At 36.6% G+C, this 72,089-nt stretch overlaps 2 protein-coding genes and 2 long non-coding RNA genes across 5 annotated transcripts; 2 read left to right on the top strand and 2 right to left on the bottom strand.

Annotated features, from left to right (window-relative positions):
• Positions 1-22,240: 22,240 nt before the first annotated feature.
• Positions 22,241-24,760, top strand: LOC113303296 (putative kinase-like protein TMKL1). The gene is made up of 2 exons (XM_026552327.1): positions 22,241-23,103; positions 23,572-24,760. Exons 1-2 carry the CDS (start codon positions 22,587-22,589, stop codon positions 24,159-24,161), a joined length of 1,107 nt encoding a protein of 368 aa, XP_026408112.1. The 5' UTR covers positions 22,241-22,586; the 3' UTR covers positions 24,162-24,760.
• A 1,109-nt stretch (positions 24,761-25,869) lies between these two features.
• LOC113302825 lies at positions 25,870-27,347 on the top strand. The gene is made up of 4 exons (XR_003337125.1): positions 25,870-26,040; positions 26,145-26,338; positions 26,481-26,600; positions 27,014-27,347. It is a non-coding gene; the product is annotated as an uncharacterized LOC113302825 (long non-coding RNA).
• A 2,097-nt stretch (positions 27,348-29,444) lies between these two features.
• LOC113302558 lies at positions 29,445-32,239 on the bottom strand. Its single transcript, XR_003336942.1, has 4 exons — positions 31,970-32,239; positions 31,606-31,685; positions 30,619-30,802; positions 29,445-29,899 (listed from the first exon to the last, which is right to left on the bottom strand). It is a non-coding gene; the product is annotated as an uncharacterized LOC113302558 (long non-coding RNA).
• A 156-nt stretch (positions 32,240-32,395) lies between these two features.
• LOC113302557 (ubiquinol-cytochrome-c reductase complex assembly factor 1-like) lies at positions 32,396-36,936 on the bottom strand. Of its 2 annotated transcripts, XM_026551486.1 has the most exons (9): positions 36,638-36,936; positions 36,256-36,443; positions 35,911-36,127; positions 34,812-34,978; positions 34,359-34,483; positions 34,195-34,255; positions 34,001-34,090; positions 33,714-33,762; positions 32,396-32,808 (listed from the first exon to the last, which is right to left on the bottom strand). In XM_026551486.1, the coding sequence occupies exons 2-9, from the start codon at positions 36,421-36,423 to the stop codon at positions 32,729-32,731; spliced, it is 957 nt and encodes a 318-aa protein (XP_026407271.1). In that variant the 5' UTR covers positions 36,424-36,443; positions 36,638-36,936; the 3' UTR covers positions 32,396-32,728. The 2 variants fall into 2 exon arrangements, with proteins under 2 accessions (XP_026407271.1, XP_026407272.1); XM_026551487.1 differs by lacking the exon at positions 34,001-34,090 and having other exon boundaries at positions 36,638-36,927.
• Positions 36,937-72,089: the final 35,153 nt, after the last annotated feature.

Genomic DNA, 72,089 nt, shown 5'->3' with positions numbered 1-72,089 from the left:
AAAGGATTTTTGGTGTGACAAAACCAGACTTGATGGTCTCTACTTAAAAAATTAGGGCAAAATGTGTATCCACAAATTTCAAGGGGGGCTTGGTTTAAAAAATTTAAAGCATGTTAATTTAGCTTTACTTGCTAAAACTGTTTGGAATTTAGTTCATTCTCAAAATGATCTATGTTTTAAAATTTTGAAATGTAAGTATTTCAAAAAAAATTCTCCTCTTCATTACTCCAAGAGAAAAAATTGTTATTGGGTATTGAGAAGTATTTGTACAGGGTTGGATATTATTATGAAAAATTCTTTGTGGGATCTTAGGGATGGCAAAAGCATTCTGGATTTTAAAGATAACGGGATATCAAATAGTGCTCAGCCATCATATTCTGTCTACCCAAATCCTAACTTCCTAGTTTCTGACTTGATTGACAAATATACGAATAGATGGAATACACATTTGGTTAATGCCTATTTTACTCCCTAAAGTACGAAACTTATTCAGGGTATAAGAATCCCCCTTTCACATCATGGAAGACTAGTTTGGCCATTTTCTAAAAATGGTCAATTTACTGTCATAACTGCCTATAAGATTTTGTCTGGCAAATTTGAGTTTTTTTTTTTCTAAGAAAAATACTTCAATTAAAAACCAAGGAATTACAGATGTTCAGTGAAAAAGTAAGGGATAGACCCAAACCATTCCCCCATTGACTCTGCTTGTTCTACCATGTTTGGCTGCGATATTAGCCAAATAAGTAAAACTTCTATTCAAGAATTCAAATTTACTAAACTTAAAAGATTCTGAAACTGACTTACAGTCATTCAAGATTGACATATTATACCAGCACAACTAGTTATTATTGGATTTCAAACAATCTATAACTACTTTAGCATCACTGATGAAACATGCATTTTCCCTTCCTTTCTCTCGAGTCCAAATTGCAGCTTCCAGGAGAGCAAGGCTTTCTGCTTCTTCCGCATTCCTAGCTATCCCAGAGATGATTTTGCATCCGAGAAAATTTCCTGCATTGTCATTCATGACCAGACCAATACCAGACAAGTTAGAACTAGAGTTATGAGAAGCATCACAATGTGCAATGACACAATCATCAGGGAGATCAATAGTAGCCGCGTTATAATCCACACCCACTGGATTAGTAGGTGGGATACCAATTTGAGAAACGTCACATTTTAAAAAAAATTCTGTTTCATTAATCATATTGAGAGCCAACCTAGCAGTAGAATAATGATTTAGAGACTTATTCTGAAATATGAAAAAACATCTGTCTCTCCAGATGGTCCAAGCAATAGTGAAAACATCTACAACCTTTTCTTTGAGATTAGGTGTAGCTAACCACTTTGAAACCCAGTCAGGAATGGAGATGCTCATGTTACTACCCTAAATCAAAAGATCCTTGTAAGGGTTAAGTGACCACACCGCTTTTTCAAAAGGGCAATGAAGAATGATATGCTCAACAGTCTCATTAGCAGAAGTATTACACATTCTACAAGTTATATCACGACCAACACTGAACTTATAAACACTGAACTCTTAGTGGGCAGAATTTTTTCATGACATTTCCAAATGAATAACTGTACCTTTGGAAGGACCCTTAGTTTCCAAAGAGCTTTATAAGTTGGGTTGATACTACTAGGGTTATGCATATGTGCAAACTGACCAGAAATGAGTTTATATGCAGATTTCACAGTAAATTGACCATTTTTTGTGAAGGGACAAATGAGTATGTTATTTTCTACAATGGGAATTCTAGTATTTATAATCAACTGAGCATTATGAGGAGTAACATATGCATTCACTAAATCAATTTTAAAGCTTTTCGAATCCGGATCAATGAAATCAGACACATGATAATTAGGATTAGGAGCATACAATGTTATTGGTTGAACTGAATTCGGGATCCAGTTATCCTTAAAAGCTAAAATATGTTGGCCATTTCTTACTTCCCAAAAATAATTTTGGAAAATGAAGTCTAAGCCAGAGCAAATGCTCTTCCAAACCCAAGAAGAATCCTTTTTTTTATTGCGATGAAAAACATGACAATTTTTAAAATATTTGCATTTGAGGATAATGACCCACAACTCCATATGACTGTGAATCAGATTCCCTGCATTTTTTCTCAACAGGGATAAGTTGACGTGTTTAAGTTTTTTGAAGCCTAAACCTCCCTGAAGTTTATGAGAGAAGATTTTACTCCACTTTTTAAGATAGATACCACCAGGACACGATTTTCCCCACCAAAAGTCCCTCTGGGATCTCTCCATATGATTAATGATGTTGTCTGGAATGGTAAAAGTGTTCATGTGATAAATGTGGGAAGCTTTTAACACATGTTGAACCAAGACAGATCCACCAGCTCGATTTATATGTTTACCTTTTCACTTAACCACCCTTTTATCAAACTGATCATTCAAATGGTTAAATGAATCAGTTTTAGATATAGAGATAAAGAGGGGAATGCCTAAATATTTTTCATTTAGAGCAATCTTCTTGACATTTAAAGATCTAATAAGGGAAATGACATGCTCAGGGTGAACATTTTTACTAAAGAAGCAACCTGATTTTTGAAAATTAATGACTTGACCCGAACAAAGACTAAAATTCTTAATCATGTTCATGAGAATGTCGGATTCTCTGTGAGAAGCTTTAGCAAAAATAAGGCAGTCATCTGCAAAGAGCAGATGACTGATGCTAGGAGCTTCTTTAGTGACTTTAAGACCATGAATAATATGATAATTTTCAGGATGGATTAAATATCTTGAGAATGCTTCCATGCATAAAATAAAAAGGTAGGGGGACAGGGGGTCACCCTGTCTCAGACCCCTAGTAGGTTTGTAAGCTTTACATGGAGAGCCATTAAGAAAGATAGAGATACTTGTGGTACTAATGCATTGGAAAATTAAGTCACACCAGTGCTGAGAAAACCCAAAAGATTTGAGAACATTTAAAAGGAAAGACCACTCAATCCTATCAAAGGCCTTAGACATGTCAAGTTTACGACCCATGACTCCCCATTTATCCTTTTTCCTTTTCATGGTATGTACCAACTCATGAGCAATAATAACACTATTTTGTATGTTCCTTTGAGGGACATAAGCTTCCTGGAAAGGGCTAATTATTTTGCTCAAGAGGGTTTTCATTCTATTAACAATAATCTTAGAGATAATTTTATGATTATAATTACATAAGGAAATAAGTCTAAAGTCAGGTAGAGTAGAAGGACTATTAGTCTTGGGGATTAAAGAGAGAAAAATATGATTCATTTCTTTTAATAGATGTTTGGAATCAAAAAAGTTTTTGACAGTCTTCCAAACATCAGAAATAAGAAGATCAATATTCTCTTTATAAAAACCGGGAGGGAAACCATCGGGCCCTGGAGCACTCCAAGGAGTCATTTGGTTTATAGTATCCCTAATTTCCTATTGAGTAATAGGTTTAAGTAAATTTCCGTTCTCATCCGCAGTAATGCAAGAGTCTATACAATTAAGTACCTCATTGTTCTTATAGGGATTAGTAGTAGCGCCTACAGAACTGAAATGAGAGACTAATAGATTCTCCAGATTATCTCTATCATTGATCCATTGTCCATTGTCTATCTGAAGAGCATTAATGTGATTATAATGCTTTCTTCTATTGACAGAGTTATGATAAAAAACAGTATTTCTGTCATAAGATTTATAGAACTATTGTCTAGATTTTTGGGCGTAAAAATATTCTTGGATTTTTTACCAATGTTCCAAGTCAGTCTCTACTTGTTTGATGCGCTCCATATTCTGAGTAGAATAAGGAAGACTATTCAGATTGTGCAAATCAATGTTCGAGTTTTGACTTTTTGATCAATATTGCCAAATTAATGGATATTCCAATTTTTGAGATCATGTTTTATAAATCTCAATTTATTGGTGAGTTGGAAAGGAGGAGATCCTCTGACATATTTAGAATATGCATTCTCAATGACAACTCTAACAGAGGGGTCCTTACTCCAACATCTAAAATATCTATATGGCTTACTACCTCGAGTAGACATGGATGAAGTCTCTAAGATAATAGGAATATGATCACTGCCAATAGTGTCAATATGGACAACTCTAGCAAGGCCATAATGATTAAGCCAGTAACCATTCCCCAAAGCCCTATCTAGTCTGGCACATATCAGATCTTCTCCACTTTTTCTATTATTCCAAGTATACTGAGTACCAATATATCCAAGATCGGATAAATCAGCGGTATCAATAACTTGTTGAATAAGAGGGAACTCTACAGTAGTTGGGGTAGTGAAAGTGGACCTTTCATGGGGATGCATAGTAATGTTGAGATCTCATATGATCACCCATGGAAGGTTGGCTCGTGAACCAATTTCACCTATATAGTTCCATTGTTGAACTCGCTCATCATGGTATATTGAACCATAGAGGAAAGTAACTAGGAACTCAGGCTTGCTGGGGTCGTCTTTGATAATCACATTGATCATTTTATCAGTATAATGGACAATATCACATTGGAAGCCAGATTTCCATATAAGAGCAATTCCCCCAGTAAGACCTCTAGAAGGGAAAACCCAACAATTTGGAAAATTAAACCTTTTTAAGTAAAAATGCATTTTGTCAGAATTATTCTTAGTTTCACAAAGGAAGATCATTTCAGGGTTTTGATACCTGATCAAATTCCATAAAGAAGTCCTAGTGGATGGGTTGTCGAACCCCTAGCAGTTCCACGACAAAATTCTCATTGTACAACAATGAGAATAAGCTGCAACCAGGTTTTTTTTCCACACAGAACTAAAATAATATATCAAGCATAAATCATAGTACCTACAACTGAGACTCACACTTATTGAATGCAAAATCAAATGCAAATGTGAATCTGTGTGATTGGGGAAAAAACAAGCACTCACAGCAAACAGGGGATTATACGGATGATGCAAGTAGATTAAGCAGTAAAGGGAAACAAGATGGCACAAAATAGATTGAAAGAGAGGGATAACGAGAAAGCTGGCAAAAAAATTTAATTTAAATTCAAAGTAAAAGAGGCAACTGTGAACTAATCTAGGGTTTACACACCAAAATTGGGAAAAATCAAAAAGCCTAATTTTAGCCCTAATAGTACTGTATTTGCAGCAATACCCTAAGATTCTCTGTCAAGATTTCCATGTGCATGTGTATCCTGATCTCTTTCACTCATCTCCGTATCACCCTCAACGGGAGCCTGAACTGCAAGAGGACCGCCCTGAGTAATATCATTAATCTCGGATTGATTGATTGGGGAGATATCGGAAATATGAAATATTGGATTGATATGGGTAAAATTAGGTTGACGAGATTCAACAGCAAGGGGTTCCGACTCCCTCATCCTCTTTCTGGTACTGGTATCTTCTAGATTTGGAATGGCAGGATTATCCGCAGTAGAGTTGATATCGTTATTAAGGCGCCTGTCTTCTTCCTCGGGGGCATCCATGAGTGCCTGACCCTCAGGACTATTTTGTCACCAGTTCCAGAATTCTTCAGGGTTGTAGGATACCACCTTGAGATTTTGAGCAATACTTGCACAAGCATCATCATCATGGTCTATAACAAAACATTCCTTGCAAATCTTGTGTGGCTGCTTATCAAAATGATATCTAGCCCAGTGCATCTGATTAGTTCTAGCAGTACAAATCCAACCTCCTCTTTTCAGTGGTTTTTTCAAGTCGACTTCTACCCATATTTTGATTAATTTTGTACCATTTGGATGACAGTTTTCCGGTTCAACTTTCTTCTTTATACCAATATCCTTGCATATATCTTCAATGACTTGAACATTTAGATGTTCTAGGAGCATATTGCGCAACTGAATACACCAAACTTGAGAGGTGAACTTGTGTTCATTAAGTTCAATCCTGTTGTTGTACCTATGCAGAGATAACAAGTAACCTTTTACCGTCCACGGACCTTTTTCGATTATGTTATTGCAGGATTCATCAGATGTCAGTGTGAACACAAACATGTTATGACCCATAGTATTAATCCGGAGGGGTCTAGATTTCTTCCACATCCGGTTAACTTCATCTTTGATGTCTTTAAAACTGATATATTCATTAGTAAATAGTTTTCATAGCAAACTAGTTGACCAATCTTCAGCAGCTGAATCTACAGTTTGAGATGATATGATGGCTCTTGGCATAACACCTTGAGTATTATTTTTAATGTTTACGGATTGCATTCTGGAGATGATGTTTGCATAGAGGTTTGCAACTAGTTTATTCATAATCCTCAAAACCTAAACCCTATGTATTAGTCCCTTTGGAAGCTTCCAATGCTCCCAAAGGTTCAGTTATTTACCTGGAAATGCTGTGAGAACCTTTTGTCTGTAAAGACTGTTATTTATAGGTATAATAACTCGCATGATGTAAACTGTAACTTGTGTGGAACTGTGGTGCCTGAAACTCTTGAGCATCTCATCTTATACTATCTTTTTGCTCGGGCAGTTTGGTCACAAACTCTTTTCTATAATGAAGTTGCACATGTTAGAGATTCACCTATGAATCTTAAAGATTGGTTAGGTCATTGGTTGTCTTAAACTGCTTTTAAAGATAAGGCTGCTGCTGTCTTTTCAATTGCGTGGAGTATTTGGAAGGATATATATTCCTTAGTTTTTCAGGGCAAAAACTTAAACCCTAGCTCTACTGTGAGATTAACTTGTTTGTGATAAACACAAAATCCTACCTCAGAGCTTTTTAGAGCACTGCTCGGTCGAACTCGCATGCGTTGCTATCTCAAGCATGTTTGTCAATGCTAGTAATCAAAACTATAAGTCTTGATTTCTAGTCTACTATAGCTAAGTCTCGGACTAGGATAGAAAGTGTAGTTGAGCTCAAGAACTCCATGACAATCATCATACAAGACGAAGAACTACTCAAGGAACTGGTGGAACTTCATCGACTAAAAGGTATGTGGAGACTTGAACTTATCTATCACTCAAAAGTCTATCTACTCTATCTCCTATCTTGAGACAAAAGTCGTTTTGCTATATAGACTTTGATTATACACATTTGCTATTTCAATCCGAGTTTATCTCGCTTATCTATTTCTCGAAATGTGTGTTGGTAAGCTTTCTCTTTGGCCAAGTTCATCTTTACCTAGTGACGAAAGTGATGTTATGTTTCGATCACTTTGAAAATGGCTTTGACGAAAAATGGTTTGTGAATAACAACTATATAACGTCCTCTAAGAATGTTTCAATGATTGAAATGAGAGTTTATATTATATAACCAATGTTGGATATAAGCATTGTGTGGCAACATATATATGTATAAGTCCTTATTCCTTGAACCAAAGTATGTGTACTTTGTTGATCAGGAAAACCGGAACAAGAGTTGTGAACTCAGTCCGCGAACCCAAGCCGCGAACTGGCAGAGGTTCTCATCCCGAGAATATCTGCTGGAGTTTGTGAACTCCTTCCGGGAACTTAAGTCCGCGTACTTGAGTTGGTTATATCTAAAGACGATTATTTTTGAACTTATATTTAAATTAACTAAGGAATGCAAGTTTGCAAACCGTGGCTATAAAGTTCATGAATCGATTCGTGTGAATCAAATCATTTTTGCTTCGATTGTGTCTTGTATAGTTATATAAGATTTATGCAATTGAACAACTCTCTAACTAGTTCATTTGAGTCATTTGAACTAGTTATAGTGAAGAAGAATATGGTTGATATGAAAGTGCTCATATGGAACCATTTGGTTAACTACTGTTGACCCAACAAATATACATGTTTGGGTATGGTTACACAAACCTAAAATCGTGCATTTCATTTGTGTGTAAGAAGCAAAGTTTTCGATCCAACAGTTGAAAGATATTAGCTTGAATCTAATCAGGTTTTCATCTAACGATGAATATTGAATGCTTTGTTACTAAGCTAACATTGATTGCAAACCCTGGTTTGAAAGACTATATAAGGGAGAACTCTAGCAACTGGGAAACCTAATCCCCACACCTCCTGTGTGATACTAGTTGTATTTGCTAGATTCGGTTCTCCTTTAACCTTTGGTTTCTTCTTGTAAACCAGGTTAACGACTTGAAGACTTCATTGGGATTGTGAAGCCAGACCGATACTACTTTCTCGTAGTTGTGTGATCTGATCTTGCATATTCTATCGTACGAGTACAATTGTAACGATTGGCGTGAGATTAATATCTCCGATAGGCAAGATATAAAAGTAATCACAAACATCTTCGTCTCATTGTTTGTGACTCCACAATATCTTCTTTCGCCGCGTTGATTAAGATTATAGTGAGGTGATTGATAATTCTAGGCGGTTCTTCGGGAATATAAGTCCGGGTTATCAACTGGTTCCTGTTCACCTTGATTTATCAAAAGACGGAACAAAACTCGTAGTTATTTTTACGGGAGACAGATTTATCTATTATTGTAGACTTTTCTGTGTGATACAGATTTGTTTATTAAAGTCTTCGACTTTGGGTCGTAGCAACTCTTATTTGTGGGTGAGATCAGCTAAGGGAATCAAGTACGTAGTATCCTGCTGGGATTAGAGACGTAAGGAGCACAACTGTACCTTGGGTCAGTGTAAGATTGATTAGGGTTCAAATACAGTCCATACCGAAGTTAGTTTGTAGTAGGCTAGTGTCTGTAGAGGCTTAATACAGTGTGTGTTCAATCTATACCAGGTCCCGGGGTTTTTCTGCATTTGCGGTTTCCTCGTTAACAAAATTATGGTATCTGTGTAATTTCTTTTCCGCATTATATTTTGTTATATAATTGAAATATCACAGGTTGTGCGTTAAGATCAATCAATTAAAATATCTAACCTTTGGTTGTTGATTTACATTGATTGACACTTGAACATTGGTCTTTGGTACCGTTCAAGTTATTTCACATAATAATCAGGCTCACGGATTTCTATTTGTTCAATTTGCTGATTACATTGTGAAATAGAGATATTAGAACTCTTTGATATACTTTATTTAGATTGAGTCTAGTTGATTCTCTTGAAAGTATATTGGAGTTAGTCCATACAGATTGCTAATTGAAATATTGGGTGTGGTTATTGTACCCCTGCTTTTTGAATTGGTATGAGAGTAGGCAAACACATTTAAAGACCTTATCAGTCTGTGTTTGTAGCAATCTGACTCTATGGACAGTAAAGTCTCTAGGAACGCTTCACCGGGTTTAAAAACCAATCGTAGAAGAAGTTCTAATAAACTGGTTATTCTCCAGAAAAGATTGGATGAACAAATCCGGATCAACTCTGATCTTGTTGCAGAAATTGCAATACTTAAGGATTTGAAATCTATCAAATTACCTTTGATGGATCTGAATAACTCCAGTTATTCCTCTCTGAAAAACAATCGTAAGTCAGATGATAAACAACGTTCAGATGTTGTGAAAACCGATATGACTCAGAAATTCTCAGACAAACTTAAAGGTGTTGGCCCATGTTTGTTTTGTGATTCCTCTAATCACTTTTAACATACTTGTATGTCCTTCCAAAAGAGATTGAAAGTTGCAAGTAACATTTGGAGATGGGAGTTGTTGCTACATAAGCAAGAAGGGGACGATCAAACTACCCGGCGTACCTGAAATCCATGATGTAGTATACGTAAAAGGTATGACTGCAAATCTTCTTTCTATTAGTCAAATTTGTGACAAAGGCCATCGAGTTGTCTTCAATGCAAATGGATGTGACATTATAGACAAAACTGGGAAAATAATTTTTCAAGGAACTCGTAGTAAAAACAAATGTTATATTCTGGATAATCAGTTCAGCAATTGTTGAAATTTGACCAAGGTGGAGTCTACATATCTTTGGCATGAGCGTTTTGGTCACATCAACTATCGTCTTCTTACTAAGATCATTAACAAAGAACTTGTTAGAGGCGTTCCCAAAATCAATGCAAAGATTGAAGGTGTATGTGGTGCCTGTCAAAAGGGTAAACAAACGAAAGTTCACCATAAATCATCCCGAGATATTCTCACTAAAGCTCCACTTGATTTAATTCATATGGATCTCTTCGGACCAATTCAACAACCTACTGTTGCTGGTAAGAAGTATGCTTTGGTTATGGTAGATGATTACACTGATCGCTGTCGTATGCGTCAAAAAATAAATTACACTTTCTTACTACTCAAAATATAAATATAGCAAGGGAAATAAAGGATCGTTCCCACAGAGAGGACTAAGGTTGTCAAAAAATTTCGGTTTCCTATAAATACCAATGGGGGGTTTTCTGATTTTTATGTACTAAAATAAAATAAAAGCAAACAAAAAAATAAACACGCAAATCAAATATATCAAGTATTGGTTAAGGATTCATCTTCATTCACAAACATGCTTTTTAACAATAACTAGAATTGATATTTAATCTCTCTTTTATCAAAGGCCCTAAGATACCTTGATCGCAAGTATATCCCGCAAATATCCTCTTGTCATCAACAAACACATTAAAAGATGCGAATATGAATTCTATCTTGGAGAACAACCTAACGTGTAAAAGCACTAATCAAATTTAATTCCCTAGATGCATTAAGTTCTATGAAATCAGGCCAATCAAAGCAACCGAACGTGGAAAACGCAATAATCCTATTTAACAAAGGTTATGACTCACTTGTGACTACTAGGATGTATCACTACAAGCAATATTCACAATTATGCTACTTGTATTCAAGGTGTAGCACGTTTACGTATAATAAACCCTAAACTAGCAATAGATATGATTACGAGTTCTACCAATTTGCAACTTGACAAAACTAACAATCAATCATACATGGCAATATTTCTAGCGAATCATAATCGATAAAACATGAGACAAAACTAATTTATTGAGCACAACCCATGTTTGGAAATCCAACTTATTCCTTAACCAAAAGATAATTAGCTACACATTTTCACGGAGTTCATCACAAGAATAAAGACAAGAATCATGTTTCTAAACCCTAGAAAACAAAAGTATAAGAATAGATTTTTCTCCCAAAGGAGCCACCCATAATATACAGAGAGAAACTCTTTTTATCCTTCCCAAAACTAGGTTAGCCGACTGCCACTTACAACCCATTAGCCAAGCCCAGTCAATATAAGTCCAAATCCTTCCTTGAATCAAATCTGGCCAGGTGAGTCAGATGAATCACTGAGTTAACTCACCTTCTTGTTCTTCTGCAGAACAAATCTCTTCCTTGCGCTTCACACTCCACCAGAGACCCAAGCCATCTCAGCTGCAATCCTTGCTCTCTCCCCTTATTCAATTGCAACCATTGTGTGCAGCATAATCCACCTGCAATCATAGCTAGCTGACTGCACATTCCATAGAAACTTGCATTGCACTTGTTGTTCGCAACTGCATACAGCTCCATCTGTAGCTGCACTCGTTCAGCATCACTTCCCCACCAATTCCATCTCTGTATCCCTTCGTTGCAGCTGCAATATCTTCTTTCATAATTTAACAGCGTCACCTCATCATACCACCTGCAGCAGTAACCTCCAAAGCAGCACTTCAGTTCTACCTGCAATCTCAACCCATTTCTGATCATTACTCATTAGCAGCTCCATCTCCTCAACTCAGCCATTCACTGCCTTAACAACATAGCTACATGACACCAACCAGTTCACCTGCACTTTCTTGCATTCGCTGCCATCCCTTCAGTTCCAGCTTCAATCCCAGCGGCAACACAGTTCTTCTTTGCCCTCTCGCACCGCTTCTGCAGTTTCGAAACTATCTCAGGCCATACTTCATTGTCATGACAATTCATGCCAATTCTTGTTGTTCAGCTGCACTACCATATCCTAGCCAATGCACCATTCAAGTTCTCAACAGCTGCACCTCTCCTTGTACAGCAGCACAAGCTCAACTCTTCCATCTACCATCAGATCACGGCAAAACTCCTCCTTTGTTGTTGCATCTGCAGTAAGTCAGTTTCCAGTCCACTTCTTCACCAGCACAATTCCTTGTCTCAGATTGCAGCTGCAACATCAACACATTATGATTATCCACATCATTTATCGCTTCCTGCAATTCGGCTCCCCATAGCTTGGCCATCTTGTCCTCCAACAGCTCCAGCACTGCAATACATATTTATCTTCCCATGGCCAGCATTGCTTTCTGCCAATTCATTCATCACAATAAATAATCATCAGCTCTCTTTCCCTGCATTACATTTCCGGTTCTCAACTGCATACAACTCAACTCAAACAACAGCTCCAGCATCACTGCCTGCTTCAAATCTCATTTGCACATACCCTGTCCTAAACATTCATCTAAATATATCCAACCTCCACATCCACTTATTTCTCTGCCATTTCTGTTGCTTCAATAGATCAAACCACTTGAATCCATTCATACAACCACTCAAGCCATAGTTTCACTCCTGCAGTCCCATTATCTCTAGCCAACATCATAACCTTCACCAGCAATACCTACCAGACTTAAGCCAAATAAAGACTGAACCTGTGCAGCACCACCATATGCATTAGCAGCTTCTTGTTCGCCTGCCATCTGAGCGGAAACATTAACTCACCTGCACTGCGAAAACTCCAATCATCCATAACTACACAGCTCCCACAGTACCCATTAGCTCTAGAGCATCAGTTCCACCAGTCTTCAACTGCTCCACCAGTATTGCCTCCATCATCTTTTATCACCACTGCCTTGTTCCTCTCAGCTTTCCCTGTAATCTTCACTACAAAACCCTTTGTAAACATCCACCAATTGTTGCACCATCTATCACTTCATCTCAGAAACATCATACTCTTGAATTATTCCTGTTGCTTTCAAAATCAGAGAAAACCCCCTTCAATCTCAAGTCAGTACCATCACTGAACAACATCAACTTCTTCATCTTCTCTGTACTCAGCAGCATCGATTCACACAAACCCCCTAATTGCTCAACTAGATCTTCCCCTTTCATCGTCTTCAATAGAATCCATCAGCTCTTCTCGATCTCAATGTCTTCTATACACAGATTGAAACTTAAGCCATTCTTTGCCATGTCCTCGATCCAGACTCAACTGCTGCTGCTCGTTCTTCAATTTCAGAAACAAATCAAAACCCTAACTGCAGTTCTCAATTTCAAATTACCACCTAATTCCTTCATTGTTTCTGAGATTCAGTTCAAAGACCCGTTTGATTTTACCCTAATACGAATCCGTAGAGCTCATTTCACTGTGAACCTCATCAATCTCTCGATCTCCATTTCCATCCAAATTCTAATGGAGCTGCCATTTCTTTTCTCTCTGAGTTGGGGAATGAATGATTGAGAAATCATTCTCTCAATTCCAGGTGTTGGTAATATCCAAAACTTCTATATGCACCCAGCATATCAATATGGACCATCCAGTACTCTTCTTGTTTTGTCCATTATGCGAAACTGACAATTCACTATTCAGATCCTCCTTGCACAACCTAGACTGCTCCAAATATCACTCACCAGTGAATTGAGCTTTTTGCTTTCACGCTCCAAATGGACGTTTTCTCCTTCTCTTGCGCATAATGACTCCATTGCACCTAATACACTCAAAAGCAAACATAAGATATATAATTTACATGAAAACTCGCAAAGAAAGCATAAACAATAGATAATAATTAAGGTGTTTACAACACCTATCATACACCAGGTTCACTTGGGTTGCGTTTCTATCTCATAAGAATGAAACCCTTGATGAATTCAAGATTATTGTTAAGAGAATCCAGAACGAACAAGGTCGCAAACTAAAGAAAATTAGAAGCGACCGTGGAACTTAATTCAAGGACACTTAGGTGTTTGAATTTTGTGATGAACTGGGAATTATTCAACAATATTCTCCATCCATTACTCCTCAAGCTAATGGAGTTGCAGAAAGAAAAAACAGAAACATTCAGGAAATGGCCAGGGTAATGCTCCATAACAAAAACTTACCTTTAAGGTTTTGGGGAGAAGTTATCTTCACAGCATGCTATTTGATCAACCGTGTCTACCTACGGTCTAAAAACCTAAACACTCCTTGTGAGTTGTGGTATGGTAGAAAACCCTACTTGCACTATCTCAGAGTGTTCGGTAGTAAGTGCTACATTCTAAAGGATCAAGAACAGAGAGGGAAATTTGATACCAAAAGTGATGAAGGTATCTTCCTTGGCTATGCTTCTGATAGTCGTGGTTTTCGAGTGTTTAATCTCAGAACCCAGGTCATGATGGAATCTTCCAATGTTATCATCGATGATATTAGTAATTTTCATCACGATAATCCTCCTGTTGAATTGCCTCCAACTGAGAAAATTGAGAAAGTCAAAGAAATACCAGAATCAGTTGAAGTCATCCCAACTGTTATTGATCCTGATATTTCTAGTGACGAGGAGAAGAGCACTGATCAGTCTACTCCTAACGAACAAGAACGTGTCCCTCCACGACACCTATGGGTTCAAAGGAATCATGATCCCAACAGTATTATTGGAGGAAGAGTTTCTACAACTAAGACTAGAGGACAACTTCAAAATATTTGCAATTTTGGTTGTTATCTGTCACAAGTAGAACTAAGAAATATTGATGAGGCTCTTAGCGATCCCTTTTGGGTGAATGCAATGCATGAAGAGCTAAATCAATTTCAAAGACAAGACGTGTGGGAACTTGTACCTTGTCCCCCCAATATTAATATTGTTGGTACGAAATGGATATTCAAGAACAAGTCTGATGAATTTGGCACAATTATCAGAAACAAATCCAAACTTGTCACTCAAGGATATTCACAAATTGAAGGTATCGACTTTGACGAAAACTTTGCTCTTGTGTCACGCCTTGAGTCCATTAGACTTTTATTAGCTCATGTTTGTTTTCTTAAGGTTAAGTTGTTCCAAATGGATATTAAATCTGCATTCCTAAACGGAATTTTAAAGGAGGAAGTCTATGTCGCTCAACCTAAAGGATTTGAAAACCTTGATTTCCCAGATCATGTTCTTAAGCTCAAAAAGGCATTATACGGGTTTAAAAAAGCACCTAGAGCCTGGTTTGAAAAACTTACCACTTCTCATATTAGGAAAGGTTTTTCAAGAGGCGGAGCTGATAAAACTTTGTTTACCAAGTGGAGTGGAAAATATGTTGTCATTGTCAAGTCTATGTAGATGACATCATCTACGGTTCAACTTCTGAGAAACTTGCAAAGGATTTTCAAGTTTCACTTGCTAAATAATTTGAAATGAGCAATGTTGGTGAATTGAAGTTCTTCTTAGGATTACAAATTCAACAACATAAGTATGGAATTTACTTATCCCAAGAAAAATATGCAAAGGACCTTGTCTCACGATTCGGTCTGGATAAGTCAACTTCAAAACTGACACATATGCCCACTACTGGTAAACTGCACAGAGATGAGAAAGGAGTAAAGGTGGATCAAAAATTATATCGATCTATTATTGGTAGCCTTTTATATCTTACAGCCACTAGACCTGATATTTCTTTTAGTGTTGGTTGTTGCGCTAAATTTCAGGATAATCCAAAGGAATCTCATCTTGCAGCTGCAAAAAGGATCATACGATATGTCAATCACACTGTCGGGTATGGTCTATCTTACACTTTTGATACTAACACTGACCTTTATGCTTATTCAGATGCTGATTGGGAAGGATGTGTAGAAGACAGAAAAAGTACATCATGGGGATTCTACTATGTAGGACTGAATCTTGTGGATTGGCATAGAAAGAAACAGAATTCACAATCCCTGTCTACATACGAAGCAGAGTATATTGCTGCTGGGTCATGTTGCACTCAATTTCTATGGATAAAACAAATGCTGGCTGATTATGGAATTGATACTGGAATAATGAAAATCTTTTGTGATAACTCTTGTGTGATTCGAATCACTGATAATCCCGTTGAGCACTCAAGAACAAAGCACATTGATATAGGTACCATTTTATTCGAGATCTCTATGAAAATTGTAAAATAAATAGGAATTTGTGCCTTCCGAACAACAGTTGGCTGACATTCTCACCAAACCTTTAGATAATGCTACATTTCAACACTTACGACAGTCTATTGGTGTTGTATTGGTTCATTAGTTGTTTCCATGACTCTTGCCCCCGTGCTTATCTCGATATTTTGGGCAATTGAGTTTGGAACTCCAGTGAGTGTTTACTTCAATTCTGTATTTGTTTCTGTATGTTGATTTTTTGTCAGGATCTTTTTAGTGTGTTGTGTCCAAAGAAATCCTTCTTTTCTTTTGAAATTAAGGTCGCTCTTGTTGTTCTTTCGGGAATGACATTTTATGGGGGAGAGTTCTTAATTGAAAAGGTGCTTAATTGCCAAATCTTTGTGGGGAGTGCGGTTGTGGAATATTATAGGAGTTATCTTGTATCTTTATAAACTCCTTGATGAAAGCATTTAGCTTCAGCTTTATGATTGCATCTAAACAAGTTGATATGTGCTTTCTTTTGGTCATGAAATGTATTTTTTGGAAATTTCACTAGGATCCCGTTTTCGTACCTTTGCCAATTTTATTGACAAAAAGGGAGAGAATTAGTATGTAGCTCACATTACAAATACATATGGTTTTCGGATCATTATGTAAGGGGGAGTGGTTTCCATGTGAGGTGGAGTATTGACTAAGGGGGAGTGATACATATCATCATAGTATTGTTATCAAAGTTGTGATACAATTGAACTTTGATGCTGCATAATGATACTATGACACTGTATAACAATGATCGAGAATTATGTTTTCTCATTGTTATAGCTACGGATTTTCAACAACGATGATGCTGAACTTACAACCTTTGGGATCATTGGAGTACTTTGAAGTGATAAAGATTTCGAGTAATGTTGAAGATTAGGCATGTGGAATAGGAGCTACAAAAGTTTATTTATTTATTTTTGTATTCCATATTTATTGATAGTTTTGTCAGTAAAATTGACAAAGGGGGAGATTGTTAGAGCACTGCTCGGTCGAACTCGCATGCGTTGCTATCTCAAGCATGTTTGTCAATGTTAGTGATCAAAACTATAAGTCTTGATTTCTAGTCTATTATAGCTAAGTCTCGGACTAGTATAGAAAGTGTAGTTGAGCTCAAGAATTCCATGGCAATCATCATACAAGATGAAGAACTACTCAAGGAACTGGTGGAACTTCATCGCCTAAAAGGTATGTGGAGACTTGAACTTATCTATCACTTAAAAGTCTATCTACTCTATCTCCTATGTGTCTTGAGACAAAAGTCGTTTTGCAATATAGACTTTGATTATACACATTTGCTATTTCGAGCTGAGTTTATCTCGCTTATCTATTTCTCGAAATGTGTGTTGATAAGCTTTCGCTTTGGCTAAGTCATCTTTACCTAGTGAAGAAAGTCATGTTATGTTTCAATCACTTTGAAAATGGCTTTGACGAAAAATGGTTTGTGAATAACAACTATATAACGTCATCTAAGAATGTTTTAGTGATTGAAATTAGAGTTTAGATTATATAACTAATGTTGGATATAAGCATTTTGTGGCAACACATACATGTATAAGTCCTTATTCCTTGAACCAAAGTATGCGTACTTTGTTGATCAGGAAAACCGGAACAAGAGATGTGAACTCAGTCCGCGAACTGGCGGAGGTTCTCATCTCGAGAATATCTGCTGGAGTTTGTGAACTCCTTCCGGGAACTTAAGCCCGCAAACTAAGTCCGCGTACTTGAGTTGGTTATATCTAAAGATGATTATTTGTGAACTATATTTATATTAACTAATAAATACAAGTTTTCAAACCGTGGCTATAAAGTTCATGAATCGATTCGAGTGAATCAAATTGTTTTTGCTTCGATTGTGTCTTATATAGTTATATAAGATTTATACGATTGAACAACTCTCTAACTAGTTCATTTGAGTCATTTGAACTAGTTATGGTGAAAAAGAATATGGTTGATATGAAAGTGATCATATGGCTAACCATTTGGTTAACTACTGTTGAACCAGCAAATGTACATGTTTGGGTACGGTTACACAAACCTAAAATCGTGCATTTCATTTGTGTGTAACCAACTAAGTTTTCGATCCAACGGTTGAAAGATATTATCTTGAATCTACTCAGGTTTTCATCTAACGATGAATATTGAATGCTTTGTTACTAAGCTAACATTGATTGCAAACCCTGATTTGAAAGACTATATAAGGGAGAACTCTAGCAACTGGGAAACCTAATCCCCACACCTCCTGTGTGATACTAGTTGTATTAGCTAGAGTCGATTCTCATTTAACTTTAGGTTTCTTCTTGTAAACCAGGTTAACGACTTGAAGACTTCATTGGGATTGTGAAGCCAGACCGATATTACTTTCTCCTAGTTGTGTGATCTGATCTTGCATATTCTATCGTACGAGTACAATCGTAACGATTGGCTTGAGATTAATATCTCTGATAGGAAATATATAAAAGTAATCACAAACATCTTTGTCTCGTCGTTTGTGATTCCACAATATCTTCTTTCGCCACGTCGATTAAGATTATTGTGAGGTGATTGATAATTCTAGGCTGTTCTTCGGGAATATAAGTCCGGGTTATCAATTGGTTCATGTTCACCTTGATTTATCAAAAGACGGAACAAAACTCGTAGGTATTTATGTGAGAGACAGATTTATCTATTACTGTAGACTTTTTTGTTTGATACAGATTTGTTTATTAAAGACTTCGACTTTGGGTCGTAGCAACTCTTAGTTGTGGGTGAGATCAGCTAAGGGAATCAAGTACGTAGTATCCTGCTGCGATTAGAGGCGTAAGGAGCACAACCGTACCTTGGGTCAGTGTAAGATTGATTAGGGTTCAACTACAATCCAGACCGAAGTTAGTTTGTAGTAGGTTAGTGTCTGTAGAGGCTTAATACAGTGTGTGTTCAATCTGGACCAGGTCCCGGGGTTTTTCTGCATTTGCGGTTTCCTCGTTAACAAAATTCTGGTGTCTGTGTTATTTCTTTTCCGCATTATATTTTGTTATATAATTGAAATATCAATGGTTGTGTGTTAAGATCAATCAATTAGAATATCCAACCTTTGGTTGTTGATTTACATTGATTTACACTTGAATATGGATCTTTGGTACCATTCAAGTTATTTCACATAATAATCAGGCTCACGGATTTTTATCTGTTCGATTTTCTGATTACATTGTGAAATAGAGATATTAGAACTCTTTGATATACTTTATTTAGATTGAGTCTAGTTGATTCTCTTGAGAGTATATTGGAGTTAGTTCATACAGATTGCTAATCGAAATATTGGGTGTGGTTGTTGTACCCCTGCTTTTTCAGAACTGATCATGTTGTTCACATATCTCTCAATAAACCTGTAGTTAGAAATGACCTTAATTCTATAGTTTCTTTCTTGCCAAATGATTGCATAATTGTTTACAGTGATTCGTCTTTTGATATTAATACTAATCTGTCGGGATATGGTTTGATTATGAATGATACATCAGGTAACTACATTGGCTGCAAAACAATCCTAGGAGTAGCTAGAAATGCTGAAGAAGCTGAATGCTTGGCCTTGTTGGAAGCTTGCATTTGGCCGAAAGAAAGGAACAAGAGTAAATTATGCTTCATAAGTGTTGCACAACTAGTAATAGGGTCTTTTAATTCTAATAACAACCAGTTTTTCTGCTATAATAACATTATTTTAGATGATTGCAAGTTGATCCAATCTAATTTTTCATTTTCTAGAGTTGTATTCTTTAAAAGGAATTTCAATACCATGGACGATACTGCGGCTAAGCATTGTAATAACCTCAGAGTGCATGGAGAATGGTGGGGTATCATCCCTACTTTTTTGTCACAACATCTGTAATCTCTTTGTTTTAGTGTCATAATTTTTCTTAGCAAAAGAAGAAAAAAAAGTCAATTTTTTGGAGTTGAATTCAATTCCAAGAATTGGATTACCCATAATTAAATTCCTAGAGTTTCGATTTTTCCATTAAACGAGATGTAAGTAAAAATAGTTTGATGTTCATAAAATTGTTAAGTTCATGAGCAATAGATAACAACTTCTATACTAGTAGTAGAATTCGTATATCTGTTCTTGTGCTTCTTATTTTAACGTTTGAAGATCATTTCCCGAAAATTACGGAAATTTCTCGCGCGCTGCTTGCATTAATTTTTATCTAGTGGCGTCACAATCAACTGTTGGAAAGTATGAATGGAATTCAATCGATTCACTTAATTTAGATAAATTTCTTACTATCAAGTATTTTAGCAAATATCCGATAGTTGACTGTGATGCTGTTAGATCAAAAATGCTTAAACAACGTATGAGTAAATTTTTTCCGGATACCCCCTAAGTTCCTAAGAGCAAATCCTATGGGTAGTGTAACCCTTTCATTTTGAAAGAGTGACTACCAATTTGGTCTAATTAGAGGCTGCTATGGGTAGTTTTTACCCCACATTTCTCCCAAATCCGTTCATGCACTCGTTCAGATGAACGAGTGGTTGGGAGTGTAACACTAGACGGGGGACAGTCCCCCCGTCAGGAAAAATAAGGCTATACGGGGAACTGTCTCTCGTGTAGCAAAAAAATTTGCACCAGACGGGGAACAGTCCCCCGTTTTAGAATTTTTATAATCCCAAACGGAGGACTGTCCCCCGTTTGGATGTTTGTTTTTTTTTCCTTTTTTGACGGGGGACAGTCTCCCGTCTGACCAAAATACCAAATTTTTTTACTGCATGAGAGACTGTCTTCCGTGTAGTGTCTAGGGGTGCACATACCCTACCCATATCTGCCAATCCTACCCTACCCGCCAGTGTTTTAACCGTATCCTATCCTACCCACTATTTGGCGGGTAGGGTAACGGGTAAAGATTTTCTTAACCGCCGTTAGATGGGTAGGGTGACGGGTAATGCTCGAAATTATCCTACCCTACCCGCCTACCCGTCTATTTATCTAGCCGTTGATCTTTCTATTATTAGTTTACCGGTAATTGCAAACCAAGTCACAAATCCAAGGCTCTTTTAATCTTAATTGCAAAACGGTTATACCCGCCACCCTATCCTACCCGACCCGCCAATTAATGGGTCGGGTAGGATCTTATCCGTTTATTGGCGGGTAGGGTGGCGGGTAAAAGATTTCTTACCCGCCAGTCAGCGGGTAGGGTGGCGAAATAGGCCATATCCTACCCACCCTACCCGTTGTGCAACCCTAATAGTGTCTCTTTTTGTATTTGCCCACAGTGGATTCTCTAGTTCATTTGATTGAGTGGTCATTCGTTTGATTGAGTTAGTTTCCATTTGGAGACTACCCATACAATTTGCTCTAACAAGAAAAAAAGAAAAAAAAGGAGGACTGTAACCTAGCATGTTTGGTATGTTATAGGAATGATACACACATCATTCCTAACGTGGTTGGTCCCCCACGCCTTTTAGTTTACATCGTTTGGAAAGAAAAGATCAAAGTCAAGTCAAGTGGACCCTCCTATCATATCAATTTACCATCTAAGCCGTCTTTCTGTATCCCGACCAAGAAAAGTATGCAACCTTTTTAGAGAAAACTGTAACAAAAGTGTGTTGTTACGCCAATTCAAATAAGCCCCCAAAGAAATTTCATGAATCCTTTTTGGGCACTAACGTTGAATCAACACGATACGAAAGCCATGGAATCTGGATCTAACATACTTTGGAGGTGGTGGATCTATCATTTTCGTAATTCAAGATTGAAATTTGAAAACGAGTCACATGGTGGCTGCTCACTGCTGAACCTTTAGCAGCTTTAATAAAGCAATCAAAATTTATCTAACCACGGATTTAGTGGTAGTTAAAAGTTGTTGATAAAAGTGTGCAGCCTGTCCAACTGTATCATTGTATCATCATAATCTTTAGTTGGGACAAGGACAAGTTATGCTGACCTATAGTAGTCCTAGTCCCATGCTGGTTTAGAGATCAGAGACAATAGAACTGCTAGACAAGCTTAAACGTCTTGACCCAAGCTCCGGAGAATAACTTTCCAAAAAATCTGAAACATCCCCGGAGAGGGTGGAGAGTGTCGGAAAGGTATCCAAAGGAGAATGCTTGGTAAAAGTGGTTATACGAAGGTTGGGTGTACAAGTAAAGTTTGGAATACACACAGCACAACCCAATGAAGCACCACCACCAGAGAATATAGTTTACTTACCTGTATAACTCAAGATGAAAACAAAAAAAAATCAAATCAAATATAAATACAAAAGTATTAGATCACCGACAAGATTAAACCACGTGTCCCACTTTGTCCTAACGAAACCTTTGTTTCTCTTCTTCTACTACTTCTTGTTCTTCTTCTTTTGCTGTCTGTAAAACAACAACCTTCAAAGCAGCTCTGGATCCCAAAACCCATTTCAAGGTAGTAGTACATTTTAGTCTCCTGAAACCCCATACCATTTTCTAGGGTTTCAGAAACTATTAAACCTCAAGTACTCACTTCTTTCGAGATTTCTAGAGTCTTCTGAGACAATAAACTGACAGCTTCAATTCAGTTCACATTATAGCTGTCTTTAACTCTTCTAAGTCCCATTCTTAAAATCTAATTATGTTTTTATTAGATCTTAAATTCCTCACCTAAGAACTGAGTTTTTCTCAGTTGCCGTTGAAAAACACACAGTTCTAGATCTTACATTTTGAAGATTATATATTTGTAATGGAATTCAATTGGAGACTGAAGATTATTATTATAGGAACAGTATCAGGAATATCTTTGATCATTCTACTGTGTTTGATATACTTATGTTGTCGAAAGAACTCGGCGAAAGATGAGTCTGGAGAGATGGGAAATTCTGATTTTGATGAGGAAGAAGAAGATGAAGAAGCAGCAGTAGATGAGAAAATGGAGACGGAAGAACTGATTAGTTTTCCAGGTGGTGAGAATATGACTGTACATGATATCTTAGATGCACCAGGAGAAGTTGTTGGGAAATCAAGTTATGGGACATTGTATAAAGCCAATTTAGAAAGAGATAATTCAGTGAAATTGCTTAGGTTTCTAAGACCAGCTTGTACTGGTAGAATGAAAGACAATTCTGGTGTTATTCAGATTCTTGGGTTTATTAGACATCCTAATTTGGTTCCTCTACAAGCATTCTATTCTGGGACCAGAGGAGAAAAGCTTCTTGTTCATCCTTTTTATGGGCATGGCAATCTTGCTCAGTTTCTTCGAGGTAAATTTGTTCCTGTTTTTGATGATTTTTTCTTTTGTTTATACTGGTGTTTTTAGGAAATGGGGGTTTAAATATATGTTGGTTCTAGATAAACATGGTAGAAATTGGTGATTTGAATGAGAAGTATAGTGGATAGAGTTGGATTCAGGAAACGTTAGTTGTTTACTGACTCGGAGAATAGGAAAACCAAAAGGATATGAGAATTGTTATTGATCCAATGGTGAAACTTGAAAGCTAATACTTGCTATAAACTTCTATTAGTAACCGGATTTCTTGTTCTTGCAAACATGTCTTTGTTTTTGTAATTGAGTGCGAAATTCAGCAGGTTCCTGTCGTTGTTATTGTGTTTATAACAAAACAAAAAAAGTCTGAATTTTGAGTTCTATTAGGTTCTGTTCTTCCTCCATTTAAAGTTTACAGCAAGGAGCAACCTAAACTGAACACCTGCTTTTATCTTTTTCTTAACAGATGGAAATGGTGAATCGCACAAATGGCCTATTATCTATAAGATTTCTCTCGGTATTGTACGAGGACTAGATCATCTCCATACTGGATTACATAAGCCTGTTATCCATGGGAACCTCAAGTCGAAGAACATATTGTTGGGTGGAAATTACCAACCATACTTGTCAGATTTCAGTCTCCATCTCATCTTAAATTTGAAAACTAGTCAAGAAATGCTTGAAGCTTCTGCTGATCAAGGATACAAAGCTCCTGAGTTGATAAAGATGAAGGATGCAAGCCAGGAGACTGATATATACAGCCTCGGGGTAATTTTACTCGAGATAATTAGTGGGAAGGAGCCTATTGATGATAATCCACCACCCAACCAGGATCCATATTTGCCGAACTCCATGAGAAATGCTATCATTGATCACAGGATTTCAGATATATTCCAACCCAATTTATTTCGCAGCCAAAATAATCATCCAAATGCAGCTACTGAAGAATGTCTACTCGTGTTCTTTCGGTTGGCTATGGCTTGTTGTTCTCCTTCTCCCTATTTGAGGCCAGATATCAAGCAAATTCTTAGTAAGCTTGAAGAAATTGGCCAATGAGGCTTCTCTGAATGATGGAAAATTTTAATCTTAATGGTGGTCATCAGCGGTGTATTCGAACGGAGCATTGAGATAAAATACCTGGATTATCTAATTTTGACATACTACTTCAGCAATAACAACGACAGAGACAGTGAACTCATCGATGAGTAAGAAAATGGTGTTTCTGTTTCAACTCGCAAGCCCAAAGTTGAAATTATGGTTCGGTAGATGTTGGTTGAGAAATTGGATCAATTGAGATTCACCATTTTGTTTATTTGCTCTCTATCAAGTGTCAAGCATCTGATCGATTTTGGGTCGCAGCTTAGTCTATAACTTAACAAAAAGAACAGGGGAACCCATCTTATCCAAGCACCTAAGCATGGTTTCAATAAGACATTGAACCAGGAGAAGTTTATTTTGAGAATGAACCGCTACCAGAACTGGGGTAAATTCATAAACAACTAAAGTAACCACTAATCAATAGTCTTTATTGATTTTTATCATCACCTGTCTTTTCTAAGTTGAATACAGTATAGTCTGTAAATATTTTCTCATCTTCTTAACTGTTCAACTTGACACAACTGATATGATATGAATGATGGTGTAGTAGTTCAATCTTAAAATTCCCTTCTTATTTAAGCCTGAAAGGTGATTGCATTTTAGCAGTTATGTTTTCTTTTCCCTTTTCATTTTTTTGTTAATTATTTATTCAGCTAGAACATAGTTACAGTTAATATACCAAGCTTTTTTTGGTTGTGTATTTCTCTAGTGATGTTAAATAACGACTCCGGCAAAAATGAAAAATATGAAAGTATCACTTTTCCTAAAACTGAAGCAGTAATATTTTAATGTCAGAGAAAACAAAACCAGTTGAAGTCTTTGACTAGATCAGATCTCCCATATTCTTAGTGGTGGGGGATTTTGTAGCCAAGTCCATGTACATTTATTCATTTATTTTCTCAAAGACTTGGACAATTATTAGGGATACTGAATGAAATAGCTGATTTTTCAATCCTTGGAAGCATACTGCCAGGCATGTAGTATTCATTTCCTTGGTACAGAAACAAGAATTGGAGTCAATGTGTCTCCAACTATCATCCAAGAATTGGTATCGGTAACATAAATATGTCAAGATTTTGATATGCAGATTATAAATTCTAATGCGTTTGATTGTGCACGTCGGAGCACCGAGAATGACAACCAAGATATTGCTTGGCGACAATATTACCCTGTGTTTACCTTTTCTTTTCACGCACATGAAGTGAATTATCAACAACAGAGTTGAAGTGAAGCCAAAAGAAATGGAGATAGTTTTCTGTATACATGACTGAGGAGTCGATACTACGCAAAATGCCTAATTAGAATGCAAGCAAGAATGACAAACTAGCAATGTCGCATAAATACCCCACTTAGCACTCCAAGAATAAGATGGGCATTTGGCAAAAGAGTGCCTCACAAGGAATTGTCTCACACACAGACACTGTAAAGAGCGATTCATTTTTTAGGGAAAGGCATAAATAGTTGTGGGAATGTTATAAACACCCCTACTATATCCATGCTTCTTTACCCTTATCCATTTATGTATGTACCCCGATGGCATAATTGAAATTTTTATCTGCAATCATAATTTTGTAATTTCCTCTTTTAACCTTCCTCTCCAATTTTAGTTCTTGTTTACTTCATCGAACACGGAGAAAAAAAAATCATTCCTCCAACCACCGTCATCTCCATCGCTCCCACCACCATTACCATCTCAATGGCCTCCACTGCTCCATCGCTCCCACCACCATTACCATCTCAATGGCCTCCACTGCAACCAACATCACCACCTTCGTCACGTCCGCCACTACTATCAGATAGTGAATAATAATTTTTCGATTTCAAATCGATTTGCAAGGTTTCGGAAAACCTAATTTTGTCGATTTCATATTTATTTTTCTAACTTGAATCATGATTAAAGCATAGATCTATAACTATATCTTCTCATTCTCTTTATTCTAGCTGGTGATTGCCGAAGGAGATGGTGCAGTGGTGGTGGAGAAGGATTATTTGAAACTGTGGAGATATCGAATGTAACAGCAAACAAAAATTAATTTAGGGTTCCTCAAATTTAAATTCAATCCCTCAGATTTTATTGAAGCTCAAAGAGTAATGATGATGATGTGGTAGTAGTAGTAGTCGCGATGGTGGAGGAGGTATGTAATTCGATCTAATTGGTGTTTTCATTTTGAGATTTGGGGTTTTTAGTTCTTTGAAGAAAAATGCATTCACGAATCTAGTGTTTTACCTATGTTTATGATAATATTCAGTGAACTTTTTATTTTTTGGATGTTGCAGCTTTGGATGTTGTGTTGAATGTGGTGGCGGATAATTTTGCAGTGGAAGTGCTGTTGGTGGTTGTTGTGAAGGTGTTGGTGGATAATTTTGGTGGAAGTGCTGCTGGTGGTTGTTGTGAAGGTAAGAAAACATACTAATTACTTTCTGGATTCAGTTACCAGGGTATGAGATTTTGTTATTCAACTAATTGCATCTTACCACTATCAGTTGCAGTAGTGTTTCGCAACTTCATTTTCGGAAGAATCCCTGTTTTGAGTCTAGATGATGCAAACAAAGGCTTGAATGCTATCAGTTCAATGGGAAATGTAGAGACTAGTAGATATAAAGATTAATGCCAAAAATGAGTTAATGCCAAAAATGTAGAGACTAGTGGATATGAACGGTAGTAAGTCATAAAGTGAGTTAATGCCAAAAATGAGTCGGAATAATGGCAAACATCCTTTACCTTTAATCTGGAGCATTTTAGATCTCAGCTATTTGAATATATGTATCAATAACGTTCTGAAAATGTATTTTTGCATTTTCTTCTGCAGGTGTTGTTGTGGAGGCCAAAGCACAACTAGTTGGAATTCGTGACCGTAAGCAATGATGGTGACGGACTCCAGCCCCCTATATCATCTCAAAGAGACTCAACAAGTGAAGTTCATGCGGAAGGCAAACGTGTGGTTACTGCAACCAATCCAGATGCCAAGGATGTGGCAGATCTATTGAGGTACTTGTGTGTTCTTGTGAGATGCGTTGGTTGCCCAGCTGCTGGTTTTTAAACCTGTGTTATCCCTCTTTTGAAAATCTATTCAAGTTATTGCATCTTAACTTATAGTTTCTGTAAGTATGCAATTCCTCCCTTTGCACGTGTCACCAAAATTAGAAACGTCTTTTCCAAGGTTGATTTACACGTAGTTATTGTTTCTGCATAGTGCATATATCATACGGAGGCTAGGGGTCCAATACATTTCTGATTTTTTAAATGGTAACAACTATCCTCCAGATACTGAGATCTTAAAAGGGAAGGGAAAATGGTTGTTACTGTCTATTAACTTTGTTCCAAACACCCACGGATATTAACCAATTCACTAGCTCTATATGGCATACTAAAGTCGTGATATTTTGTAGAGATTGCTGATTTTTATTAGTTGAATCGTACGACCAATTTTGTTACAACCATGATTTCATTCAGTAACATAGTTTCCGATGGGTGTCGTTGTTGCTTTAGTGTGTGATATTGAACTGCAGAAACATCAAGTCTGTGTATGTAGTATAATCTTTTGTGATTTGCTTCTTGCAGAGGGATTTTAGGTTATGAAGGAGATAATTTTAGGTTGTTTGTTGGTTGACATGTTTGGTCGCTGTATTGACGAATCTGTGGTGCAATGGTAGCACAACTGACTATATGTCAGAAGATGTTTGTTCGACTCAAGCCAGGTTCACGCATTTGTGTATACTTTTTTATCATGGAGACAACTTGTGCTAGTTGCCTCCATATCTGAAGACAACTTGTGCTAGTTGCGTCCAAATTTGGAGACAACTTGAACAAGTTTCCTCTACATTTGGTTACAACTTGGGATAGTTGCCTTCATATTTGGAGACAACTAAGGCTAGTTTCTTTCACTTTGTTATGGAGTCCAAATTTGTGCACCCCCTATAAACCGGGGTGCACATTCCGGCTACTCCCATTTGTTGACCAGGTACAGAAAACCACCGCTAAAAACCACCTCCAGTTTTTACTCTAATTAAACTCTTTATTAGTATTTTGTTTTGGGAAATTATAAAACAAACTTCACGACTCTTTACTCTTTATGCCCTCTATCTTTCTATCGTCTTTTCCAAATCAAATAAAATCCATCTCTCGCAAATAAAATCTAACAAAATTCATTTTACGTACTATATTTTTAAAATTGATTCTATATCTGCAATGGCTTTTCTCCTTCATTAATACGACATGGCTTCAAATCCATTTCTAACCACTGTCACAAAAACTCCAATGATTTATGGGATGTGGCTTTGATATGCTTATGGAATGGTAAAAGCTAAGTAGGTGTTCTTAAATCAAAATCAGAACCCTATTAACCATCAATGCTCTTATTTTGTGTATACATGTGAATGCAATTGACCCCCCTATCTCTTTTGTTTCAACTGGTAGAAAAATTGAAGTCACAAGATGGAGTACTAAAGACTTGAAGTTCAAACCCAGAGTTTCTTTTTAAAGATTTGAATACTGCTTAGAAATTTGAACATCAACCTTTTAATTCATGGTCATTATACATCTGTGATTTGGGTTATTGATATTCTAGCCTGATTAATCTCAATAGATAAAGCGAATCAACAGGATCAATTGATTTAACTCATTGGATTGGATTGTTGGAAAACCAACACTGCAAAGAATCCCTTTTCTTTGTTTTTGATTCAATGGAGCAACGGCGGTGGGGGAGGTGATGGAAAGATAAGAGAGAAAATGTGTTAATGAAGGAAAAATAAAACTCGCTTCCTCGGTAATTTTAAAACAAAAAATAGTAAAATAAAAGCGAGAAACGAGGTGGTTTTAGGAGGAAAAAAAGGAATAATTCGGACCAATAGTTAAGGCCGGAACGCACCCCGGTTTATAGGGGTGCACAAATTTGGACTCTTTGTTATGCTTCTGTCTTTGTTTTGATTTTTTGTTTCAGTCTTTTTTTCTGAACTAGTGTGTTGTGTTCCAGGTTTTTATGAATTGAATTTTCTGTTTTGTTTTTGTATTGTTGTTTTTCCATGTAAGATTGTCTATTACAGGCTCTAATTTTTATTTTTGGTAGGGAAATGATGTTGGTTTGGCTCCAAATTTGGAGACAACTTGAACAAGTTACTTCCGTCTTTGCAACCAACTTGAGGCAAGTTGCTTTCAGTTTTAGAGCCAACTTGAACAAGTTGCCTCTAGAAAAAAAATCGTGAGGGTCAGTTTTTATTTTTATCTACCTACTCTTAGTAATGTGTATCTACAATCATACAACAATATTGTATAATGTTTACATCTAAATATTCATTGAACAATGATATTGTATTAAGAGTGCAGATTTATCTGTTTACATCTAAATTAATGTTTAGCTTTTCTGCAGATTTAAATCACTATGAAGAGTGCTATAGTCTAGCTTTCAGCCAAACTCACATCTGTTTCTTTCTATAGCTTCCATTCATCAGTTGCACACTTTCACTTAAGATACATAAGCCATCTTGACCATTTTCTTGTTTACTTTAGCATCCATTTCTTCTTCACTCACTTTCATTAGACAGCTACATCTCTTATGTTCCCCTCATCAATGTTACTCCAAGTAAATATTTGTACTCGCACCATCAACTTGGTAATTATATCTTTACTAGTAATGCAACCTTCGGTTTCCTTTTATTGCAGATTCATCTCCTTTGGCTATAGAAGATTTTATGAGCATCTGCATCATCACATCAATTTTGTAAAAAAAATTCAAAACATACCACATTGAGTCAAGCTTAAGTAAGTTCATTGTCGTATCTGGAGCAAACTTCAAACTAGTTGTTTCCAATATTGGAGACAACTTGAGCAAGTTGCTTCCACTATTGGAGATAACTTGAGCAAGTTGCTTCCAAAATGAGATTTGCAAACAGGAACAACTTGAGCAAGTAGCCTACACTTTTGTAGACAATTTTAAAAAGTTTCTTCCAAATCTGGGAGCAACTAGAACATGCATGTTGTCTCTACATCTGTTTTACTTATGTTTCGTTCATGAGTACAATTACCGTAGCAGCGTTCCAAAGCATACAAGGTAACCTAATTCACTTCAATTATCACACGAACTTTACATTAACCAAATGAAAATTAAAAATACAACCACACACAAAAAAAAATAACAAACTAAAGACAGTGCTTCTACTTATGTTCTTGATCCCTGGTTGCTAAACAGAGTTCTAGCCTTTAAATGCTATCCTAAACAAATGTTAACCACACTCCCCAGGTCATGCTTCTGATTCATGATATTCATTCATAGGTATTTCACAGATGGAGTATGAAGGGGTACCACACAATTAACACATAAATTGGACATAAACAAAAAAACAAAAACAAGTGGGCATACACTAATGTCGGTGAAAATATGACAAGAAGCTAAATAAAAGCAGATAGAACGGCACAAACCTCATATACAGTCATATTTATTTCTTTCTGAAACTTCCACTTATCAGTCGTATTGAAGATGTGAAACGCCATCTTGATTCTTTTCTAGTTTACTTTAGAAGCAACTTCTTCGTGGCTCACTTCCATTAGACGACAACAACTTAATGTCTTCGTATACAAACACACGTCTTCATAACGGCTACAACTGTTATGTTTTAAACAAGAGAAATAGTTAGTATTCAATCATTTTGCTTATGTACTAAAATCTAGCACAAGTTGTCTAAGGAAATTATGATAAACTAGCTCAAGTTGCTTCCAACTATGAGAGAAACTAGCAGAAGTTGTTTCCACATCTGAACCAACTTTTAAAAAGTTGTCTCCAAATACGGTAGAAACTAGCAGAAGTTGCCTCTAGAAATGGAATCAACTAACTCTAGTTGCTTCCAAACCTGGGAGTAACTAGCACAAGTTGTCTCCATGTCTAGAGCCAGAATACAATTGCAAAATGGACTACTAGCAGTGCTTCGAATAATAACTTATAAAATCATTTAAGAAGTACAGTTACAAGAATTTTATACCGGCCAAATGAAAACTGGAACAACAAACATAAAGAGGAAAAATAACAAACAAAAAACAATGCTTTCACTTATATGCTTCAAATTAGCACACATCAAAATGACATATAGCAAAGTTCCAGCAACCATAATCCTAACACTAAACAAGATGTCAGAATGTTGAACCATAAACAACATTAACAAGCAATTAATATATTATGTCAGTTCAAAAATTAGAGATACATCAACAATGGAATACATGCATAATCTAAAGCAAAATTGAAACTGCACAAAAATGTATTTGATTAAGAATGACCAACTAACAAAATATATCAATAAATTTCATAAATACCCTACAACAAAAGAAAATTTCCGTGCATTTCTACCATCAGTTTGAGAGTAAATCCAACTCTAAACTTAGGGAAAACTCAATACTCGAGATTTTGAGAGTTACCTTTGAAGCTATTTTTGTTGAGTTTTAGCATCAATACCATCAGATTCCGTGCATCAATATATTGAATTCATCACATGCAACTAAATTATACAAGTCATTAGTTAGATACAAATTAAATTTTGAATAAATTAGAGAAGATCTGTAACATATTCATCGTTTTTAAAACACAAAACAACATTGATGAACAGATCTGTAGCATGTGAAGAATATTTGAAACAAAAAAAACTAAATCAACAACATTAGCAATTAACGAAGATTTGAATCAAAATCAAACAAAATTTTAACACAAATCTAGTACCAAACCCTAACAAAATCAAAATTAATTGAAATATAAACTAATTTAAACACTTGAACCGTTACTTACCTGTTAAATACGAAAGTTACAGTAAACATCAAAATGATTTCGATAACAAACCCTATTTTTGTTTAGTTTTTTTACAGATTTCGATTTTTTGAATCTTGTAATAGTGAAATGAAGTTTAAAAAAAAACTAGTTTAGGTTTGATTTTTGAATTCTCTGGATCTGTTTTTCTCTGTTCCATCAGTTTCACCGGAGAGAGATGAAGATAGGAGTAACAGGGAGAGATAGAGAAAGAAATAACGGAAGAGAAATGAAATGAATATCGCCGAATTAATGTTTTGGTAATGCTTGTTTCTATTTAAGTTCGGACATTTTGGTAATCTTCTAATCTGGGTTTGGGCTTCTAGAATCTTGGGGGTATAATTTAAGTTGATAAGGGTATATTTCAATAGCCTTATAGTAGGGGTATATAGATAATGTTCCCTATCGTTAATCATAAAATACTGAAATACATTAAATATGTCCATGTACAATATCAAAGAGAATCCATTAAACTTTCCTTCCAGCAAACATCTTACACAAAAGCTTCAATTTGATTACCTTATAAGATAATGAAAGAATATCACTTTAATTTTAACAGATATGAAAGGGAAGCACATTAGTTTCCTGCTGCTGTTATTTATTTGCTAAATTATACTTCAGCCAGAAATCTCTTCAAGCAGTTGTAACGTTTTATGAAAATTGCCATCCCGACAAAACTCCCATGACTATGAAGCTCTGGTGGTTCCAAACAATAAAAGCTCAACCCTTACGCTTTGTACTTCACTTCACTGGATGATCAGGCACTTTTGGGCTCTCTAATGAAGTGAACTTGAAGTTGCCAGAAAACAAAGATTCCTTATCTGCCCAGACCAAATGAAAAATATACGAAGAAACAAAATGAGGTTAAGCACTACATAAGGAATCATATGATTATTTCTTAGAATCTTGACACAACCATTATGGAAAGGGACATGTATCTTTTGCAACTGCAATTTTGAGCCTCATTATGTCAACCTTGGGCAAGAAAAAACCTGCCTTGTGGTGGGTTCTCAAAACAATTAACACCATCGACCTTGCTAATTGATCCCTTTGATGAGTTTGATATTTTTCACCCACAGTTAACATAGGTTGAACAAAAACCACAACTACAGTGCATATGCCTTGTGCATATTGTGGGGGATTTAACACTGTGTGATGTTAACAGGATATCTGATCTTGAATAAATAACAAAGGTATCATTCTCTAGGAATCAGCTTTTAGAATTGCACGGGATCATAGGAATGCAAGAAAATTTGTAAGATATAACAATTACAAATATAACGGGACATGACTGGAGTTTTATAAACGGTATACAGAATGACAGGCATAGATGGCTTATGCAGCCTATTTAGAGAGCGCATGATAACGCCGGCAATCCTATAAGTACTTGGAAGAGGTAACCATTCCCACCTTCAACCCAATTGAAATCCCACAAGAGATTATCCAAATCCAAAGATTAGGTTAGCGAATTTGTCCCTTGACAAAGCAGAAGTTAATACCGAATCTATACGTAGGCTTACTATAAGTGAAGTGAATCAGGCAGCCTAAATTCATATCCCAAATGAGATAAGTTCTCTATCCACATGGGCATGGCAGTTCTCTACCTCGTTTGAAAGATAAAGCTGTCAAAAGACCAAATCTAATAGAAAGTCCTCTGTGCTTTGTTTCCACCCTTTTTCTGAAGGCATGTTAGAAACTGTAATAAAACCAAGATATGGGTGCTTACCTGTTAAAGACAAGCACTGATACTCCCGACGAACATACCTTGACATTGCCTGAAAATCAATAAAACAGGTCTTAGGCTGTTATCCCATGTTGGGTCTTTTAATAGCATGGAATTGAGATATAGGGTCATGTTGCTCGAGTACAATCACGGACATGGAGTGGGTTAGCATTTACTCAGGATACATAGAGTAAACTGTTTCCAGATCATCTTTCATGACCTTTTTTTCTTTACTACCCTCTCTATTTTCTTTTTCTTGTCTTCATAAGTGATGGGTGAACAGATAATACCTGCTTTGCATAAGTAGGACAAGGATCCCTCGAACACATCCCGGAGGTGAGCCAGATAACTTCTTTATTGATGGTCCTTGGACAAGTATACTTGTAATTGGTAAACTAAGTTAAGGTCTATCATGCACAAATTTCGTGCGAGCATTAGTAACAGCTTTTGCTATAAGCATAAAAGGTGCAAGATAAGAACATGCCTGAACTGTATCTTTTGCAGCATCAATTGGCATCTCGGAGCCATCATCAGAGAATACATTCCTGAAACAACATAAGCCATTGAAAGCAGATACTATTTATAAGTTTCATTGCTAATAATGGTAAAAGACATGCTAGAATTAGAACCATTTCTCTGAAGCTATACCTCCAAAGCACTTTCATAAGCTCATCCTGTTTAGCATCTGGAAGCATGGCAGCATCATAAGCAACAATATTCCCATAGAATATCTTCTCCAATTCCTTCACCCATTTAATCAGCAGTAAGTTCACCTGTTATTTAGTGTCAACAAAAAATTACCCATCAGATCAGATACGAATTTAATAGAAAGAGTTTCATCTTTGCCAATTGTAATTTGTAGATGAACAACGTTCAACGCATTAAGAGGTCAAAGTAATACAATTAGCAACTTCACTGCAAAATAATCAGCTGATTATCTTAAGTTGATGTCACCGATGCCGTTATGAGATAACAAGAAGCATTATGCAACAAAACATTAACGAATTCTCTAACTAGAAAACATGGATAGCAATGAAATGAAATGTAGTTGTTCAAACTGTATGACCAAATCATTTGTTTACACGAAGAATGATAACTAACCCCAGCCTTGGAAACTCTCAGCTCTACATCATGAGTGTGGATCTCATAAACGTATTGACCCATTTCAACACCTTCCTTTCCTTCTTCTTTCAAACGCCGTAAGCAGAGCCACATGTGCAGTACAAGCAAAGAAAATGTTGTCTTAAATGTTTTCTCCAAGTTAAACACTGCATGAGACGTGGAAGAGTGCACAATCAAACTACCACAAAGAGAATGTAAAGCAGCTCAATAGCAAATCATCCAAATATAGAGTTTAGAAAATTTGTATGAGACAAACCTCTCTGTAAGAATTTAAGACACAAATGGATTAAGGTTTTAAAAATACACTGTACTGCATGGAGGCAGATAATTATAAAAAATAGACGACTAGACCCACCAATTTTAAAGGGTTTAAAAAATTCGGAAGAATGAACACTATAGGCCTCTAGCAGAAGCAAGTTATACAAACCATTAGAATATTTATCAAGTACCATTACGATCCCAATGGTAGACTCACAACAGAAAGTATCCTTGGATGAGAACACGCCTCAATAATAAATATAATCTTACCATGGTGCATGGTTTTCCTAAAAGCAGAGTGATTTAAGTTATCCTTTCTTATTCAAAACAGATGAACCATGGAATATTTTGGTTTCTCCTTATTATCATCAATACTGTCAGGCTAAATGGTAGAATGTTTTGACATAAAGAAAAGTAAACTTTTGTTCAAATGTATAAACTGGATAGAGGTTGAAATATTAAGGAAAAATTGACATCTATGACGATGTGTGGTGCTTTAGCAAAATCAAATAAGAGAATCTGGACACAGTACACTGTGAAATAATAGTGGAAAAATCAACTCTACATGATACATTGCTTAGGAATACAATGTAACAGATGTCTTGAGCTTAAGATGTGCTTATTTACCTATACAGAAATGTTGAAATGGGATTCGTAAACACAACAGTTAGTAATACCAAACTCTAAGCTATATATTTTTTTAAACCGTAACCTAATTAACACTTGTCATGTGCAACCTCAATTAGCATCACCGTTTATGAACAAATTGAAACTTAAGTACACTTTGCAATACCAATAAAAGGTAATAGAAAGACCTCACCGTCATAAATAGCAGGCTTATCAACTTGTGAAACGACGCGCATATATATCGCATTTGCCCATCGAATGGATTTGCTCTGTTTGGTATAAAACAGCGCTAGCTTGAGAAGAATACGCTTGATCCCATCAAAATGTGGCTCTTCAACTCTGAGGGGTGAATCAGAGGGCAACGCCAAGGAATAAGGTTTAGACCAGAACATTTTATTCAGGCTGTTAACCTACAAAAAGTTACAGGAATTTTAAGCTTCAGATGTAGGAGAAGAGAACCAAAACTTAAATCTTGAATGGACCAATTTTCCAGGATAAAGAACATCAAATTCTAAATCCAATAATGATACACTAATACCTCTGATGTTCTTGTAAACTCCTTAACACGAGAATCCAATGTAGTTGCTGCGGCAACCTTTGCGTAGTTTCGGTAAGCAAAGTAAGCATTCTTTTGGGGTTCCATACTGTATTTTTGTAAACCTAATTTGGAGAGATGAGTAATAGCTCTGCTCCATCTTGGCAACATATTTAGGTTTCTCCAAATTCCTTCAGTTATTAATACACATAAGAAGACTAAGATAAGTCATCAAACAATACATGGACAAAAAAATTCATACAAATTCCAAAATTTAGTACATAATAAATCTCAAACTGGAGTTTCTTAATTAGTTCGGTTAAATGAGTTTGTGATATTCAACTAGTAAAATCAAAAATTACCCTAAAATGAGATGGATTCGTACCTCGGATTAAGCTATACTGGTGAGATAGGCTTCAGTTGCCTCTCTTGGGAGAATAGAGCTTCAAAAGGAAAATCCCCGGGGGTTTATGGAGCGAAGAAACAAGAACTTCGTTAACATGTGGGTTTTAAAATGTTTAGTTTTGCACTTTTGGAGAAATTCGGACAAAAATAGCAGTATTTCACAGTTGCCCCATTAACCTATGAAAACTATTTAACACCCCCTAATGGATCTTTTCTTATTTTCCTCCCTATTGATTTTCCAAGGGAGAACTCCTATAATACCCTTGTCCAAACTTGAATCCTACTGGATTAAACGGTACATATCCTACCCACGAGGTGATCCTGCCTCAAGAAAAGATATCAAGGAGACTAATTATAAAGTTCAAGGTATCCAGATATCTATTAGTCGGATAGTTAATTTGTTACGTTATCTTCTAGGTTTAGGTTTACTTATCCTATTATCTTATAAATTGGACTCACTATGTAAATATAAATCTATTTCAGTATTATTGATGATCAATAATGAAGTTTCATCTTAGGCGATTTGTATGGATGTAGATCATCATAGTTTAAAATCTCTTGTCGTATTCTCATTATATTTTTGGTATATCCCTCGATACGTATCGAGCGGAGAGACCCGTTCAAATCATTTCCACTTTTTATTTTTATGTTATCGTTTTTCATCAACTTTTCGTGTACTAATCTTCAATAGTGATCTGTTTTTCTTATTTAAATTCTTAATTATTCTTCAGAGTTAACATCCAATAACTCTTCCTAATTATTATTTTGAGATTTTTTTATTCACTTCAAAGAATGTTATTTCTATTAACAGTTGACCTATAACACCACATCTTTGATTTATGGCAAATCGTTCCTCTTGTTTCACTTTTTCGTGACTCAAATCAATTGATACAAGATCATAAGAGATTTTTTTTTATTTCCTTTGAACTCTTTTTCAATGGGTAATAATCTGAATAAATAATCTAACTTTTATTCAAGGTCATTCCACAAGCAACAATTTCATGAGGTCATACACTGAGTTTAATTTTTAATATGCTAGGTTTAATCATATAATCAACGCAATCCCTCCGTGTTAATTTTTGATACATTAGTTTTAATCATTTGATCAACGCAATCCTTTCATGTTTTTTTTCGATCGACATTTAACGACTCTCCCTTTATCCAAGTTATGAATATAATAAGAATTTTGATTCTCATTGATAGCTTATCACTACTTTCAGCGAATAAAGAAAGGCTTCTCTTAAATATAGCCCACACAGTTATTAATCATAGCCCAGAAAGTTTAAGTTAAAACGAAAAGCTAAATAGTTTTAATTTTTTACTAACAATTAAACTTAAATCAAAATTAAAATAAACCTTAACTTTTTTTCTTAATCATACTTAAAGCAATTATGATTGTTATTTTAGTGTTCTCACACATTAAACAGTTATATATAGACCCTAATCAGTATTTTCATCCAAAAAAAATAAATCAAATGTTCTCTAAAATAATTTTTTCTTAATCATGACTACATTAAAATTGATCGGGGTGTATATTCTAATTGTTCTCTTAAAAAAAAACCAGCGGTATCAATCAAAATGGAATTAACTAAGGTTTTGTTCGTTTCCTATGACCATTCCTAAAACTCCATAAACATACTCTATAAAAAAATCTCTAAGATGACGTTTCTTTTTTCTTCTCAATCATGATTACTCTAAAATTGATTGAGGATGTAGATTATACTTCAAAAAAGTTAATTATTTCAAATATCTTATATAAATTTGATTAGATAATTAGCTTTTTTATGTTGTTGTTGTTGATATTGATCTAGGAATTTAATGATTATCTTATTATTTTAAAATATAGATAATAATTATATATAACTTTGGGCTGTGTAGCATGATTATAAAGGTATGTTTGGTTAGTTTAAGCACTTATTTTAAATGGGTTATGGCTAATAAATATGTGGGCTATATTTAAGAGAAGTCTAAAGAAAATATTATTTGTGGTTCTCTCTGAATATCATGTGTTTCTTTTCTTAATTTGTGACTATGAGTATCGATCATACACCAAACATAGTTCTATTTGATATAAAAACTGATCATAACGATGGTTTTTGTTTTGCTTTAATCAAAACCTAAGGAAATGGTTTATTGATTATTCCTCTAAACGAGGTTTTCAATTCGTTAGTCTGACATGATCTTGTTGTCCGTCAATTTTTTTTTTTGTATAGTTTAATTATTAACTAATCATCTGTTGGTATATTAATTCTCACAGGTATCTACTGTTGGTATGTTTTATCTCGGATCTTTGTTAATATAGTGAAGTAAGGAAGCATATTTATTCTATTTCTTCACTGCATCAGATCATTGTTGTTTCAACAACAACATTTTTTTTTAATCTTGTTCTCAATATTTTGTTTATTCATTCTATAAAGAATATTCAATCAACTCCGGAGATATTTTCTTTGTTTCATCTCCGCTTTCAATTTTATCGATCATTGTCATGTTTTAGTTGGAGATTATTTTATTATCAGATTTTAATCTTTTGGAAGATCATCCATTAGGTTTGATTTAATCCTAGTTTTTTTTTTCCGGAAAGGAGAATTTTATTTAAAGGATTGAATAGTCAAGGGTTACATAGTTTAGAAACGTAGCATTCCTAATCTTTATAATCGGATAAATTAACATTAGCATCTCAATTATAAGCATTAACTCCTGACCGTCTTGTTCGTAGACCAGTTTGTTAGTCCAGCTAACATATCAGCAATTATATCTTTTCCGATATTATTTACAAAATTAGTTTTCATTCATGAAAACTCTCTTTGACGTCCATCTGTATTAGTATGGACATATCTTATACTAGTTCTAACTAGTTGCTTGTTCCCTATTCGCTCGACATTAACCTATTCTCATTAGATGTTTACATTTCCGTCAGCAAATTCTTGCGAATTTTTTTCTTCTCGATATATAATTGTCGTAAGATAAGTTTTTATAACCAGTGGTTGAATTTACAAAAATCAAAATTATGAATTTTGTAATCTATCATATTTCTCCATTCTCGATAATTAAATGTCAGTTGAGAATGTCCACCTTAATCATAAAATTCTGAAAATTCCCAAATAATAAAATCATTTGCATAGGCAATTTTTAATTGATCCACAAACTAATTCATAGAACTAATATTTTTAAGGACCGTTGAACATCTTTGCTTAGAATCATATTTCGAGATTTTTCACAAGAGAAGCTTGACTCGAAACTTCTTCTTTGTAAATATACTAGAATTCATACGACATAGTGTCAATAAATAGAATGGTGAGATATTGAGTAAAATAGAATGATTTAGGTCGTGTTTGGTATGTATTTTAAAAACAGTTTTCTGTTTTCAAAAACAGAAAACAGGAGAAAACGCGTTTGGTAGAGGTATTTTCAGAAAATGTTTTACATTTGTTTTTTATTTTTGAAAACAGAAAAATGAAGACAACAAATAATTGTTTTCTGTGTTTTTCTTTCTTCTTTCTTTTTCCTTCTTTTTCTTTTCAGAACAAAGTAAGAGCTTGCGAAAAGAATTTCATGTGCAAAAATTATTTTATCATCATCTAGACGAGTCTTTGTATTTGATTTAGTTTAGTTGATAAATTTAGTTTAGTTTATCTCGACGAGTTTTTATCATTATCTCGACGAGTCTTTATTTTAAATTTCGCACCAAATAGCTTTTAGGAAATGAAAACAAGAAAAATGTTATGTTTTTAAGACAGTTGAAAACTATTTTTGAAAATTGTTTTTAAAAATCGTACCAAATAGGCCATTAGTCTTCACACACCTGATAAACAAGTTCTCTGTATATCTTCACCGATATTCAGTCTTCAAAGGTGATGTCTGATACTCGTTTACAAATTCTAACCTAATCCGAAAATTGACTTAGTAGACTAGAAATCAAGATATAGTTTTGATCACCTAACATTGACAACAAGCTTGAGATAGCAAAACTTGTTGGTTCAACAGAGCAATACTCTAATACAACTTATGAAACATAAATTGATAATAGTATAATCGTGAGTTCATATATGAGTTTAATCAAAATCTACTTATGATTTTGATAAGCAACCTTATAAATGAGATTAAAAATCTGTTAAATTCACAAAATTATAAGAGATAAGATCAAAAAATTAGGGTTAGTAAAAACCGAAAGTAAATCTCATAGCGAAAGTCACTCATATGTATAACAAATATTTAATTTATAGAACATAAACAACCATTAGTATATGTGACATAAATATGATTTATACCATTACAACTTTCTTATGATTTTGATATAGCGATCACAAGTGAAAATGCGGGGGTCTAACAACCACACCCAACAATTCGTTTGGCAATCTGAGAGGACTTACTCCAATATACTTTCTTGAGAATCAACTAGACAGTCAGACTCAATCTAGAGTAAAGTATATCAAAGAGTTTAATATCTCTAACTCTTAATTCAATCCGCAATCAGCAAATAGAAATCTGCGAGCCCGATTGAATAAGAGGAGTAACTTGAACGGTACCAAAGACCAATGTTCAAGTGTCAATTAATGTAAATCAACAACCAAAGGTTGGATATTCTAATTGATTGATATTAATGCACAACCTGTGATATTTGAATTATATAACAAAATATAATGCGGAAAAGAAATAACACAGACAATAGATTTTGTTAACGAGGAAACCGCAAATGCAGAAAAACTCTGGGACCTAGTCCAGATTGAACAACACACTGTATTAAGCCGCTACAGACACTATCCTACTACCAATTAACTTCGGACTGGACTGTAGTTGAACCCTAATCAATCTCGCACTGTTTCAAGGTACAGTTGCTCTCCTTACGTCTTTGATCCCAGCAGGATACTACGCAGTTGATTCCCTTAGCTGATCTCACCCACAACCAAGAGTTTCTACGGTCCAAAGTCGAATACTTGATAGACAAAACTGTCTCACACACAAAAGTATATATGATTGAATAAATCTGTCTCCTACAGAAATACCAAAGAGTTTTTGTTCCGTCTTTTGATAAATCAAGGTGAACAGGAACCACTTGATAACCCGGACTTATATTCCCGAAGAACAACCTATAATTATCAATCACCTCATAATAAACTTAATCGACTAGAGAAATAAGTTATTGTGGAATCACAAACGATGAGATGAAGTTTGTTTGTGATTAATTTTCTATCTTTCCTATCAGAGATATTAAATCTCGAGCCAATTATGTCAATTGCACCCAACACGATATAAACAGCAAGATCAGATCACACAACTACGAGGAGAATAGTTGGGTCTGACTTCACAATCCCAATGAAGTCTTCAAGTCGTTAACCTACAGGGTATCGAGAAGAAACCTAAGGTTAAAGGAGAATCGACTCTAGTTATTCAACTAGTAACACACAGGAGGTGAGGGGATTAGGTTTCCCAGTTTCTAGAGTTCTCCTTTATATAGTTTTCAAATCAGGGTTTGCAATCCAAGTTACCTTGGTAACAAAGTATTCAATGATCATCGTTAGATGAAAAACCTGATTCAACCAAGCTAATATCTTTCAACCGTTAGATCGAACTTAGCTTGTTAGACACAAATTAAATGTACCCTCATTTAGGTTTATGTAACCGTACCTAAACGTGTACATCATGTTGGTTCACAAATAGTTAACCGAGTTTAGCCATATGATTACTCTCATATCAACCATAATTAGTTCAAATGACTCAAATGAAACTAGTTAAAGAGTTGTTCAATTGCTATAGAAAATACAATTGAAACCAAATCGGTTTGATTCACTTGAATCAATCATGAACATCATAGCCACGGTTTTCAAAGATTGCATTCCTTATGATTTAAATGTTTAAGTCCATGAACTGACCAATTTGACAAAGTAACCAGCTTAAGCATGCGTACGGGTATGCGTACTTAAGCAACCGGATTTGAGTTTGTTTAATTTCCAAACTCAACAGAAATTTTCGATTCGGAAACTTCCGCTAGTATGCGTACGGGTATGCATACTTAAGGTGACTAGTTTAGGAGTTTGTAATTCCCAAACTCAGCAGATATTTTGGGTTCGAAAACTTCCGCCAATATGCGTACGGGACGCATACTTATCTTGTCTCCTTCACCAATTTCGTATACACACATATGCATACTCTTGGCTCCCGGTTTGTGGGTTTATACACTAATGTGCGAACACACTATATATGCTTATATCCAAACATGGTTACATCCCCAACTCTTTATTTCAATCATTGAAACATTCTTCTATAATGACAATAGCCGTTTTCACACACTATCAGCATCAAAGCAATTTCAAGATATTGAAATAATAATTATCGAAACATTCCAAGCCTACATCAAATGATTGTATCACACAAACCATGTAATATGTTACTCGACAATTTTCTCATGATATAAGATGAACTTGGTCGAAGCGAAAGCTTACCAACACATATTTCGAGAAATATGTAAGCGAGATATACTCAGCTCGAAATCTCAAATGTGTATAGATAAAACTATATCGTAACACGGCTTATATCTCAATATAGGATATAGTAGAAATAGATTTTCCAAGTGATAGATGAGTTCAAGTCTCCACATTACTTTTGTCGAAGAAGTTCCACAAGCTCCCTTACTAATTCTTCGTCTTCAAATGATGAACTCTGTGAAATCTAAGCTAAACTACACTATCTATGTCCTAGTCCGAGACATCTATAAATAGGCTAGAAATCAAGACTTATAGTTTTGATCACTAACATTGACAAACAAGATTGAGATAGCAACGCATGCGAGTTCGACCGACCAGTGCTCTAACAATCTCCCCTTTTGTCAATTTTAATGACAAAACTATAAATACATATGGATTACAAAATAGATAGAAATTGTAGCTTCTCATCCAAATGCTTGATCTCCTTGGCATATTCAACGCGACTCGAAATCTTCGTCACTTCCAAGTACTCCATGATCCTAAAGCTTGTAAGTTCAGCATCACAGTTATTGAAGATCCGTAGCGATAACAATGAGAAAACAAAATGCTCTCAATCATTGTTATACAGTGTCATAGTATTATTACACAACATCAAAGTTCAATTGTATCACAACTTTGACAACAATACTATGGTGATATGTATCACTCACCCTTAGTCAATACTTCATCTCGACATGAAAACCACTCGCCCTATATGTATTTGTAGTATCGCACTACACATTAATTCTCCCCCTTTTTGTCAATAAAATTGGCAAAAGTACGAAAATTTGTAGGATCCTAATGAAATTTCCACGGAGATATTTCATGACCAAAGGTGTATTAACATACCAAAAAATTTAGATGCAATCATATATCCGAAGCTAAATGCATTCATCAAGGAGTTAATAAAGATACAAGATAACCCCTATAATATTCCACATCCGCACTCCCCACAAAGATTTGACAATTAAGCACAAGTTTAAAGGAACTCTCCACCATAAAATGTCATCCCCGAAGGAACAACAAAGGCGACCTTACTTTCACAGGAAAAGAAGGATTTCTTTGGACATCTCAAATCACATGAAAACATGAATTTTAGTCGAAAGTATTCAATTGAATTAACCACAAGAGAACCCGTGATCAATGCAATCGAAAAAGACAACCAAATTAATTACAAGAAAACCCACGATTAATTTGATTGGAATACAAAACCAAATTAACCACATCGTGATCAATTCAATTGGTCATGCTCGACATAAGAAAACTTATGGAGCAACAACTAAAATAACCAAAAGAGAATGATAAATTTAGTTGGTCATGCTCAAACATAAGGAACCTTACGGAGCGACAACTAAGTTAATCATAAGAGAATGATCAACTCAATCGTTTATGCTCAAACACAAGAAACCTTACGGAGCAACATAGTATATGCACAAAAATGTGGATCGTAGATCGACCAATACCGCGGGATAAACAAGGATTCATTTTATTCTCCATCACTATTTGCACAATGACATATAATAGACTTAATCCCTGTACACAAAAGTTTTATCCTTTCTTCCACCAAAACAATGATATAAAAGGCTTTAACTTTTGTAATGTCAAAATTTCATTCTATCTTCTATCAATACATTCATACCGACATAATACAGATAACTTTTGAACAAGTATGGGACAATCGTAGGTTCACTGACGTAAACAACATATCCCATAACAGATTGCAATATATAAAATCATAAAGATTAAAATTGCAAAAATCATCTTCCAAAACCTTAGAATTTAAATAAATAAATCTAAAAACATAGAAGATGAAAATCGTTGGACATAGCTATGTGTACTCACAATAATGGCTATTCCAAACCCTATTTATTCTTTAAAAAATATAAAGAGAAGATTTACTAGACATTGAGACCTCTGAAGAATTAATTATCTTCCCCGAACTCCTTGTCGTCAACATCCATGGGAGCATAAGGTTCATGGAGAATGATTCAATTCCAACAAACCTTCTAGGCTTACGATGTTGAACCAGGGCCTTCTGAATTTCGAGAGTTCTCAAAACAAAAGCCTTTATTTGCTGAATCTTTTTCCTTGCTTCCTTCAACTCTTCAAGAACATCAGAAAACTTCTGAGAATTTGAAGGAACAGCTCTTGGCTTCCTCACATTCCTTCTTTTTCTCTTCAAAGTTGAAGGTAACAGAGATTTTTCTTTTTCCTTCATGATTGATGGCTTAACAATCATATTAACATCTTTTCCATCAGAACACATGATGCTTGGAGTCTCCATACGTGTATGGGTTTGTGAGAGGAAATCACAATTTAAACTCAATAGGCAGTCTTAAGATGAAAAGGGTTTTAGAGAAGGAAAAAAGGAATGTAGGGTTACATAACCTTTTAACCACACATGTTAACACAAGCACAATTCACAACCCTAAAGAGAGTAGAATTGTCGAGAATAACCCTTTTTTATTGAATACACAGGGAAGTCTTTTCCAATATCAATTAAAAAGACATAATTCCAAATCATATAGCAACTCTAAGAAAAAAAAAAAATTCTTTTAAGCCTGAGGTGTGCATAATCTTGTTTATTTTAATCAGGCACATGAGACAAGATGCACTAAAACAACACAATCAAGTTGTGCTGTGGTGAACAACAACTTGTCCACCATCCCCTCTTTGAAAGGAATTCATAAAACCATGTCTATCAAATTGTTTAGTCCATAGTATTTTCTCTAGTGGTCTTGACTTGTCTTTGGAAACCAACTTCTTTGAAGAGGATAAAAAATTTCATACCTCAGCGGTTTTTTGAACAAGTTTGAGCTTGTTTGCTAGGAGATTTGCTCTTCGTTGAAGTCTCTTGACATGTTTCATCTTGTGTGTATACTTGTATCACTTTGAAAGTTCATGACCCTTGAGTGAACAATAAGAACATGTCCCTAGATAAGATGATTCAGACACACGAGATGTGCAAGCTTCTAGGCACAAAGTAGAACCTGAAAAATTAGACATAGAGTTTCCAACAGAAAGGTTAATTTCTTCTTCCAGATTGGTTGAGTTTTCTTATGGAAGGATGTCAAGATTGATGTATGTACAATTATGAAAATCAATATCTTCACAAAGAAGTGCAACGCTTGATTTTTCGTCTTCATTAGAATTATATTGATCAGATATTTCATCAAGGGTTGCAGCAAGACCTTTGTTCCCAATGTATTTTCTATGGTTCAGACACTCATTCGCAAAATGACCAAAACCTGTACACTTAAAGCATTGTGGCATATCCTCATAATTAGCCTCGTCAACATCCCTGTTTTTAGGAGGAATGCGATTGTGAGGTTTAACTGACGACCTAGGTTTGTCTCTGGAGAACCGTTTACTTCTCTTCAATAGAAGATCTCAAAATTGTCTTGTGATTATAGAGACTGATTTGTCAAGATCTTCATCCGATGAATCAGTCTCAGAAAGATCATCATCAAAGACATAAACACTTTTACTTTTGTCAAGTAATTTAGTGTTCCTTTGTGCTTTGAAGGCAACATCCTTTCCAACTTTGGATGTATGCTCATGATCAAAGATCTTTATCTTTACAACCAACGTATTTTTGGAGAGAGCATCAAGGTTATTTCCTTCAATGATGGCATGCTTCTTAGAATCGTATCTAGATGGCAGCGATCTGAGAATTTTCATCACAATGTCCTTTTCAAGAATAGTCTTACCCAATGCAAAATATGCATTAACAATTTCAGACACTTTAAACTCATCAAATGAATTTTTATCTGCCATACGAAGGTTTTCCCTATCGGAATTAAGGTTTTGAAGCCTAGCTTCCTTTTCACTGGTATTTCCTTCGAATACGGTTTCTAAGATATCCCAAGCATCTTTAGACCTAGTGCACATTGTCACATGGTGCTGAAGATCTGGGCTAATGACATGTATGATGGCATTCAAACCGTCGGATTTTTTCTTTGCAACAAGTATCTCGACAACATTGTATTCACCAATGTTCTTTGGAACGGTTGCATTCCCTACTGCCACAACAGGAGCATCATAGCCATTAGCTAAATAAACCCATGATTGAAAATCACGCGCTTGAAGAAAGGCACGCATAGCAATTTTCCACCACAAGTAATTTGAGCCATCGAAGACTGGTGGTACGTTTATATAGATAACACCTTTGTCCATATCAGATCGCTACAAACACAGACTTATGAGGTCTTTAATGTGTTTGCCTGCTCCGATACCAATTGAAAATGCGGGGGTCTAACAACCACATCCAACAATTCGTTTGGCAATCTGAGAAGACTTACTCCAATATACTTTCTAGATAATCAACTGGACAGTCAGACTCAATCTAGAGTAAAGTATATCAAAGATTTTAATATCTCTAACTCTTAATTCAATCCGCAATCAACAAATATAAATATGCGAACCCAATTAAATAAGAGGAGTAACTGGAACGGTACCAAAGACCAATGTTCAAGTGTCAATCAATGTAAATCAACAACCCAAGGTTGGATGTTCTAATTGATTAATCTTAGCGCACAACCTGTGATATTTCAATTATATAACAAAATATAATGCGGAAAAGAAATAACACAGACACCAAAATTTTGTTAACGAGGAAACCGCAAATGCAGAAAAACCCTGGGACCTAGTCTAGATTGAACACACACTGTATTAAGCCGTTACAGACACTAGCCTACTACCAATTAACTTCGGACTGGACTGTAGTTGAACCCTAATCAATCTCACACTGTTTCAAGGTACAGCTGCGCTACTTACGTCTCCGATCCCAGCAGGATACTACGCACTTGATTCTCTTAGTTGATCTCACCCACAACCAAGAGTTGCTACGAACCAAAGTCGAAGACTTGATATACAAATATGTCTCACACAGAAAATTCTATAGGTTTGAATAAATATGTCTCCCACAGAAATACCCAAGAGTTTTTATTCTGTCTTTTGATAAATCAAGGTGAACATGAACCAATTGATAACCCGGAATTATATTCCCGAAGAACAGCCTAGAATTATCAATCACCTCACGATAAACTTAACCGACTAGAGAAACAAGTTATTGTGGAATCACAAACGATTAGACGAAGTTTGTTTGTGATTACTTTTCTATCTTGCCTATCGGATATATAAAATCTCGAGTTTGCACTCAACACGATAGAAACAGCAAGATCAGATTACACAAATGCAAAGAGAATAATTTGGTCTGGCTTCACAATCCCTATGAAGTCTCAAGTCGTTAACCTATAGGGTCTCGAGAAGAAACCTAAGGTTAAAGGAGAATCGACTCTAGTTATGTAACTAGTAAAACAGAGGAGGTGTGACGATTAGGTTTCCCAGTTGCTAGAGTTCTCCTTTATATAGTTTTCAAATCAGGGTTTGCAATCCAACTTATCTTAGTAACAAAGCATTCAATAATCACCGTTAGATGAAAAACCTGATTCAACCAAGCTAATATCTTTCAACCGTTAGATCGAACTTAGCTTGTTACACACAAATGATATGTACCCTCATTTAGGTTTATGTAACCGTACCTAAACCTGTACATCATGTTGGTTCACAAATAGTTAACCGAGGTTAGACATATGATTACTCTCATATCAACCTTATTCATCTCAACCATAACTAGTTCAAATGAAACTAGTTAAAGAGTTGTTCAATTGCTATAGAAAATACAATTGAAACTAAATCGGTTTGATTCGCTTGAATCAATCATGAATATTATAGCCACGGTTTGCAAAGATTGCAGTCCTTATGATTTAAATGTTTAAGTCCATGAACTGACCGATTTGACAAAGTAACCAGCTTAATTATGCGTACGGGTATGCGTACTTAAGCAACCGGATTTGAGTTTGTTAAGTTTCCAAACTCAGCAGAAGTTTTCGAGCCTAAGGTGACTAGTTTAGGAGTTTGTAATTCCCAAACTCAGCAGATATTTTCGGTTCGAAAACTTCCGTCAGTATGCGTACAGGTACGCATACTTATCTTGTCTCCTTCACCAATTTCCTATACACACATATGCATACTCTTGGCTCCCGGTTTGTGGATTTATACACTAATGTGCGAAAACACTATATATGCTTATATCCAAACATGGTTACATCCTCAACTATTTATTTCAATCATTGAAACATTCTTTTATAATGACAATAGCCGTTTTCACACACTATCAGCATCAAAGAAATTTTCAAGATATTGAAATAATCATTATCGAAACATTCCAAGCCTACATCAAATGATTGTATCACACAAACCATGTAAGATGTTACTCGGAAATTTTCTCATGATATAAGATGAACTTGGTCTAAGCGAAAGCTTACCAACATATATTTCGAGAAATATGTAAGCGAGATATACTCAGCTCGAAATCTCAAATGCGTATAGAGAAAACTATATCGTAACACGACTTATGTCTCAATATAGGAGATAGTAGAAATAGACTTTCTAAGTGATAGATGAGTTCAAGTCTCCATATACCTTTTGTCGAAGAAGTTCTACAGGCTCCCCTTAGTAGTTCTTCGTCTTCAAATGATGAACTCTGTGAAATCTAAGCTCAACTACACTATCTATGTCCTAGTCCGAGACATCTATAAATAGGCTAGAAATCAAGACTTATAGTTTTGATCACTAACATTGACAAACATGCTTGAGATATAAACGCATGCGAGTTCGACCAAGCAGTGCTCTAACAACAAGGATATGATCCGAAGATCATCTATACTCAATAATCACTAAATATAAGAAAGTGAGCCTGTATATGAGACTAAAACACAACGGTTTACCTCATGAACTCAAGTGCACTACACCATAAATATTAAACAAAAAATCAAGTATTGAAATTACCTCAATCTTATTGGAAATGAAAATACGAAACCAGCACAAAAAATGAGGTCATTCCGAGTTCAGATGAAGAAGTTATGGGTAAAACAGTTTTACACTCCTTCATATGGACTAATGACCTATCCCAGAATAATCCTTAGACTAGGGACCGGTCCTAGTAGAGATCCCCAACACGGATCCATACACACATGAATATTTTAGGCATAACTTTTGCATATGGTATCTGAATTAATGACTTGTATCCCATTTTAACTGTCTAAACAAGAGCTACACATATATGACATGTATACGTCAACACCGTAAACTCATAATTACCGTCAAATGCTTAATTATGGATAGAGAAGGTATGTGTAAAGAAGATAAAAAACTCTCTGAGAATGTTAAACAGACATATAGTGATCGATAAATCATATGCTCTATTTCTTGTGCTTCCTCACCTTTCATAAGATTGAGGACAAAAGTGAGCATGCACATTTCAATCCAACTAAGTTGTGTTGAGGTGAGCCTTATCTTGTTCTTTACAGATGAGTAAGACAAAATCATAATTCTTGACATCTTGCTTGATTTGATTCTCTTGTTTTTCTTCCTTGACTTGTGATGAAGAGTGTCATTGTCATAACGTTCATTTATACAAGAGACTTTAGACAACAAGAGGCCTTTCTTGAGTCTATCGACATTCAAAATTATTTTCACCAACAATATACATTTTAGTGTCATTTTGGTGCAATACTACTGGTTTCCATTTGGTTGTTTGTACCGTAGACTTCGGGACCTATCTATAGATGGATTTCACAACAACTGCTTTCTCCCTCATACTATTAGGATAATAGCCTTTTTGGATACATAGTGCAACAATCTTTCTCCAAGTTGGAATATTGTATCTTGTCTTTTCATTGACAAAGTCATTTCTCTTTCTCTTATCAGGTTTTTTATGAGATGACCTCATCAAGCGATAGACAAAACTTGAACTATCATTACAATAATTTTTCGCCTAAACTTTGGAACATAACGAACTGATTTATTTAGGGGAGCAACCTTATCCAATTCATTTGATGCAAAAGAAGTGCATCTTGCATCTTAGGAAATTTTCATCCATTTGCAAGTGTCATTTATTATCACAAAAATAACAATGTTTAGTAACTAAAGAATGTGAGTTTTAATATTAGTTTTTTGTGGATCCACTTGCATTGGAGAACGATGAGTTTTGTTCTTCCCGTCTTTGTTTAAAGGCGTTGCTTTCTTGACATTAGCAGAGATGTCTTCTTTGATAACTGCACTTGAAGAGTTTGGATGAACACGTTTCTTAGGCTTGACAAACTTCTTTACAAGAATTTATAATAATTAAGGGTTGCACTTAACTTCTTTACAAGAATTAAGAGCATCTTTGTCATCAGTGGAAGCCTCTAGTTGAGAAGAATTTATAGCTTTGATGAATTTTACCTATGTGCTAGTATTTGAAGCATATATTCCCTTATATCAAATCATCGTGTATCACGATGTTTTATATTTGCTTATAATAAAGGTTAAATTGTTTGAGCTTGTTGATGGTGGTTTTTTGTTCAGGGCTAAAATTGTAAAACCCTGTATTTAATGCGCCGTCATTCTGCAAAGACGGTTGAGCCATTTAAAAGTGATGAGTACCCAAGCCTCTTTACTTACAAATGTATTGAGCAATTCAATATATTCGTATATATAAAATTCATTCAAAATGGTACATATAGCAACGATCCCAAATATTCTATGAATTTTATTTTCTATTGCATTATTCACTAATGCATTGACCTGCCTAGTAATTTCCTATGCAATGTTCCCAGCCGAACTCTCAATATTGGCATGACATGAAGATTAATGTTCACTCGCAGCGGAGTAGCATGAATCTCCCGAAGTGTCAGTATTGAGACCTGCATGAAAACACTCACATAGGCTACTCCACCCTCTGACAAAGAGATCAGCGTGTTTACACACTTTTTAATCGAAAATTAGCGCGATCTAACGCGTTTAAATTCCTTAAGAAAATATAGACTGTCCATATCAGTCTTGAAAAATGATCACGACCACACGATTTGGCCACGCAATGCAACAAGCCTAGCTTACTCCTAGCGGAACTAGGCGATCATCATGATAAACACCGGCGGGCCCACTAACATCCCGACCGGTCGAAATTTCTTTAGTTCACCAGCAACGCCTTTGAACTCTAACCCTAACATGGGTGATCGCGCAGTTGAATGATGAGCTCAAACGAGTTAAGACCGGAAAAAAGGGTCTCAAAAAACATCACGACCGCCCAACTTAGCTAGCCTAGTTGGACGGCTTAGATTTTCCCTCGAATGATCAAAAGGGTACCGGCGGGATCACCAACGACCCAACTACAATCGACTTGCCCACGACAAACCGAAAACGCGTTGAATCGCTCGCCCAAAGAAGATTGATCGCGCGACTTTTAAAACCCTAAATTGAATAAACGCCGTTATGCAACTGCCACAAATCAATCGTGTCCGTCCATCTTCACCAGCCTAGTCGGACGACCTAAATCCAGTTTGAGGTGGCCAATGAGGTGCTGACGCGTTCACTGGCGACCCAGCTCCATACCTGGTTCACCGAACTACACACAACAATCCAAGAGCGCGTCAAACCGTTTGCCCAAAATAGGGCGATGGAACGCTCTAGAAAACCTAAATTAAGTCAGCGACATTATGCAACTACTGCAAATCGATCGTGTCCGTCCATCTTCGCCAGCTTGGTCGAACAGCTTGGATCGGATTCTAGGAGGCCAACAGGGTAACGATGTGATCATCAGCCACCCCTCCTCCACAGGGAGCGATCGACCAAGTAGTAGCTTACCCATAGGGTTCCCAGACGATCACCCAAATGTGGCCGGTCATGCTACCTTTTTAAGACCTTCAATTCGCGACTAATTTGAACGAGCTCTAAAACAACGATGTTTCCTGCACATCGATTATTTTCAGCTGCTTGTTTAAAAGCGATTCTTTATATACATCGATCATAACCGATGTTTTATAAATATTTATTTCACAAATAATTTATTGTTTGACCTAAAAGCACTATGTGCTGCTTTTAGGGGCGAGTCTCATGACTTCACCCATTTACTCGAGACATCAAACATGTCACAAACTGGGGGATGCTCACTGGGGTATTGGTCTGGAGGTTTACAGTATGCGGCATGCAATGCGCCTATTACGAGAAAATGTCAGGAAAGGATGGACGGTTAACATCAATGGGAGTAGTGGGTGAAAGTGTGCCCAGTTTTCCTCGTAATGAAAATGTGGTGATCACCACTTTTTACACGGCCTCACTTCTCCACTACCTAACTGCCTCCACTTCCTACGAGATCAAAGGTGTGATCAATGACTTGTATAGATAGGATTTCAACCTATTTCAACACAGAATACAAGTGTTACCGACACAAGTATCCAGAAAATACCAAGAACTGATAGCTTACATTCTGCAAGCCAGTTCCATATTCTGATACAAGTCATAAAACAACCACACCTTCATAATTCAATATTCTGATCTCAAACACCTTCTTCGCTTCCCTCCCTAAGATCAACCCTTTTCCTGCACTTTGTGACCGAATTGAATCTGGAACGGCCATTTCTTGGTGATAAGCATGTATATGCTACATAATATACCCATATGTATATTAGCTATGATACAATATTTTAGTTACTAATACTATTTTAATGCCTTTGTACAAGTGAATCCGATCATCCAGCGAATAAACAACAAAATGTGAGACTTAATGGTGTTTGCGATGAAAATGGAAAAATGTGGTTGGCATGGTACTTCCATATATCAACAAACACAATGATGAAATGTGGTTGGCCTGTATTTCTATGTATCAGCAACCACAATGATCAATTATGCTGGCCTGGTATTTCTATATATCAGCAACACTTATTATGCTGGCCTGGTATTTCCATGTATCAGCAGCCGGGTTGGCCTGGTATTTCCATGTATCAGCAGCACTTATTATGCTGGCCTGATATTTCGATATATCAGCAGCACTTATTATGCTAGACTGGTATTTCTATATATCAGCAGCACTTATTATGTTGGCCTAGTATCTCCATATATATCAGCAACACTTGGTTTAGGCCAGAGTCTTACATATTGATCTCTCGAATCTAAAAGTACTCATGTGCAGTATATCTGTTACTTGTAGGGATAACCCTATACCTCTCTGTGTCAGTTAAAAAAACAAGTCACTACTCCTCCACCTTCAATTCCATGGCCATACACACAAAAAGAAAAACTTTTTTAAAAAATTGGTGGTAGAAATATGAATGAATGGGTCCAACTTCTTCAATACTATGTCTTTTTTTATTGTTCTGTATTCTTTAATGGGTTTTAACATCCCACATGAACTGTCAAGATAAATTAAACAAAAGTTTGTATCTTTATTTCATTCTTGTCAGTGATTCTTCTTTTTTTTTTTTTTTTTTTTTTTTTTTTTTTTTTTTTTGTATAGGAATTATGAAGTTGTAATTTATTGTGAATTTTTAAGACCATTAACCCCTTTTCCTTAGAGTATCTATCTCCTCTTTCATTTCTCTATTTGGTTTTTGTCTTCCAAATATATCTATCTCTAGAGGGCAGCAGCATTTAGGACAATATAGAAATAGGGACATAACTCTCCCCCTCTCCCACCTCTCTGTCTCAATATCTCATTTTCTCTCCCATTCATGTATGAGAATTCAGAAGAAGAAGAAGAAGCCATTTTCTAATCATAACTTTCCTTTGCTTACGGTTTGAATTCGTTTCTCATCAACACGCCGAAATTTACCAAAAACATCAGAATCAGTTTTTACCCCAAAACAGAGTTATTATTGAACTTTATATTTTCTTCTTCCAACTTTTTGACATTTTCAAGAGCACCAGCTAGATCATCCTCATCTCTTCAAAACTCACTTGTTGAGAGTTAATCCTTGTTTCAGATTCAACAAGTTTCTTTTCCAACAAATAGAATTTTTCAAGAGTAGCATGACGATCTTCCTCTAACATTTTTGCTTAACTAGAACTTACTTTGTCTTCAAGACTCTATATTTGTTGAGAATCATTTTCCCGCAACTTTTCGAGATCTTGACGAAGCATTTCAGATATAGCAGTCTTTGATTCTAAATCTGAAAAGACGAGGGTACCCAAATATACCTCAATCTAAAACTTTTCCACCTATAAATCCTTTCTCCGAAAGTGATTGTCTATGGACTGAGTCCAGACAATACAACGAATCGGTTCACACTTCGTGTGATCGTCTATGGATACGAGATCGAGAAAATACGACAACAAGATAACTTGTGTGATTGACTAAGGATACAAGATCGAGACAATACAACAACGAAGTATGATTACTAGATAATAGGTTCGGACTTAACCAAACACTATGGGATTGCTATCAAGTAATTAGGAATTAAATTTTGTGTATTTTACTTCTAATTATAATAAAAACAATTATAATTGCGGAAATAGAAAAGTAAAAGACACAACAAGATTTTGTTAACGAGGAAACCGCAAATGTAGAAAAACACCGGGACCTTGTCCAGAAATGAATACTCTCAGAATTAAGCCACTATACAAAATCTAAACCAACTTCGTATAATTGAGACCAAGCAACTAACCTATAGTTCACCTAGTTCCCTCAGTATCCTTGCGCCTCTAACTTGTAATAAGTCACGCACTTGGAACAATTCCTTTGGTTCATATAACAGTAAAAGAACAACAAATATGTTTGGTAAAAACTCTTTTCAAACAACGTGATATGATTTTGACAAAAGGCTCTTCCGTTTATCCCAATAAACTCCTTTGTCGGGTTCTTAGATCAATCTATTCAACAACTACCAAAGTAATTGTTTAGATCATGCAATCAACACTATTAATCACAAAGAAATGTATTTATGCCGATCTGCACAACTAATCAATCCAATCTATCAAAAGATAAACCGATTATAGTTGGATCCCCGGCCGATCAAGTTTTGTGCACACAAAGATTATGAACTCAAATAAGAAATCTTTTTTGTCTTCAAATCTTCTTAAATCTTCAATAAACACCTGCACACAAACAACTTGAATCTCTTGTGATCAATCACACACAGAAAGGAATCTGTTAACGATGGATTATCACAAGACGTCTTTAGATCTACAAACAATCTAAAGATCCCCATCGATACTTCGATCTATTTTGAGTGATTCTTATATCAGAAGAGAAGATTCTCAAGCATAAACAAACTAGGTGCAATCAAAGTTCAACAACCGTTAGTCAATCAAATCAATCGAAAACTAATGATAAACTTCAATTATCTACTTCCTACCAACGGTACTCGTAGAGCTTCTCAATCCCAAATAAGTCTTTAAAACGAGCAGTCATAAGAGATTTCGCCTGATTAGGGTACTTTCCTCTCCGAATAGACGGCTCCACCAGTGACAACACAACTAGGTTGTTTTGCTGGCTCTGAGGATTAGTTTGCTCGAAATGCAAACTTCAATATTTATAGACCAAGGAAGTTTTAAGACCAACGAATTTCCAAAACCGAATATTCTCAAAAATATGCAATAAAGCCAAAATCGGTTTTCATAATTCCTGGAAATGCACTGTCCAAATATTGACCGAAATCTCAGTACAAAATCTCCAATTAGTAAATGCACATTACTAATTTTTATTTTCTAAAGATATGCATTTAGTTGCTGGAAATTAAAAGCGTATAAAAACTAAAAACCTTAATTAAAAGATTCTCAATTTATTTCGATCCGCGATTATCCTTTAGTTATTAAGGAATATCTTTGAACAATAAAAGATAAGAATTATTGCACATGCTCAAAGTATGTAGACATCTTTACTTTGTAAATCCTTTTTCATATTTAAAATCTTGGAACCGATTTTCCACACTTCCAAACAAGTTTAGAATTGGTTCATCTGACTTCCAAGAACTATGTGATTGATTTTTCTATCAAATCACCATTAATGGGTTTCACGGTTCTACCAAAACACAAAGCTTCGGTTCTACCTCCATGTGGGTACTAGGATCGGTCACACTAGCTTTCCAAAAATTGGTTGACTAGGTACTAGGATCGGTTACCATATTATTATGGTATTTACTTGTGATCGGTTGCACAAGTCATAGGATCGGTTACCAATTACTACGACTTGTTGTACCTCTTACAAGGATCGATTCCACATACTTGTGATCGGTTGCACCTCTTACTAGGATCGGTTACCCAATGTCTAGAGTTGGTCATACCAATTACAAAATATCGATCATACCATCTCAGGTGATTACTTAAGATCGGTTTCACTAATAAAATTCATACCAATACAAAAGTCAGGCATTGTGAATAGTTTTACCAAGATACATAAACAAGTTATGAGTGGTTATACTAAACACACATATTGGTAATCCAAAGATTTGCAATGAATAACAATACCAATAAGCCTAGATATTTCCCTTTCGATTCACAATAAAATGAATTGTACTTCCTTTAAACAAATGTAAAAACATTGTTTCCTAGGACGAAATCTTCACCCATACCCATACATAATCACAATAGCATTCATACGATTATGTCGATGTCTTATATACGAAATTCAAAAGATAGACGTTATATTTCGTATTGTAATTCCTTAATACTATGTCTAACTAGAGTATAATTATTCACAGCTTCGCAGTTATGTTTTCAATATGCACGACTTGAAAGATACGTTAGGAATCAAACGGTTCAAGTCAAATATTACTAACCTCAAGAGGAAGGATAATGTCGTCGTTGCAGCTCTTTACTTCTTCACATTCTTCAAGTCTTCACGTAATACTTGTAAGTCTCATATCCTAGTAACTTTCTAGCTAACCTATACGAAGTTGACTCTAGCATATAATCAAGCGAATCTTTAAATGAGTTTTGGTTCACTAAAATATGACAACCAAAGTTGACATACCAACGCTTGGTGGGTTCAACCGAGCTATGCTCTAACAAAATCACCCTGAAGTTTCTTTTCCCTTTTAGGAAACATACTTAGGTGATTGTGGCAAGTAAGAAATTGCTCAAAGGCCTGTTTCACTTTCATCTTACGGTTAATATATCCCCAGGACTTATATCATCCCTAGAAGGGTTTTTGTTTGATTCATTGGACTTCCGTACATGAGATCCTTTGGACTCATTCAAGATAATATCAGAAGAATATTCTAAATTTGATTCAGATGAGGAGGAACCATTATCACTGTTTATAACCTCTGATTCAGATAGTATTTATCAATCTCTTGTGATACATTAATTGATTTTTTTCTTCACTTTCGCTTAATCTTACTTTGACCTGAGTCTTATAGGTTGGATCGCACCAAACACATATTGTTAGATCTTTTCGTGTTTTCCTGCTCCGATACCAATTAAAATGACGAGAGTACCAAGCACACCACAATCTTTTCGATATCAACCTACATGATAGATACCTTGCGTGATCTAATATATACAGAGATTTCAAGAAGATAGCAACCAAAAGGTATATACTTGGTATATAGAATGGGTATCAAAACCAAACCAAACTATATGGATTAGCCCAAGTGTTGTGATTAACGTACAAGTGCAATTACTTTATTATAACTAAAAGAATAATTATAATGCAGAAAATAAAGTAAAGGTTGTTGATGGTGGTTTTTAGTTCAGGGTCAAAATTGTAAAATCCTGTATTTAATACGTTGTCATCCTGCAAAGGAATAAAGGCCATTTAAAAGTAACGAGTGTTCAGACCTCTTTACTTACATATATATTGATCAATTCAACATATTTATGAAATTTATCAGAATGGTGCATGAAGCAACAATCCAGATATTTTGTAAATTTTAACCTATCGCATTATTTACTAATGCATGGCCCGCCTAGTATTTTCCTATGCTGTGTTCCCTAGCCGAACTTTCAATGTTGGCATGACATGACGATTAATGTTCACTCGCAGCAGAGTAGCACGAATCTTCCGAAGTGTCAGTATTGAAATCCGCATGAAAACACTCGCCTAGGCTACACCACTCTCTGACAAAGAGATTAGCGTGTTTACACACCTTTTAGTTAGAAGTTAGCGCGATCGAACGCGTTTAAATTCCTTAAGGGAAATCTAGACTGTCCATATCAGTCTTAAGAAACAATCACGGCCACACAATTTGGCCACGCAATTGAATGGGCCTAGTCTATTCCTAGCGGAACTAGGCGACCATAGGATGACCACCGGCGGGCCCACTAATACCCCAATCGGTCGGAATCCGTCTAACACACTCCAGCGTCGTCGAATGATAACCCCAATGTGGATGATCGCTTCGATGGAAAAACGGGATCAAACGAGCCAAAAACGATCTCAAAACCCATCGCATCCGTCCAACTTGGCCGACCTAATTGGACGGCTTAGATCGCATCCCGAACAATCAAAGAGGTGTCAATGTGTTTACCGGTGGCCCAACTTTCTTTCCAGTCGATCGACTTGCTCATGGCAAGTCAATGACGCATCAAACCATTCGATCAAACTAGGGCGGACACGACTGCTTTGAAACCCTAATTGGTGTTTGCGGCAGTATGCTACTGCCGCAAATTGATCATGACCGTCCGTCTTCGCCAGCTAAATCTAATGGCTTAGATCTAATTTTAGATGGCCTAACAGACGTCAGTGTTCACATCAGCAGCTTGTCTTTACACGTGGCCAACCAGCCAGCTCAAATTAGTATTCGATGCTTTGAATCGCTCTCCCAAAAGAGGGTTGGCCGCACGACCCCTAAACCCTAAATTACATCAACGGCAATATGTAACTGCCTCAAATCATCTCGTCCATCCAACTTTGCTAGCCTAGTTGGATGGTGTAGATTTATTTTCAGAAGACCAATAGGGTAGCATTGTGATCACCTGCCACCCCTTCTTCACAGGGAGCGATCGACCAAGAAATATCTTGTCCCTAGAGCTACCAAACGATCACCCAAAGGTGGTCGGTCATGCTACCTTTTTAAGACGCTCAATCCACGACTGATTCAATCGAGCTCTAAAACAATGATGCTTCCTACACATTGATTATTTTCAGCTGCTTGTGTAAAAGCGATGCTTCATACACATCGATTATAAGCGATGTTTTATAAATATTGGTTCCACAAATAATTTATAATTTGACCAAAAAGCACCGTGTGCTGCTTTCAATGACGAGTCTCACGACTCGACCCACTTACTCGAGACATCAAACATGTCACAAACTGGGGGATTCTCACTGGGGTATTGAACTGGCGGTTTACAGCGTGCGGCGTGCAACGCGCCCATTACGAGAACGTTTCAGGGAAGAACGGATGGTTGAGAACGATGAGATAGTGGGTGAAGGCGTGACCAGTCTCCCCTCATAGTGGAAGCATGGTGATCACCAATTTTTACACAACTCCACTTCTCCACTGCCTAATCACCTCCACTTCCTACGAGATCAGGGTGTGCTCGAACATGACTTGTATAAATAGGATTTCAACCTATTTCGACAAAAGAACACAAGTGTTATCGACACAAGTAGACATAAACCATTTTCTGATACAAGTCATAAAAACATCCATACCTTCATAATTCAACATTCTGATCTCAAACACCTTCACTTCCCTCCCTAAGATCAACCCCTTCTCTTTCACTTTGTGACCGAATTGAATCTGGAACATCCATTTCTTGGTTTAGGCCAGAGTCTTACAGATCGATCTCTCGAATATAAAAGTACTCCCTGCAGTGCATTTGTTTAGGGTTTGAATTCGTTTCTCATCAACACCCCCAAATTTACCAAAAATAGCATAATCAGTTTTTACCCCAAAACAACTGGCGACCACAGTGGGAGGTTATCTCTCGGTTGCAAGATCAATTTTCAATTTCATTTCAATTTTCTCAAATTCAAGATGGTGGATCTTAGGTCTGGATCAACAACAAATCCCGATGTTACTGGCATTGACAACACCCCTGGTATCAACATTCCTGACGGTGACACCAATGTACCGCCTACCAGCACGATCAACGCATCTCGTGGTACTACGTCCTCAACCACCAACACCAGCGGCGCAGGAAACATCCCCTTAGGCGTGACACCTCCAATCACCAGATCCAGAGCCGCTGCTGCCACCCCCAATGTTTCTTAACGCCTCTGGTCGTTACTAGAGCTACTGCCACTCCCCCATCAGGATGATAGACTGGAGGAGCCAGAGGATGCCAACCCCCTATTACCATTGTCGATTTGATGGAAAGACAAGAGGTTCTCGCTAAGGCTCAGATAAACATGGCTACAACTCAGAAAGAGGTACTCACTTTCCTCAAGACGCTAAAGAAGCGATTACCACAAGATCCGCGTCAACCCATGGAGCTAATTAGGAGTACTTTCAACACTCCTGGCACAAGCGCTTCAACAGGGCGTGCCTTCATAGATGAAGAAGTTCGTGTTGCTCCTGAGCGCTCAAGGGAAAGGAATCATCCTTCCAACTTCGTCACACGTGAAAACCTGGAGCGTCTCCTCCAAAATCGAGGCAATAAAAACCCGGTGGACATGCACCAACACCAACCCCCATATCCTCATGATGTGCAAAGAGTCCCTCTCCCGAGAGGATACTCTTCTCCTCAATTTTCCCTTTACGACGGAACTGGTAATGCTCGTGAACACATCTCTCGTTTTCTGGAGTCATTAAGAGAACACGAATACAATCATGCCCTCCTCCTGAAGGAGTTTTCAAAGTCACTTACCGGGAGAGTGTACACCTGGTACAACAACATTGCACCGAACAACATATCCAACTGGTGTGAGATGGTAACTACTTTCTACAAGAAGTATTTCTTCATATCCGAGAAAATCACCTTTTCAGATTTGGGGATAATGTTCCAACAAAATAATGAGCATCCGGATCAAGAGATTCAGGATTCAAGCGTTGGATTGTCACGATCCGAACGTGACTGAATAACAGTTGGTAGAGTCATGCATTAATGACATGGTACCCATCTATCGCGCTCTACTAGAAAACTTGCGTTTCCAAACTTTTTCTGAACTTCATGAAGCCGCTAAACGCTCGGCCACGACAACACCGACATTACTGGAGAGGACCAGACCCTCCAGAAACGAAGATGCACGTGAGACTCGAGGAAGTAGACGTCTCATCAACAAACAATACAATGCTGGACCCTCTGTAAGTGTAGTGGGTGAAGGAGGAAAGAGAAAAATTCCAGCGGCGGAACAACAGCCCAAACGTGCAGCACCAGCGCATCAGGCATCTCAACCACGGAAAGCACCAGGTAAAACGTCTGCACAACAACAAGATCGCGGAGACACTGCTCTAGACTTCCCATTCCCAATGGAAGAAGTAATTGAGCTCCTGGAAGCATGAATTTAGGATGATGCCATCAAGCTACCTCCTGTTAGACGCCCACCAACTGAGAAATAGATGGTAAATCCAAAATATTGTCGTTACCACAGGTTCGTCAATCACCCCACCAACGAATGCAACAAGTTGAAGCGCATTTTCAAAGAAAAAATAGATGCGGGAGAGCTTCAACTAGGCACTGAGGGAGTTCACAGAGACCCTCTTCCAGTCAGAAGCTGCACACTTTCTGGGGACTCTGTCCACAAAGCCATGCAGTCCATGATGGAGCGTGTATGTAAAATTCTTTATTTCTCCAAATCACAGCTTCAAGATATATTCGCAACCCTCAATCGCATTGTGTCGGGCAAGCGGTCGTTTTAAGTCGAAGGACTCCTAAGCCCCAACCACTACCACCTGAAGGGTGTCGAATTCGACAGCATGCTGATCGACGCTGCCTCTGTCTTCAACATTGTTACCGTCAAGACTCTGAGAGCTGCAGGGATTTCGAAGCAGGAAGTTGTTCATTGCCCAACTATGATTAAAAACGCAGAAGGAGAATCAAAAAGTGCTTACGGGTACATTAATCTCGAAATCAGGATAGAAGATGCTCTAACACGCAGCAAGTTTCATATTGTTAAAGAATGTCAGAATTATGATATGATTCTGGGACGTTCGTGGGTGCATGACAACAAACCAAAGCTAGGAGTATGCCTTTTGCCAGTGTCTATACCTGAAAGGATTTCCAACAAGCCGTCCAACCCTGAAGATTATGTTTTTCCGTATCAACAACTTGCCAATGTGACGCAGCTACCTGGGGAGATCCCATCAACGTACATTCGAAGATTCCGAACCCAAGTAAGTCTGATTGAACAAACCTTTCTACAATCAGTCAATCTACCTTCCGTCAAGGGACGGGGACTTGACCCGATCGTCAACCCAGCCGCTACTAGGAGATGTGAATGGGTTGCTGGGCCTTTCAAATGTTTTATCAAAAATTAGAAGCCATTTCAATCAAAGACAGCGAGTCTAAGAATCAAGTAGATGTGCAACACCCAAACCCATTCCAAATTGGAGATATGGTAGTGAAGGTGACCGTGTTTCAAGTTGGGGATGTGGCAGTGAAGGTGACCGCTCAGCCTGATTCGCCTACAGAAAGGGAAGACGAGCCATACCTGGTGGCAGATGTTATCTTAGGCGGTTACTGCAAGCTCATCAATGCTGACAAACTGGAAGGCGTGATAATTCGCTCACAATGGCTCGAGCCTTTCAATACCTAAAACGTTGTGCTACTTTTTTCCTTCAGCGTTGTCTTTAGTATTTTCTCCAGCAATTTCCCTTTTCATGCAATATTTGTAATTCCTCAAAAATGATTGCATTACTTGCGTTCATAATTAGGGTTTCAATTCGTCAGTTAATCGAAATATTATTTCCTTTTCTAAATCTCTTTACTCCTGAATATTGACACAAAGTCTTCAGCAAGACTAAACCCTCATCATTACCCACCAGTTCAAACCAAAAAGACAAAACCCCAAAAACAAACATCTCATATCTTTTGAGAAACATTGAAGGAATACATGCAGAAAGAAAAGGGGGAAAGGAATCGTATGATTATTAGGCAAGCGCTTCGTACTCTGAAGAGCAGCATACTCCAACAATAAAGTGGCCTCTCAATCACCACATAATTAGGCGGATTGCAACACGCTATCAATTGGAGGACATACAGGTTCTTGGTCAATCTCTGGTTTCCATTACTGCATCCCCTTCATTGTTTTTAGGGTTACTTGCAATCATCACGAAGACAGTACACGGTCACATAAAAACGCATAATTACTTGTCGCGTTCTCTTTAGCGGTACGATGGAATGGAGAGATTATATTGCAATCCTACTGGGGAGTACTACAACTAGGGCTCCAAGATATCGTGAATAAAAAAAAAACATCATTCAATGAAAACCAGGATCATCCACAAAACTACTGAGTATAAGAAGAAAGTGTCTACAAACTATGGAAAATGCTCAACTATGAATGAAAGCAACAAAGGAAAGTCTAGTCATTAGAGAGATCAGCAGTGTCTTCACTGGAGCTGTCATTGGAAGCTGCTTAAACACCTTCATCACAAGCCACTACTGCATCCTCTCTGGAATCCGCTTCGACTTCCTTTTTTGATGCCGTTTCAACGCCTCTCTCAACGGATGCTTCAATATTCCCTCCAGGAGACGCGCCAACGTCTTCCTTGGAAGTTGTTTCAATATCTTCTCCAGATACCGCTCCCATGTTCTTCTCAGCAGCCACTTCAGTACTCTCCACGGAAGCTACTTCGACCTTTTCCTCAAGAACTGCCTCAACAGCCTTCTGAAGATACTCCGGTTCGTCCACGTCGGAATCGAGAATTATGATTCCGTTGCGGATAGGGTAATCATGCTTGTTTTCATTGGGAGGATGCTCATGCTCGATCCTTCGCCGCTTTAGTCGGGCTGCAAACCTTTCAGCTCTCGCACTCGTCGGCTGAGGGGCTTCGTCGTGCCTCCATTTCTCCTCCATGCTGACTGAAGCCAAAAAGGCCTGGGTACGCTCTCGAACGATGCGTAAGTGCAGAAGAGACATACCCTGTATGGCATGACCAACTTCATGAAACGGTGAATCTATTTTGGCCATCACCTCCTCGAACACATTAGCTTTGGGTTTGTCGACTTCAAAGCTCTTTTCTGGAGAAGTAAAGGAGTAATCACCACCAGCAGTTCCCATCATATACTGCAAAAAGGCGTTATGATTATATCAACAGGTGGTATAAAAATAAAATAATAGTCATTAATAAAAAATCAACCATATGGTGAACATGGAGCAATACCAGGAACGAAGAAGAAAAGCAAATCTGCGACGGGAGAAAGGTTACGGCATCTTCTTTATATTCCACAAATCAGCAAGATCCTGAGAAAAAAAGGATTCCCTACCTGTCATGTATAAAGGCTCCAGATGTGGGATAACAATCAAATAGATACTTATCTATCTATTTAAAGACAGCTGACATGCGCTGAAAGGAAACATATCTTGCTCAAGGGACGAGCCAGGCTCTATCCTGGTAATAAGCGTTAAAACTCTTCTTGTGAATTTCTTTTACTGTCACCATCTAGTGCTTATCCCGAAATATCGTCATTATTACGTGCTAAGCATGGGACTTAATGTTGATGGGGGCATTTAGTTCATGGTCAAAATTGTAAAATCCTGTATTTAATGCGCTGTCATCCTGCAAAGGAATAAAGGCCATTTAAAAGTAACGAGTGTTCAGACCTCTTTACTTACATATATATTGAGCAATTCAACATATTTATGAATTTTATCAGAATGGTGCATGAAGCAACAATCCCAGATATTCTGTAAATTTTAACCTATCGCATTATTTACTAATGCATGGCCCACCTAATATTTTCCTATGTTATGTTCCCCAGCTGAACTTTCAATGTTGACATGACATGACGATTAATGTTCACTCGCAACAGAGTAGCACGAATCTTCCGAAGTGTCAGTATTAAAATCTGCATGAAAACACTCGTGTAGGCTACACCACTCTCTGACAAAGAGATTAGCATGTTTCCACACCTTTTAGTTAAAAGTTAGCGCGATCGAACGCGTTTAAATTCCTTAAGGGAAATCTAGACTGTCCATATCAGTCTTAAGAAACAATCACGGCCACACAATTTGGCCACGCAATTTAATATGCCTAGTTTATTCCTAGCGGAACTAGGCGACCATGGGATAACCACCGGCGGGCCCACTAATACCCCAACCGGTCGGACTCCGTCTAGCACACTCCAACGTCGTTGAATGATAACCCCAATGTGGGTGATCGCGTTTTTGGCAAAACGGTCTCAAACGAGTCAAGACCGGCAAAAACGGTCTCAAAACCCATCCCATCCGTCCAACTTGGACGGACTAATTGGACGGCTTAGATCGCATCCCGAACAATCAAAGAGGTGCCAATGTGTTTAACGGTCGCCCAATTTTCTTCCCAGTCGATCGACTTGCTCATGGCAAGTCAATGACGCATCAAACCATTCGATCGAACTAGGGCGGACGCGGCTACTTTGAAACCCTAATTGGTGTTTGCGGCAGTATGTTACTGCCGCAAATCGATCATGACCGCCTGTCTTCGCCATCTAAATCGAATGGCTTAGATCTAATTTTAGATGGCCCAACAGACGTTAGCGTTCACACCAACATCTTGTCTTTACACGTGGCCGACCAGCCTGCTCAAACTAGCACTCGATGCTTTCAATCTCTCGCCCAAAAGAGGGTTGGCCGCATGGCCCTAAACCCTAAATTATATCAACGACAATATGTAACTGCCGCAAATCATCTCGTCCATCCAACTTTTCTAGCCTAGTTGGATGGTGTAGATTTATTTTCAGAAAACCAATAGGGTAGCATTGTGATCACCGGCCACCCCTCCTTCACATCGACCAAGCAATAGCTCGTCTCTAGAGCTACCAAACGATCACCCAAAGGTGGTTGGTCATGCTACCTTTTTAAGACGCTCAATCTGCGACTGATTCGATCGAGCTCTAAAACAATGATGCTTCTTACACATCGATTATTTTCAGCTGCTTGTTTAAAAGTGATGCTTCATACACATCGATTATAAGCGATGTTTTATAAATATTGGTTTCACAAATAATTTACTATTTGACCAAAAAGCACTGTGTGCTGCTTTCAGCGACGAATCTCACAACTCGACCCACTTACTCGAGACATCAAACATGTCACAAACTGGGGGATGCTCATTGGGGTATTGGTCTGGCGGTTTACAGCGTGCGGCGTGCAACTCGCCCATTACGAGAACGTGTCAGGGAATAACGGACGGTTAACAACGATGAGATAGTGGGTGAATGTGTGACCAGTCTCCCCTCATAGTGGAAGCGTGGTGATCACCACTTTTTACACAACTCCACTTCTCCACTACCTAATCACCTCCATTTCCTACGAGATCAGGGTGTGCTCGAACATGACTTGTATAAATAGGATTTCAACCTATTTCGACAAAAGAACACAAGTGTTATCAACACAAGTAGACAGAAACCATTTTCTGATACAAGTCATAAAAACAGCCATACCTTCATAATTCAACATTCTGATCTCAAACACCTTCTTTGCTTCCCTTCCTAAGATCAACCTCTTCTCATTCACTTTGTGACCGAATTGAATCTGGAAAGGCCATTTCTTGGTTTAGGCCAGAGTCTTACAGATTGATCTCTCGAATCTAAAAGTACTCCTGTGCAGTGCATTTGTTTAGGGTTTGAATTCGTTTCTCATCAACACACCCAAATTTACCAAAAAAAAAAAAACAGAATCAGTTTTTACCCAAAAAAAAAGGCACACAACAAGATTTTGTTAACGAGGAAACCGTAAATATAGAAAAACCCCAGGACCTAATCCAGTTTTGAATAATTTAAGATTTAAGTCGTTATACAAAGACTACTACCAATTCCATATGGTTGAGACCAAATAAACTAACCCTCGTTACCTAGTTTCCTTAGTATGCGTGCGCTTATAACTAATAAGTCCAATACACGTGATTCCTAAAATAGGGTCCACTATCTTAAGTTGTTTCACCAGTCGTGAAGACTTGTTGCACTCAACTCCTTTGGGTCATATTCTGAAATAGTAAAGGACAAATGTGTATTCGGTAACTGCTCTATCTATCTCAAGAAGTAAATTAGAGATGTGTATTGAATCAAACAAAGGTTCTTCCATTTAATCTAATAAACTCCTTTGTTTGGTTAAATAAACCAAGATCTAGATTATCAAGATAATCAAATCTAGGTTTACAAACTACCAGATTCATATCCCGGTAAAGACCACCAAATAATAGATTGCTGATCTATACGACTAGCAATATGATATCTATCAAAAGATAAATAAAGCTAAGTCGGATGCCAGACAATCAAGTGCGTGCACGAAGTAAATCACAAAGATTAGCAACCAATAAGAAATCTTTTTGTATTCAAGTCTTTAATGTCTTCAAAGTACATGTATAAACAAACTTGATTCAGCTTATGATCTGTTGCGCGCAGAATGGAGTCTCTTAACAGTGGACTATCGCCAGATCTAAAAACGTATTTGAACTACCATCAATCCTTGATATAGTTTGAGTGACGTTATGTCAGAATAGAAGGCTCTCAAAAATAATAAAACTAGGTACAATCAAGGTTTGACCACCATTAGTCAATCAAATCAATAATCGAAAACTAAAAACAATTCAAATTCTAGTTTCCTACTAACAATACTATCTGGACGCTTCTTGATCCCACAAAAGTATTTAAACTAGCAGACATAAAATATTTCGCCTGATTAGGTTACTCTCCTCTCCAAGATAGTACTACAAGTAATACTATTAGTCGGCTATCACAGTGACTACAAAATAAAGTGCCCGTGTTAATTGAAGTTCGTAAGAAGAAAAAACTTCACTATTTATATACCAAGTTAGATTGGACACCAAGGAATTACCATAACCGAAAATATCTAAAGATATGCAATAAACATCAATTTTCGATTTTGTCTAATTCCAACTAATGTCCAGCTAATATACCGAAATCTCTCATGGATGACAACTCAATATTAGATAGTATACAAGTATACTTTACTAAATATATCTTTCAGATATATGTTTTACTTGCTGGAAAAATAAAACATACAAATAACCCTAATTAAAATATTCTCCAATATTTTGGTTTTGGGATCTCACCTTGAGTATTAAGGAATTTATTTAAACAATAAAAGATAAGATTTTAACTCATGTGCAAATTACTCACTATGTCGATATCTTGAACTTTTCTTAATAGCAACTCATATTCCGATATTCTCAAACCCCTAAAGTATACATAAAACCAGAAATATAAGATTTGCTATTGGGGTCGGTCCTGCAAGAGATCCCCAATAGGGAACGGTATTGTTATTGATCCCCACGACAAGGATCGGTCCTGTAGAATTTCCCCAGTAGAGGTCAGACACCAATAGATCCCCAATCCCATTGGTTTCTTTCAACTATGAATTTTTTTTCGCAAGTCCACTTCCTTAAACTAATATAGATAAACATGGTTTTCTAGGTATAGAATCAATCCTAAGTTTGTTACACAATTTAGTAATAAGTTACAAAGATAGTATTTATGTCGCAAATACGAAGTGCAAAAGATAAGTGTTATACTTCGTAATTCAATATACAATAGTTGTGATACAACTTTTATATTATTTCTTGAAACTTTGATCATAATAGAATGATCAAGTCTCTAATACTAGAGTTTCATATATATAAGTTCGCATGTTATGTTTTCAATTTAAACGACTTGAAAGTAACATAGATAAAACATCGAAACAAGTCAAGTTTTGTATTACTGACCTCGAGTAGAAGGATGATGTGTACATTGATGTCGGTACGTCTTCGGATTCTCCATGTCTTCAGAGTAATACTTCTATATCTCAACATTTATAAACTTCCTAGTCTGACATAACCAAGCTGACTCTAGTAATCTAATTGAAAACGTGGGGGTACCAAAAATATACCACCAATGTTTTCTTAGGAAGCCTGTTTAGACTAAACTCGAATATAATTCTGAGAGTTCAACTTAATGAATCTCAATCAAGAAATTATACGAAGAGCTTATATCTCTTTCCTCACAATCAGAATGTTTACAGATGCAAATCCCTGTGATGACCAAATCCATGTTACCTCGTTGAATCGTTTTATTGATGAAAAAATTAATTTTCTCAGGAGGAGTATGAGTGTCCTTACGAACCCATATATGTGACGTTTTTTCAGAGTTCTTCTTTAACCAATTTTACATACTACCTTTTTGACTTGTTAAAATATTCGTAGACCATGCAAAACTGACATTCCTAGAAGCAAATTTGCTCGAATGTGTTTTCACCCCAAGTGGTTTAGACATCCGAATATCAGTTACAACCTTCAGAATTAAATCCAAGATATTTTGGAGACGGCCAAACTGATAGTTTTCCAACCTCAGTTTACACTTTCTTTGAACATGTCCTTCAGTGTTGCAATAAAATCACATTTTATCAATGAAATCAGAATAGGTAGTCTTATCGTACTCGTTTTGTGAAGAACACTTCCTCCTTCGATACACAGTTTTTTTTAGTCAGAGATATTTAACTGATTGATGGATGTCGTAAGTGCAATCAAATTAATAATCTTATTTCCACACAATTAATTGGTAAGATAATGGAAGTAAGGATCGTTCCCACGAAGAGCAGTGAGTTTTAGTTGTCTAAATGTCACAAGGTAGGGGGTTAGATTTGAATAAAGTAAATAAAGGCAATTGAAAATATTAAGATGTAAGCAATAGAGAGAGATATGATCGAGGAATCCTTCTTCGTTAATAAACTGTCAATGAGTTAATATATTCATCTATTCGTCATTAATCATAGATTATCACCAACTGTAGAAAAGCAGCTAGAGCAGTGCTATTCTCTAAAGTCCTTTGGTCACTAGGTATCGAAGCGCTCGAATACCAGATTCTATTCGTCCAAACCACCAAGCAGTAGCGCACTCAAGGTGTAGCTTGGTCGAATGCTTTATGTTTTGTGACTTAGGTTAATCCTAGTAGTTAGATTCTTAGCGCAAGGTCCACTTTCTAGTGTTGTTTCTACACGTGATTGCTCCACAAAATCCCCCTGCAAGGTTTCACGTTTTCTACTTTTGTAGGGGTTATTCAACAATTACACGGGTATCCTAACCCTTTACTAGATTTAGATTAATCAATAAAATGATTTAGTTGGCCACCTAGAACAATCAATGAATCAATCATAATATTTACTTATAATAGAAACAAACGATAATCATACGAAGAAATCAAAATAGATTCATATATTAAATCAAATCAAGTTTACAAGTTAGAACTCATCCACAATCAATAGGTGTTTAGATACTCATGGATGTAGAAGCATCCATGATATACATATGAGAAAAGTTTAGAGATATCGTTACGATTGAAGAATCGCTCCAAATCCCTAACTTTTGCTCCGTGTGATGTTTCTTCTCTACAAGACTTACAATTTCGTGACCTATTGATGATATATCATTCATGACCTAATACCTACTTTTATAGGTTTACATTGCTTCGCCCTCAAGTATTTGGTTCGGTTGAAGAAATCGACCCAAAAATACGAAATAAGGACTATAACCGTGAGTTTTGGCCTTCCAAGGTACGCATACCCGTTTGCATACTTAAATTTCAGTTACATCTAGGGGAAATAGGTATGCGTACCCGTTTTCATACTTAAAATTCGTTCCAAGGTACGCATACCCGTTTGCATACTTGCTTGTCTTTGGTATTTGATAAAAAGCTTGTTTTGGCCACAACTTCTTCGTCCGAACTCAGAATGACCTCATTCATTTTGCATTATTTTCCTCTTTCAATTCTCTTCAAGATGGTGATGAGAAATCCTTAATTTGAATGAGTTAAGATTGATATTTGTCCCGTCTCTAGATTTTGAGTGTTTTGCTCCTTTTTGTCGCACTTCTTTTGCTTCTCTTGGACTAGGGCGCTTGGATTCTTGGAATACTTCTCTTATAAGCTCTTTTCAGCACTTTGTAGATCCTTTTTGGATGATTAACCTAATAGAGGAAAATAAGAGAAAACAAGAGTAATAATACGAATACATGCAAGAATAATAGCTAAAACAAGTATGAAGTGGACACTAAAATCATAAGAATTATGCACTTATCAAATTCCCCCACATAGCTTTTTCTATTCCTCGAGAAAACTAAATAAAAC

Source organism: Papaver somniferum, chromosome 8 (genome assembly GCF_003573695.1).
Source record: "Papaver somniferum cultivar HN1 chromosome 8, ASM357369v1, whole genome shotgun sequence".
NCBI lineage: Eukaryota > Viridiplantae > Streptophyta > Magnoliopsida > Ranunculales > Papaveraceae > Papaver > Papaver somniferum.
This window is presented reverse-complemented; position numbering and strand designations above follow the sequence as displayed.

Bases quoted from the DNA above. Each gene is read 5' to 3' on its own strand.
- LOC113303296 (XM_026552327.1), top strand. From the start codon at position 22,587: ATGGAATTCAATTGGAGACTGAAGATTATTATTATAGGAACAGTATCA. The intron at 23,104-23,571 runs GTAAATTTGTTC...TTTTCTTAACAG, and splicing joins TCTTGCTCAGTTTCTTCGAG to ATGGAAATGGTGAATCGCAC.
- LOC113302557 (XM_026551486.1), bottom strand. From the start codon at position 36,423: ATGTTGCCAAGATGGAGCAGAGCTATTACTCATCTCTCCAAATTAGGT. The intron at 34,484-34,811 runs GTTAGTTATCAT...ACTAAATAACAG, and splicing joins TGAGAGTTTCCAAGGCTGGG to GTGAACTTACTGCTGATTAA. The intron at 32,809-33,713 runs GTAAGCACCCAT...TGGTCTGGGCAG, and splicing joins TCAGTGCTTGTCTTTAACAG to ATAAGGAATCTTTGTTTTCT.